Genomic DNA, 71,054 nt, shown 5'->3' with positions numbered 1-71,054 from the left:
TGTCGTTAGTTGGCATGGTGCAGGAGCAGATGGGGTCGAAGTAGTGGAATGGGCTAGTGTGTTTTGAATGAGTGTGTCGTTAGTTGGCATGGTGCAGGAGCAGATGGGGTCGAAGTAGTGGAATGGGGTCGAAGTAGTGGTAATTGGCTAGTGTGTTTTGAATGAGTGTCGTTAGTTGGCATAGTGCAGGAGCAGATGGGGTCGAAGTAGTGGAATGGGCTAGTGTGTTTTGAATGAGTGTGTCGTTAGTTGGCATGGTGCAGGAGCAGATGGGGTCGAAGTAGTGGAATGGGGTCGAAGTAGTGGAATGGGCTAGTGTGTTTTGAATGAGTGTCGTTAGTTGGCATGGTGCAGGAGCAGATGGGGTCGAAGTAGTGGAATGGGCAGTGTGTTTTGAATGAGTGTCGTTGGTTGGCATGGTGCAGGAGCAGATGGGGTCGAAGTAGTGGAATGGGCAGTGTGTTTTGAATGAGTGTCGTTAGTTGGCATGGTGCAGGAGCAGATGGGGTCGAAGTAGTGGAATGGGGTCGAAGTAGTGGAATGGGCTAGTGTGTTTTGAATGAGTGTGTCGTTAGTTGGCATGGTGCAGGAGCAGATGGGGTCGAAGTAGTGGAATGGGGTCGAAGTAGTGGAATGGGGTCGAAGTAGTGGAATGAGCAGTGTGTTTTGAATGAGTGTGTCATTAGTTGGCATGGTGCAGGAGCAGATGGGGTGGAATGGGGTCGAAGTAGTGGAATGGGCAGTGTGTTTTGAATGAGTGTGTCGTTAGTTGGCATGGTGCAGGAGCAGATGGGGTAGAAGTAGTGGAATGGGCAGTGTGTTTTGAATGAGTGTAGGGTTAGTTGGCATGGTGCAGGAGCAGATGGGGTAGAAGTAGTGGAATGGGCAGTGTGTTTTGAATGAGTGTAGGGTTAGTTGGCATGGTGCAGGAGCAGATGGGGTAGAAGTAGTGGAATGGGCAGTGTGTTTTGAATGAGTGTAGGGTTAGTTGGCATGGTGCAGCAGCAGATGGGGTAGAAGTAGTGGAATGGGCAGTGTGTTTTGAATGAGTGTAGGGTTAGTTGGCATGGTGCAGGAGCAGATGGGGTAGAAGTAGTGGAATGGGCAGTGTGTTTTGAATGAGTGTAGGGTTATTGGCATGGTGCAGGAGCAGATGGGGTAGAAGTAGTGGAATGGGCAGTGTGTTTTGAATGAGTGTGTCGTTAGTTGGCATGGTGCAGTAGCAGATGGGGTAGAAGTAGTGGAATGGGCTAGTGTGTTTTGAATGAGTGTAGGGTTAGTTGGCATGGTGCAGGAGCAGATGGGGTCGAAGTAGTGGAATGGGCAGGGGTGTTTTGAATGAGTGTCGTTAGTTGGCAGGGTGTTTTGAATGAGTGTCGTTAGTTGGCAGGGTGTTTTGAATGAGTGTGTCGTTAGTTGGCAGGGTGTGTTGAATGAGTGTGTCGTTAGTTGGCAGGGTGTTTTGAATGAGTGTGTCGTTAGTTGGCAGGGTGGTTTTGAATGAGTGTCGTTGGCAGGGTGTTTTGAATGAGTGTGTCGTTAGTTGGCAGGGTGTTTTGAATGAGTGTGTCGTTAGTTGGCAGGGTGTTTTGAATGAGTGTGTCGTTAGTTGGCAGGGTGTTTTGAATGAGTGTCGTTGGCAGGGTGTTTTGAATGAGTGTGTCGTTAGTTGGCAGGGTGTTTTGAATGAGTGTGTCGTTAGTTGGCAGGGTGTGTTGAATGAGTGTGTCGTTAGTTGGCAGGGTGTGTTGAATGAGTGTGTCGTTAGTTGGCAGGGTGTTTTGAATGAGTGTGTCGTTAGTTGGCAGGGGTGTTTTGAATGAGTGTGTCGTTAGTTGGCAGGGTGTTTTGAATGAGTGTGTCGTTAGTTGGCAGGGTGTTTTGAATGAGTGTGTCGTTAGTTGGCAGGGTGTTTTGAATGAGTGTGTCGTTAGTTGGCAGGGTGTTTTGAATGAGTGTGTCGTTAGTTGGCAGGGTGTTTTGAATGAGTGTGTCGTTAGTTGGCAGGGTGTTTTGAATGGGTGTGTCGTTAGTTGGCAGGGTGTTTTGAATGAGTGTGTCGTTAGTTGGCAGGTGTGTTGAATGAGTGTGTCGTTAGTTGGCAGGGTGTTTTGAATGAGTGTGTCGTTAGTTGGCAGGGTGTTTTGAATGAGTGTGTCTTTAGTTGGCAGGGTGTTTTGAATGAGTGTGTCGTTAGTTGGCAGGGTGTGTTGAATGAGTGTGTCGTTAGTTGGCAGGGTGTGTTGAATGAGTGTGTCGTTAGTTGGCAGGGTGTTTTGAATGAGTGTGTCGTTAGTTGGCAGGGTGTTTTGAATGAGTGTGTCGTTAGTTGGCAGGGTGTTTTGAATGAGTGTGTCGTTAGTTGGCAGGGTGTGTTGAATGAGTGTGTCGTTAGTTGGCAGGGTGTTTTGAATGAGTGTGTCGTTAGTTGGCAGGGTGTTTTGAATGAGTGTGTCGTTAGTTGGCAGGGTGTTTTGAATGAGTGTGTCGTTAGTTGGCAGGGTGTTTTGAATGAGTGTGTCGTTAGTTGGCAGGGTGTTTTGAATGAGTGTGTCGTTAGTTGGCAGGGTGTTTTGAATGAGTGTGTCGTTAGTTGGCAGGGTGTTTTGAATGAGTGTGTCGTTAGTTGGCAGGGTGTTTTGAATGAGTGTGTCGTTAGTTGGCAGGGTGTTTTGAATGAGTGTGTCGTTAGTTGGCAGGGTGTTTTGAATGAGTGTGTCGTTAGTTGGCAGGGTGTTTTGAATGAGTGTGTCGTTAGTTGGCAGGGTGTTTTGAATGAGTGTGTCGTTAGTTGGCAGGGTGTGTTGAATGAGTGTGTCGTTAGTTGGCAGGGTGTTTTGAATGAGTGTGTCGTTAGTTGGGCAGGGTGTTTTGAATGAGTGTGTCGTTAGTTGGCAGGGTGTGTTGAATGAGTGTGTCGTTAGTTGGCAGGGTGTTTTGAATGAGTGTGTCGTTAGTTGGCAGGGTGTTTTGAATGAGTGTGTCGTTAGTTGGCAGGGTGTTTTGAATGAGTGTGTCGTTAGTTGGCAGGGTGTTTGAATGAGTGTGTCGTTAGTTGGCAGGTGTGTTGAATGAGTGTGTCGTTAGTTGGCAGGGTGTGTTGAATGAGTGTGTCGTTAGTTGGCAGGGTGTTTTGAATGAGTGTGTCGTTAGTTGGCAGGGTGTGTTGAATGAGTGTGTCGTTAGTTGGCAGGGTGTGTTGAATGAGTGTGTCGTTAGTTGGCAGGGTGTGTTGAATGAGTGTGTCGTTAGTTGGCAGGGTGTGTTGAATGAGTGTGTCGTTAGTTGGCAGGGTGTGTTGAATGAGTGTGTCGTTAGTTGGCAGGGTGTTTTGAATGAGTGTGTCGTTAGTTGGCAGGTGTGTTGAATGAGTGTGTCGTTAGTTGGCAGGGTGTTTTGAATGAGTGTGTCGTTAGTTGGCAGGGTGTTTGAATGAGTGTGTCGTTAGTTTGCAGGGTGTTTTGAATGAGTGTGTCGTTAGTTGGCAGGGTGTTTTGAATGAGTGTGTCGTTAGTTGGCAGGGGTGTGTTGAATGAGTGTGTCGTTAGTTGGCAGGGTGTGTTGAATGAGTGTGTCGTTAGTTGGCAGGGTGTTTTGAATGAGTGTGTCGTTAGTTGGCAGGGTGTTTTGAATGAGTGTGTCGTTAGTTGGCAGGGTGTTTTGAATGAGTGTGTCGTTAGTTGGCAGGGTGTGTTGAATGAGTGTGTCGTTAGTTGGCAGGGTGTTTTGAATGAGTGTGTCGTTAGTTGGCAGGGTGTGTTGAATGAGTGTGTCGTTAGTTGGCAGGGTGTGTTGAATGAGTGTGTCGTTAGTTGGCAGGGTGTTTTGAATGAGTGTGTCGTTAGTTGGCAGGGTGTGTTGAATGAGTGTGTCGTTAGTTGGCAGGGTGTGTTGAATGAGTGTGTCGTTAGTTGGCAGGGTGTGTTGAATGAGTGTGTCGTTAGTTGGCAGGGTGTGTTGAATGAGTGTGTCGTTAGTTGGCAGGGTGTGTTGAATGAGTGTGTCGTTAGTTGGCAGGGTGTTTTGAATGAGTGTGTCGTTAGTTGGCAGGGTGTTTTGAATGAGTGTGTCGTTAGTTGGCAGGGTGTTTTGAATGAGTGTGTCGTTAGTTGGCAGGGTGTTTTGAATGAGTGTGTCGTTAGTTGGCAGGGTGTTTTGAATGAGTGTGTCGTTAGTTGGCAGGGTGTTTTGAATGAGTGTGTCGTTAGTTGGCATGGTGCAGGAGCAGATGGGGTCGAAGTAGTGGAATGGGCTAGTGTGTTTTGAATGAGTGTGTCGTTAGTTGGCATGGTGCAGGAGCAGATGGGGTCGAAGTAGTGGAATGGGGTCGAAGTAGTGTAATTGGCTAGTGTGTTTTGAATGAGTGTCGTTAGTTGGCATAGTGCAGGAGCAGATGGGGTCGAAGTAGTGGAATGGGCTAGTGTGTTTTGAATGAGTGTGTCGTTAGTTGGCATGGTGCAGGAGCAGATGGGGTCGAAGTAGTGGAATGGGGTCGAAGTAGTGGAATGGGCTAGTGTGTTTTGAATGAGTGTCGTTAGTTGGCATGGTGCAGGAGCAGATGGGGTCGAAGTAGTGGAATGGGCAGTGTGTTTTGAATGAGTGTCGTTGGTTGGCATGGTGCAGGAGCAGATGGGGTCGAAGTAGTGGAATGGGCAGTGTGTTTTGAATGAGTGTCGTTAGTTGGCATGGTGCAGGAGCAGATGGGGTCGAAGTAGTGGAATGGGGTCGAAGTAGTGGAATGGGCTAGTGTGTTTTGAATGAGTGTGTCGTTAGTTGGCATGGTGCAGGAGCAGATGGGGTCGAAGTAGTGGAATGGGGTCGAAGTAGTGGAATGGGGTCGAAGTAGTGGAATGAGCAGTGTGTTTTGAATGAGTGTGTCATTAGTTGGCATGGTGCAGGAGCAGATGGGGTGGAATGGGGTCGAAGTAGTGGAATGGGCAGTGTGTTTTGAATGAGTGTGTCGTTAGTTGGCATGGTGCAGGAGCAGATGGGGTAGAAGTAGTGGAATGGGCAGTGTGTTTTGAATGAGTGTAGGGTTAGTTGGCATGGTGCAGGAGCAGATGGGGTAGAAGTAGTGGAATGGGCAGTGTGTTTTGAATGAGTGTAGGGTTAGTTGGCATGGTGCAGGAGCAGATGGGGTAGAAGTAGTGGAATGGGCAGTGTGTTTTGAATGAGTGTAGGGTTAGTTGGCATGGTGCAGCAGCAGATGGGGTAGAAGTAGTGGAATGGGCAGTGTGTTTTGAATGAGTGTAGGGTTAGTTGGCATGGTGCAGGAGCAGATGGGGTAGAAGTAGTGGAATGGGCAGTGTGTTTTGAATGAGTGTAGGGTTATTGGCATGGTGCAGGAGCAGATGGGGTAGAAGTAGTGGAATGGGCAGTGTGTTTTGAATGAGTGTGTCGTTAGTTGGCATGGTGCAGTAGCAGATGGGGTAGAAGTAGTGGAATGGGCTAGTGTGTTTTGAATGAGTGTAGGGTTAGTTGGCATGGTGCAGGAGCAGATGGGGTCGAAGTAGTGGAATGGGCAGGGTGTTTTGAATGAGTGTCGTTAGTTGGCAGGGTGTTTTGAATGAGTGTCGTTAGTTGGCAGGGTGTTTTGAATGAGTGTGTCGTTAGTTGGCAGGGTGTGTTGAATGAGTGTGTCGTTAGTTGGCAGGGTGTTTTGAATGAGTGTGTCGTTAGTTGGCAGGGTGTTTTGAATGAGTGTCGTTGGCAGGGTGTTTTGAATGAGTGTGTCGTTAGTTGGCAGGGTGTTTTGAATGAGTGTGTCGTTAGTTGGCAGGGTGTTTTGAATGAGTGTGTCGTTAGTTGGCAGGGTGTTTTGAATGAGTGTCGTTGGCAGGGTGTTTTGAATGAGTGTGTCGTTAGTTGGCAGGGTGTTTTGAATGAGTGTGTCGTTAGTTGGCAGGGTGTGTTGAATGAGTGTGTCGTTAGTTGGCAGGGTGTGTTGAATGAGTGTGTCGTTAGTTGGCAGGGTGTTTTGAATGAGTGTGTCGTTAGTTGGCAGGGTGTTTTGAATGAGTGTGTCGTTAGTTGGCAGGGTGTTTTGAATGAGTGTGTCGTTAGTTGGCAGGGTGTTTTGAATGAGTGTGTCGTTAGTTGGCAGGGTGTTTTGAATGAGTGTGTCGTTAGTTGGCAGGGTGTTTTGAATGAGTGTGTCGTTAGTTGGCAGGGTGTTTTGAATGAGTGTGTCGTTAGTTGGCAGGGTGTTTTGAATGGGTGTGTCGTTAGTTGGCAGGGTGTTTTGAATGAGTGTGTCGTTAGTTGGCAGGGTGTGTTGAATGAGTGTGTCGTTAGTTGGCAGGGTGTTTTGAATGAGTGTGTCGTTAGTTGGCAGGGTGTTTTGAATGAGTGTGTCTTTAGTTGGCAGGGTGTTTTGAATGAGTGTGTCGTTAGTTGGCAGGGTGTGTTGAATGAGTGTGTCGTTAGTTGGCAGGGTGTGTTGAATGAGTGTGTCGTTAGTTGGCAGGGTGTTTTGAATGAGTGTGTCGTTAGTTGGCAGGGTGTTTTGAATGAGTGTGTCGTTAGTTGGCAGGGTGTTTTGAATGAGTGTGTCGTTAGTTGGCAGGGTGTGTTGAATGAGTGTGTCGTTAGTTGGCAGGGTGTTTTGAATGAGTGTGTCGTTAGTTGGCAGGGTGTTTTGAATGAGTGTGTCGTTAGTTGGCAGGGTGTTTTGAATGAGTGTGTCGTTAGTTGGCAGGGTGTTTGAATGAGTGTGTCGTTAGTTGGCAGGGTGTTTTGAATGAGTGTGTCGTTAGTTGGCAGGGTGTTTTGAATGAGTGTGTCGTTAGTTGGCAGGGTGTTTTGAATGAGTGTGTCGTTAGTTGGCAGGGTGTTTTGAATGAGTGTGTCTTTAGTTGGCAGGGTGTTTTGAATGAGTGTGTCGTTAGTTGGCAGGGTGTTTTGAATGAGTGTGTCGTTAGTTGGCAGGGTGTTTTGAATGAGTGTGTCGTTAGTTGGCAGGGTGTTTTGAATGAGTGTGTCGTTAGTTGGCAGGGTGTGTTGAATGAGTGTGTCGTTAGTTGGCAGGGTGTTTTGAATGAGTGTGTCGTTAGTTGGCAGGGTGTTTTGAATGAGTGTGTCGTTAGTTGGCAGGGTGTGTTGAATGAGTGTGTCGTTAGTTGGCAGGGTGTTTTGAATGAGTGTGTCGTTAGTTGGCAGGGTGTTTTGAATGAGTGTGTCGTTAGTTGGCAGGGTGTTTTGAATGAGTGTGTCGTTAGTTGGCAGGGTGTGTTGAATGAGTGTGTCGTTAGTTGGCAGGGTGTGTTGAATGAGTGTGTCGTTAGTTGGCAGGGTGTTTTGAATGAGTGTGTCGTTAGTTGGCAGGGTGTGTTGAATGAGTGTGTCGTTAGTTGGCAGGGTGTGTTGAATGAGTGTGTCGTTAGTTGGCAGGGTGTGTTGAATGAGTGTGTCGTTAGTTGGCAGGGTGTGTTGAATGAGTGTGTCGTTAGTTGGCAGGGTGTGTTGAATGAGTGTGTCGTTAGTTGGCAGGGTGTTTTGAATGAGTGTGTCGTTAGTTGGCAGGGTGTGTTGAATGAGTGTGTCGTTAGTTGGCAGGGTGTTTTGAATGAGTGTGTCGTTAGTTGGCAGGGTGTTTTGAATGAGTGTGTCGTTAGTTTGCAGGGTGTTTTGAATGAGTGTGTCGTTAGTTGGCAGGGTGTTTTGAATGAGTGTGTCGTTAGTTGGCAGGGTGTGTTGAATGAGTGTGTCGTTAGTTGGCAGGGTGTGTTGAATGAGTGTGTCGTTAGTTGGCAGGGTGTTTTGAATGAGTGTGTCGTTAGTTGGCAGGGTGTTTTGAATGAGTGTGTCGTTAGTTGGCAGGGTGTTTTGAATGAGTGTGTCGTTAGTTGGCAGGGTGTGTTGAATGAGTGTGTCGTTAGTTGGCAGGGTGTTTTGAATGAGTGTGTCGTTAGTTGGCAGGGTGTGTTGAATGAGTGTGTCGTTAGTTGGCAGGGTGTGTTGAATGAGTGTGTCGTTAGTTGGCAGGGTGTTTTGAATGAGTGTGTCGTTAGTTGGCAGGGTGTGTTGAATGAGTGTGTCGTTAGTTGGCAGGGTGTGTTGAATGAGTGTGTCGTTAGTTGGCAGGGTGTGTTGAATGAGTGTGTCGTTAGTTGGCAGGGTGTGTTGAATGAGTGTGTCGTTAGTTGGCAGGGTGTGTTGAATGAGTGTGTCGTTAGTTGGCAGGGGTGTTTGAATGAGTGTGTCGTTAGTTGGCAGGGTGTTTTGAATGAGTGTGTCGTTAGTTGGCAGGGTGTTTTGAATGAGTGTGTCGTTAGTTGGCAGGGTGTTTTGAATGAGTGTGTCGTTAGTTGGCAGGGTGTTTTGAATGAGTGTGTCGTTAGTTGGCAGGGTGTTTTGAATGAGTGTGTCGTTAGTTGGCAGGGTGTTTTGAATGAGTGTGTCGTTAGTTGGCAGGGTGTTTTGAATGAGTGTGTCGTTAGTTGGCAGGGTGTTTGAATGAGTGTTGTCGTTAGTTGGCAGGGTGTTTGAATGAGTGTGTCGTTAGTTGGCAGGGTGTTTTGAATGAGTGTGTCGTTAGTTGGCAGGGTGTTTTGAATGAGTGTGTCGTTAGTTGGCAGGGTGTTTTGAATGAGTGTGTCGTTAGTTGGCAGGGTGTTTTGAATGAGTGTGTCGTTAGTTTGAGGCGTTAGTTGGCAGGGTGTTTGAATGAGTGTGTCGTTAGTTGGCAGTTAGTTGGCAGGGTGTTTTGAATGAGTGTGTCGTTAGTTGGCAGGGTGTGTTGAATGAGTGTGTCGTTAGTTGGCAGGGTGTTTTGAATGAGTGTGTCGTTAGTTGGCAGGGTGTTTTGAATGAGTGTGTCGTTAGTTGGCAGGGTGTTTTGAATGAGTGTGTCGTTAGTTGGCAGGGTGTTTTGAATGAGTGTGTCGTTAGTTGGCAGGGTGTTTTGAATGAGTGTGTCGTTAGTTGGCAGGGTGTTTTGAATGAGTGTGTCGTTAGTTGGCAGGGTGTTTTGAATGAGTGTGTCGTTAGTTGGCAGGGTGTTTTGAATGAGTGTGTCGTTAGTTGGCAGGGTGTTTTGAATGAGTGTGTCGTTAGTTGGCAGGGTGTTTAGAATGAGTGTGTCGTTAGTTGGCAGGGTGTTTTGAATGAGTGTGTCGTTAGTTGGCAGGGTGTTTTGAATGAGTGTGTCGTTAGTTGGCAGGGTGTTTTGAATGAGTGTGTCGTTAGTTGGCAGGGTGTGTTGAATGAGTGTGTCGTTAGTTGGCAGGGTGTTTTGAATGAGTGTGTCGTTAGTTGGCAGGGTGTTTTGAATGAGTGTGTCGTTAGTTGGCAGGGTGTTTTGAATGAGTGTGTCGTTAGTTGGCAGGGTGTTTTGAATGAGTGTGTCGTTAGTTGGCAGGGTGTTTTGAATGAGTGTGTCGTTAGTTGGCAGGGTGTTTGAATGAGTGTGTCGTTAGTTGGCAGGGTGTGTTGAATGAGTGTGTCGTTAGTTGGCAGGGTGTTTTGAATGAGTGTGTCGTTAGTTGGCAGGGTGTTTTGAATGAGTGTGTCGTTAGTTGGCAGGGTGTTTTGAATGAGTGTGTCGTTAGTTGGCAGGGTGTTTTGAATGAGTGTGTCGTTAGTTGGCAGGGTGTTTGAATGAGTGTGTCGTTAGTTGGCAGGGTGTTTTGAATGAGTGTGTCGTTAGTTGGCAGGGTGTTTTGAATGAGTGTGTCGTTAGTTGGCAGGGTGTTTTGAATGAGTGTTCGTTAGTTGCAGGGTGTTTTGAATGAGTGTGTCGTTAGTTGGCAGGGTGTTTGAATGAGTGTGTCGTTAGTTGGCAGGGTGTTTTGAATGAGTGTGTCGTTAGTTGGCAGGGTGTTTTGAATGAGTGTGTCGTTAGTTGGCAGGGTGTTTTGAATGAGTGTGTCGTTAGTTGGCAGGGTGTTTTGAATGAGTGTGTCGTTAGTTGGCAGGGTGTGTTGAATGAGTGTGTCGTTAGTTGGCAGGGTGTTTTGAATGAGTGTGTCGTTAGTTGGCAGGGTGTTTTGAATGAGTGTGTCGTTAGTTGGCAGGGTGTTTTGAATGAGTGTGTCGTTAGTTGGCAGGGTGTGTTGAATGAGTGTGTCGTTAGTTGGCAGGGTGTTTTGAATGAGTGTGTCGTTAGTTGGCAGGGTGTGTTGAATGAGTGTGTCGTTAGTTGGCAGGGTGTTTTGAATGAGTGTGTCGTTAGTTGGCAGGGTGTTTTGAATGAGTGTGTCGTTAGTTGGCAGGGTGTTTTGAATGAGTGTGTCGTTAGTTGGCAGGGTGTTTTGAATGAGTGTGTCGTTAGTTGGCAGGGTGTTTTGAATGAGTGTGTCGTTAGTTGGCAGGGTGTTTTGAATGAGTGTGTCGTTAGTTGGCAGGGTGTTTTGAATGAGTGTGTCGTTAGTTGGCAGGGTGTTTTGAATGAGTGTGTCGTTAGTTGGCAGGGTGTTTTGAATGAGTGTGTCGTTAGTTGGCAGGGTGTTTTGAATGAGTGTGTCGTTAGTTGGCAGGGTGTTTTGAATGAGTGTGTCGTTAGTTGGCAGGGTGTTTTGAATGAGTGTGTCGTTAGTTGGCAGGGTGTTTTGAATGAGTGTGTCGTTAGTTGGCAGGGTGTTTTGAATGAGTGTGTCGTTAGTTGGCAGGGTGTTTTGAATGAGTGTGTCGTTAGTTGGCAGGGTGTTTTGAATGAGTGTGTCGTTAGTTGGCAGGGTGTTTTGAATGAGTGTGTCGTTAGTTGGCAGGGTGTTTTGAATGAGTGTGTCGTTAGTTGGCAGGGTGTTTTGAATGAGTGTGTCGTTAGTTGGCAGGGTGTGTTGAATGAGTGTGTCGTTAGTTGGCAGGGTGTGTTGAATGAGTGTGTCGTTAGTTGGCAGGGTGTTTTTTAGTGTTTTATTTATTTTATTTATGTATCACAAAGTATAATGGATTTATATTATAGCCCAGTTGGGGGCGGTAATACAACATTGGATGCCATCTGCGGTTAAACTCAAGAGGAAGTAGTTTAGAAATGTTTGTTTTTAAATAGCCTTAGAATGTTCTTTTGAATGTTACTAATGTGTTTTTTATGTAAAGTTTTCTTAATGTTCTGAGAGCATGAATTTAAACAAAACCATGAGGAAACCTGCTGAAGTACTTTACTTCTCTTAACGTTCTCTGAACAATTTGAGAATGTTACTTTAAATCAGGTCTGTTAAACTCATTTCTCAGAGGACCGAGTGTCTCCTGGTTTTTGTTTTTTTCCTTTCAATTAAGACTTAGACAACCAGGTGAGGAGAGTTCCTTACTGATTACTGACCTTAATTCGTTAATCGAGTACAAGGCAGGTACTTGGCCCTCTGTGGAATGAATTTGACATGTGCTTTAAATATAACCATGAGGAGAACTGTAGGAAATGTTATGCTGAAGTACTGAAATTCCCAAGAAACAAATGGTTCTCAGAACGTTTTGTGCTATATGGGTATCCTGCAGTATTCCCAGAACATGGTGGGAAGGTTGTATGAAAAACCACTCGCCAAGCTCTAAGAAACATGGTTCTCAGAACGTTATACGCTAGCTGGGAAATCAGCACACCTAGTCTTTAAGGTAAATTGATTAGGCTAATTCTCCTGTTTTCAATGTTTTTTAATCCTATAGCAATATGCTTTTGGAAACATTTTAACATAACTGTCATATAAATAACCTTTAAAATACAAAATATACATACTATGCACAGTTTAGTGAAATTGTATCCGGCTGTTTTCACCCTTCGCTACGACGTCCTCTCACCTTGTGCTGACATTTCCATTGGACCATTCCATTGCACGTATTTCTCTAAATAAAGCCAGGTGCAGCTTTCCTAGACTGTGTACTGTAAGTATATATATATATATATTGTCATTTGAGAAAAATTGTCTTGCTTATGTTAAGCTCCACATGTTTCCAAAACTGTATATCGCAACTGAGGTGTATTTGCGTTTAGACAGAGCATTTGGGTAACGCAGGGCACCATCGGGCCATTAACCCCACTGGGCCAAATGGGACGTGGAACGGCTCCACTGTAATGTAATTGGAGTCATGAAAAGAGGAACCTACTCACCTGATTTGCCATCAACATGTTATATTTGTCTTCAACTTAGGGCCGGCTGGAGAGTTCCAAGAAAACACAGAAGAACACAAAGTCTTACTACTCAAAGGTCTGTGTTTTCTTTCTTCTCACACATGGAACATTAAGCCACAGTTCAGATTCTGGACAGAATTCAAACAAACGCAGATAACCGACATCACTCAGCAATTTCATTTTAGAATGTTTCCTCCTGCCTGCCTTGCTTCAGGGGGCAGAACAACACCCAATGACAAACAATACCTTGATTCTAACCATGTTATGAAAAAGAACACATGATGTTATGATGCATGCACATCCATCAGGCTAATGGCATTAACCTGCATGCTGGACTCAGTCCACGAGATACACTGAGTGTACGAAACAAAATATTGCGTTTTGCCCCGAGAACAGCTTTAATTCATCGGGGCGTGGACTCGACAAGGTGTCAACTGTTGAGTGTGAAAATCCCAGCACAAAAAAACACATAATTGAGTAGTAGTGTCCTACCTTATGTTGTGTTATGTAGGTCCATGATAAATTGAAATGCGCTTGTTAGATTCCACAGGAATCATTGGATGAAAATGGTTTTTTAACCTTTATCTAGGCAAGTCAGTCAAGAACCAACTCTTATTTACAACGACGGCCTAACCCTAACCCGGCCAATTGTGCGGATACAACCTCTGTGCCACTCGGATGCCCAAAAGTCTCCAGTGAAAATGTTGTCTGAAATGTATCGGACATCTAACTGTGAAACAGAACCAACCTCTCCAAAGGACCAACCAGTTGAAATGTCTATTCAACATGTTGCAGCAGGATTATTTCTGAGAAAGTTACTGTGAAAAATCCCAGACTAAATAGAAGCTAGACTATCATTCTGGAGAGGGTTTACTGGCTCATTCTGCTGTACACTTTCATAGCAAGAGATGCCTGTTATGACTGAGCAGTATTGTAAATCATATTGTGCACTATATTAGGTGCATGAACTTGACTTATTAATTAGCATTCAGGACCCAAACTATCGGATTATTATGGCCAGAGGCTTTTTGCCTTTTTGGTAGGCCGTCATTGTTAATAAGAATTTGTCCTTAACTGACTTGCCTAATTGAATAAAGGTTCAAGAAATATAGCACACCCTGTTGGGCCTCATTGTTTAAATACCACACAGTTGCAACTGTTTCTTAATGTGACCAACAATGGAGAACACTAGTAAGTTCATAAAAAGTTTAGCCTGTTTCCTAGGAATTAATCATAAACCTCAACCTGATGCTGATTTTATATCAATTTCACATGTAGATAAAGGGAAAAGAAAACCGAAAGGAATGGAGAAGGAAACTGAAAAAAAGAGGCACCGATTCACCCCTGGAGATGAGGATCTTATTATTTCAGGGGTACTTGGGCACTGGGAGGACCTCTTCGGTGCCCAGGCCCACATTCGCCCCCGGGGGTCAAAGACGGCAACCTGGAACACCATCGCTGGGACCTTGACCTCGGCTGTGGCGAGATGTGGTGACGATGTCCGGAAGAAGTACAATCTCATAAGGAGCCAAATCAAGCAAAAGGTTTCTTCTATCCGGACATTGTCCACCCAGACTGGTGGGGGGCCCAACACCGTGCCGGCGCTGACCGACCTGGAGCAGCAACTTTTCTCCCGAATGGCAGAGACCGAAGCTGGTGTAGGGCCTGTTCATTTGGGATTTGGTGAGTGCTAATCTTGTAATTATATCTTAATTATAATTGCATCATACTAATATTATACATTAGGCCTATATACAGTATATTTCATAGTGAAATATACCTCACATTATACAATATTGAATTATGTATTGTTTGGTTTAAATTGGACTTTACTTTGTTGCTGTTTGACATTTGCCTTAACCAGGCCTTCTTGTAGATTGGCCCTATCATATGTGCTACAAAGCAAGTGTATATCCAGATCAATTACATTAATTATTAAGAAATTTATATTTCAAAAACCCTGCTTCTGATTGGGGTTTAATGTTGATTTGCTCTACATATATTGACAGAATGTAGGCCTACTGCTTCTGATTGGGGTTTAATGGCCATGTAGAATGTAGGCCTACTGCACGAGATCCATCAAAGTTCCAAAGAGGGAACTCTGCTAGTTTAAGTCTGCGACCCATTTAATGCATAGAAACTGGCATAATTAGACAATGTAATTAATGGTATTATTACACATATACAGCAATTCACCAGCAGAGGGTGGTAATTTGTAGTTAATTTTCACAAAAATGTTGTCATTTAGAAAATGCTCTTATCCAGAGGCTCATGAGCAATTAGTGTCAAGTGCCTTACTCAAGGGCACATCAACTGATTTTTCACCAATTCGGCTCAGGTATTCAAAACGGCAACCTTTCAGTTACTGCCCCAAAGCTCTTAACCGCTAGCTTACCTGCTGACCACGCTCATAAATGCTTTTAAAGTCACCATTGGCCTCATGGTGAAATCCCTGATCAGTTTCCTTCCTCTCCGGCAACTGAGTTAGGAAGGACGCCTGTATCTTTGTAGTGACTGGGTGTATTGATACACCGTCCAAAGTGTAATTAATAACTTCACTATTTTATCCCTTTAGATGTGTTTGTGTGGTCTCATGAGTCTCCTATATGTGGCAAAGTTTACATTTCACTGAGCCACACACCCTTTATTACATTCCATAACGACTGTATTAAATGAGTACCTGATGAATGGAAAGGACAGAACACACTCCAGGAATAATTTACGTGTATTCTTTATTTGGATTAAAAAACATAATGTCACAATGGTTTACCAACGGAAAACATGACAATTTCAAATAAATAATTTCAACAAGAAGTGATAAGTAATATAAAATATCTGAAATAATATTGACCGAATCGTCTTGTCCAGGTCTCTCTCAGGGAGAAATCTCCAGCTCTGGTCCCCCACCAACAGCAGAGGGAACTGTGGAGTCAGCTTTACCCTCTGTCACCATGGAGGAGCTACCCTCCACCTCACCATCAACACCTTGGCCAGCACCAACAGTGCCACCCCAACCCATCACCTCCCGTCCTGCACCAGCTCACTCTGGCTCTGCTCCCCAACCCATCACCTCCCGTCCTGCACCAGCTCACTCAATCCACTCTCAATCAATGAATCAAATTTATTTTATAAAGCCCTTTTTACATCAACAGTTGTCACAAAGTGCTTTACAGATACCCAGCCTAAAATCTCAAATAGCAAGCAATGCAGATGCACTCTCTGGCATTGCTCCCCAACCCATCACCTCCTGTCCTGCTCCAGCTCATTCCATCCACTCTGGCTTTGCTCCCCAACCCATCACCTCCTGTCCTGCACCCGCTCACTCCATCCACTCTGGCTTTGCTCCCCAACCCATCACCTCCTGTCCTGCACCAGCTCACTCCATCCACTCTGGCTTTGCTCCCCAACCCATCACCTCCTGTCCTGCACCAGCTCACTCCATCCACTCTGGCTTTGCTCCCCAACCCATCACCTCCTGTCCTGCACCAGCTCACTCCATCCACTCTGGCTTTGCTCCCCAACCCATCACCTCCTGTCCTGCACCAGCTCATTCCATCCACTCTGGCTTTGCTCCCCAACCCATCACCTCCTGTCCTGCACCAGCTCATTCCATCCACTCTGACTCTACACCCCAACCCATCACATCTGGCTGGACACCACAGGGCCCCCAAGCCAATCTGCTCCAACAAATCCTGGACACACAAACGCAACAAATCCATGTTACACAGACCGCCCAGCACATCCACCAAGCTCTTTATGATTTATTAGAAAAAGCACATGAAACACAGAAGGCACACCTGGATGTGGAGAAGAACCGGCTCCAGCTGGATAGAGAGCGCTTGAGGGTGGAGACAGAGCGCCTGCAGGTGGAGAGGGAGCGCCTCAAGATGGATAAGGATCGCCTGGGGGAAGGGAAGGCGCTTCGGCAGCTCTCTGGGTCAGTCGCCCTAGAACACCAGACGCCTGTGAGTTCAAGAACTGTCAGTGCCTCCCCCACCATTCCTCTGGGAACACCATCAGCCTCCATGTCCAGTCCCCTCACATTAATATCACCTACTGCACCACACTTTGATTTCTTATTTTCCCCATTACCGGTAATCACAACCCAGTCCACCCAGCCATCACAAACCAGCCCTGCCCCAACCTCCCCTACCTTAAAAATTCCTGCCCCAACCTCTCCTACCTTAACCAGCTCTGCCCCAACCTCCCCTACCTTAACCGTTTCTGCCCACTCTCTCATCCCTCCAATCTCCGGATCTGTTAAACGGCGAGTTCAGGAGACAGTCCGGCCTTGGCCTGCACCCACTGCTAAGAATACAAAACATCAATAAACAAATAATGTAATAAAATACAAGTTTATTTTCTTACAGCCTCTTCACGCTTACTACACATTACTCGCATGTAATCGTGCGTACTTGCTACGTAGAGTGGAAGGATGATAGGTCCTCCGGAAGTTTAGTTTTCTTCCAGTTCTGTGTAACTGTTCTGTTAGCACGTAGTGAGTCACTCAGTCATGGAGCAGGAGAGGAGGATCGGGCTGCCCGGGAGGAAAGGGGACAGTTGGAGTCGAAGGAAGGGAGGAGAGTAGTGTTGAAAAGGCAGTCAAGAGACAGAAGGGAGGATTTAACAGAAGGAAGAGGATGGGATAGAAGAGTAGTGGGAGAGAGCGAAGATTGCATCGGTGGTCTCATTGTGTGAGCTTGGGTGACCTAACACTTCGTGCCTGAGCTGAACAGTCAGAGCGGGTCTCACTGACTTTGAATGTGAAATTGCGCCAGCTCATCCAACCAGAAAAGCGGGCTGTTCTATCTTGGTAGGGGGTCTGGCCGCTGCCCACTGGTCAGCCAAATACTCAATATAAATGATTGACAACAGAACAATTGTGCAAAAATTTTTAAATAAATACAGGCTCATGGGCAGCCGGCCGTGTCATTTCTTTTATCCACACAATCACACAATGCATTTGGAAAGTATTCAGATCCCTTGACTCTTCCCACATTTTGTTACGTTGCAGCCTTCTAAAATGTATTAAATATTGTTTTCCCCTCAATCTACACACAATACTCTATAATGACACAGCGAAAACAGGTTGTTTCTAATATAAAATAGTCTGTAATACCTTGTTTTGTATTCAGACCCTTTGCATCATGTTTCCATCAATTTTTTTAGAAACATCAAGGATGAAGTCCACCTGTGGTAAATTCAATTGATTGGACATGATTTGGGAAGGCACACACCGGTCTATACAAGGTCCCACAGTAGATGTCAGAGCAAAAACTAAGACATGCGGTTGAAGGAATTGTCCGTAGAGCTCTGAGACAGGATTGTGTTGAGGAACAGATCTGGGGAAGGGTACCAGCACATTTCTGCAGCATTGAAGATCCCCAAGAACACTGCCTCCGTTATTCTTAAATGGGAGACGTTTGCAACCACCAAGACTCTTCCTAGAGCTGGCTGCCTGCCCAAACTGAGCAATCGGGGTAGAAGGGCCTTGGTCAGGGAGGTGACCAAGAACCCCATGGTCACTGACAGAGCTCCTCTGTGGAGATGGTTGTCCTTCTGGAAGGTTCTCCCATCTCTGTAGCACTCTACTAATCAGGCCTTTATGGTAGAGTGGCCAGATGGAAGCCAATCCTCAGTAAAAGGCACATGACAGCCAGCTTGGAGTTTGCCAAATGGCACCTAAAGGACTCTCAGACCACGAGAAACTACATTCTCTGGTCTGATGAAACCAAGATTGAACTCTTTAACTTTAATGCCAAGCATCACATCTGGAGGAAATCTGGCACCATCCCTACGTTGAAGCGTGGTGGTGGCAGCATCATGTGGGATGTTTTTCAGAGGCAGGGACTGGGAGTCGAGGGAAAGATGAACGGAGCAAAGTACAGGGAGATCCTTGAAAACCTGCACCAGATTGCTCAGGACCTCAGACTGCTGCGAAGGTTCACCTTCCAAGAGGACAACAACCCTAAGCACACAGCCAAGACAACGCAGGAGTGTCTTCGGGAGAGGTATCTGAATGTCCTTGAGTAGTCCAGACATGAACCCGATCAAACATCTCTGGAGAGACCTGAAAATAGCTGTGCAGCGACGCCCCACACCCAACCTGACAGAGCTTGAGAGGATCTGCAGAGAAGAATGGGAGAAACTCCCCAAATACACATGTGCCAAGCGTATAGCTTCATACCCAAGAAGACTCGAGGTTGTAATCGCTGACTAAGGTGTTTCAACAAAGTACTGAATAAAGGGTCTGAATACGTTTTAAAATGTAATATTTCCGTTTTTTATTTTCATAAATTTGCAAACATTTCTACAAATCTGTTTTTACTTTGTCATTATAGGGTATTGTGTGTAGATAAGGGGGAAACAATTTAATCCATTTTAGAATAAGGTTGTAACGTAACAAAATGTGGAGAAAGTCGAGTCTGAATACTTCCGAAAGCACTTTATCGGTTTGGGGTCGGTTTGTGGTCAATTTGCAGTCGTTCCGGTCCCCTGACCATCTGCTCAATAAATAAATTGTCCCGTGTCCGCATCTAGTTGATGATCCGTGATGTATGCCTTTGCATCCTGTAATTAAAAAAAAAAACACTCACAGTATGGCAGCACTATTGTGTTGAATGATTGATTCCAGGAAATAATTTTGGATTAAAAAGGCCTAGGTAGCCTAGCCACCCGAAGTGTGACTATAAACCGCGCATTCAGATTCTCAAAACATAAAAATGGGAGTATTTTAGGCTATAAAACATGACGTTTCCCCTGGCCATGTCCAGATGGGTTCAGAGTGCAGTCTTCTCTAGACTACCTGCAGCTCTGGTTGTTATCCAGTGCTGGTCCTTGCCATTCTGAAACCCATTTTCGTTTCTGAATAAAAGTTGAAAAGACGTCATTTTTAGAGGTCTATGTTTGGGATACATTAAGGCTGGTTCAGACCGAACAAAATCTGAACCAAACTTCTATGATTGGTTCAGATTTGGACTGCACAAAAAAAAGACATCAGCGTCGGTCGGTGCGTAACAGCAACAAGAGACCGTTCACACCGTCCCAGAAACCCCGGGACTGAGTGTCTTTAATGTATCAAGCAAGATATTGAACCCTGCCCATGTCTCCTTAATATTAAAGGGTTGTCTTTTGTGCCTACAACTCAGTGCAACGATTTCGATGTTAAGGTAGACATGCTTTTTTAGATATCTTTTTTAAGGGAATACTTTAGCACATCTATTGAGACATTTTGCAGACTTGTTGAAAATGATGTTAGTAATCTCTAAGTACAAACATGAGTACAAATCTTTCCATAGTTTAACTAAGGATGAAAAACAAGCTTTGCTTGATTTTCCGTTACGTTAGTCCTTACCCGCCCTGCTGATAAGGGTGGGTCGGTTGTAGTCATGGATAGGACAGTTTGTGTAAATGAGTGTCATAGACAACTGCTTGACAACACCTTTTACAAGAATCTCAGATCTTAGATGGGTATTTAAGTTCTCTCAACAACAACAAAAATATTGCCTAAAATCATTTGGAAACTGTACTTTTGATATTTCTGTTCTATGGAAGGGTGATGCAAAACAGCTCCATGCATTTCTTAACTCTTGTTCTGGTCACTGTGGCCTCCAACTGCTCTTAAATGCAAGTAAAACTAAATGCATGCTCTTCAACTGATCGCAGCCCGCACCTGCCCGCATCACTATTCTGGACGGTTCTGACTTAGAATATGTGGACAACTACAAATACCTAGGTGTCTGGTTAGACTGTAAACTCTCCTTCCAGACTCATATTAAGGTTCTCCAATCCAAAATTAAATCAAGAATCGGCTTCCTGTTTCGCAACAAAGCATCCTTCCCTCATGCTGCCAAACATACCCTCGTAAAACTGACTATCCTTGTCTTCGACGATGTCATTTACAAAATAGCCTCCAACACTCTACTCAGCAAATTGGATGCAGTCTGTCACAGTGCCATCCGTTTTGTTACCAAATCACCTTATACCACCCACCACTGCGACCTGTATGCTCTAGTCGGCTGGCCCTCGCTACATATTTGTCGCCATACACACTGGCTCCAGGTCATCTAAGTCTATGCTACGTAAAGCTCCGCCTTATCTCAGTTCACTGGTCACGATAACACCCACCCGTAGCACACGTTCCAGCAGGTATATCTCACTGATCATCTCCAAAGCCAACACCTCATTTGGCCGCCTTTCCTTCCAGTTCTCTGCTGCCAGAGACTGGAACGAATTTCAAAAATCGCTGAAGTTGGAGACGTTGATTTCCCTCACCAACTTTCAACACCAACTATCTGAGCAGCTAACCGATCGCTGCAGCTGTACATAGTCCATCTGTAAATAGCCCACCCAATCTACCTACCTCATCGCCATACTTTTTATATTTTATTTACTTTTCTGCTCTTTTTCACACTGCTTTATCTTGGCCAGGTCGCAGTTGTAAATGAGAACTTGTTCTCAACTGGCCTACCTGGTTAAATAAAGGTGAAATAAAAATATAGTATGACTAAATACAGTACAGTATTGGGAGCACAGAGAGGACGTCTGGCTGGCTGTCTTCTACTGTCTGAGATGAGATGACTAAGTTTAAGGATTGAAAAAGAATAAAGTCATCAAATAAAAAGTAATATACCCAACTGAAATATTGTATTATTTCACAGTCATTTCCTATTTTCCTATTGACGTCTAAACAATGTGGACCTGGCTGAGCCAACGGAATATTTTCAATGTTTTGGTAATTGAATGTTCACAATTTTTTCGTGGATTTCCATTAAAAAAGCTCTAAAATAAATGTCATTATTTCATAATGCTTTTAAATAATCTAAAATTTAAAACCCTGATCATTTTTTAATAAATCGAACCAAAACCGAACCAACCTCAAAAAACACTAACCGTTAAGCGCTACTCATTAGACAGCGGTATAATGTCAAAATATGTTCGTTACTCACCAAGAATGGAGTTTCGCTGAGCTACCGTCTTCATTTTCTCAGGTTAAGCCCAGTATGTAGGTCTTTTAAATATACAAGCAACCCCAAAAAATGCCTGTTCGGCACCTCCAATCACTCATTACTGCCATGCACAGGTTGGAACATCGTCTCAATATATTGAGGTCCTGAAGAGGCATTTTTTTTTGGTTTGTTTGAACATTAGACCCTTTTTGGAAGTACACTGAACAAATATATATATATATATATGCAACAATTTCAAATATTTTACTGAGTTAAAGTTCATATAAAAAGGAAATCTGTCAATTGAAATGCATTTATTCGGCCATAATCTATGGATTTCACATGACTGGGAATACAGATATCTGTGACCAACAGATGCCTAAAAAAAGTAGGGGTGTGGATCAGAAAACCAGTCAGTATTTGGTGTGACCACCATTTGCCTCATGCAGCTCCGCACATCTCCTTCGCATAGAGTTGATCCGACTGTTAATTGTAGCTTGTGGGATATAGTTCCACTCCTATTCAATGGCTGTGTGAAGTTGCTGGATATTGATGGGAACTGGAACACGCTGTTGATCCAGAGCATCCAAAACATGCTCAATGGGTGACATGTTTGGTGGGTATGTAGGCCATGGAAAAACGGGGACATTTTCAACTTCCAGGAATTGTGTACAGATTCTTGCAACATGGGGTTGTGCATTATCATACTGAAACCTGAGGTCTGGGTGGAGGATGAATGGTACAACAATTGGCCTCAGGATCTTGTCACGGTATCTCTGTGCATTCAAACTGCCATCGATGGGGCACTCGGTTCACAACGTTGACATCAGTCAATTGCTCGCACACATGTCTGTCTGGCACAGTTGAAACCGGATTAATCTGTGAAGAGCACACTTCTCCAGCATGCCAGTGGCCATCGAAAGTGACCATTTACGACACCGAACTGAAGTCAGGTCAATACCCTGGTGAAGACGACAAGCTTCCCTGAGAGGGTTTCTTACTGTTCGCAGAAATTATTCGGTTGTCCAAACCCACTGTTTCATCAGCTGTCCGGGTGGCTGGTCTCAGACGATGCCGCAGTTGAAGAAGCTGGATGTGGAGGTCCTGGGCTGGCGTTAAACAGCTCTAGTAGACATTTCGTCAGTCAGCGTGCCAATTACATGCTCCCTCAAAACTTGAGACATCTGTGGCATTGTGTTTTGTGACACAACTGCACATTTTAGTGGCCTTTTATTGTCCCTGGCACAAGGTGCACCTGTGTAATCGTGCTGTTTAATCAGCTTCTTGATATGCCACACCTGTCAGGTGGATGGATTATCTTGGCATGAAGGATAAATGCTCACTAACAAGGATGTAAACAAATTTGTGCACCAAATGAGAGAAGTAAGCATTTTGTGCGTCTGGAACAGACATCTCAACATCAACTGTTCTGAGGAGACTGAGTGAATCAGGCCTTCATGGTTGAATTGCTGCAACAACAAAAAAACACTACTAAAGAACACCAATAAGAAGAGTATTGCTTGGGCCAAGAAACACTAGACCAGTTGAAATCACTCCTTTGGTCTGATGAGTCCAATTTGGAGATTTTTGGTTCCAACCGCTGTGTCTTTGTGAGACACAGAGTAGGTGAACGGATGATCTTCGCATCTGTGGTTCCCACTGTGAAGCATGGAGGAGGAGGTGTGGGGGTGCTTTGCTGGTGACATTGTCAGTGAATTATTTAGAATTCAAGGGACACTTAACCAGCATGTCTACCACAGTATTCTGCAGCGATACGCCATCCCATCTGGTTTGCGCTTAGTGGGACTATTATTTGTTTTTCAACAGGACAATGACCCAAAACACCTCCAGGCTGTGAAATGGCTATTTGACCAAGAAGGAGAGTGATGGAGTGCTGCATCAGATGACCTCGTTTCCACAATCACCCTACCTCAAGCCAATTGAGATGGTTTGGAATGAGTTGGACCGCGGAGTGAAGGAAAATCAACCAACAAGTGCTCAGCATATGTGTGAGCTTATTCAAGACTGCTGGAAAAGCATTCCAGGTGATTACCTCATGAAACTGGTTGAGAGAATGCCAAGAGTGTGCAAAGCTGTCTTCAAGGAAAAGTGTGGCTACTTTGAAGAATCAAAAATATTTAGATTTGTTACACACTGTTTTTGGTTACTACATGATTCCATATGTGTAATTTCATAGTTTTGATGTCTTAGTTTTTTAAAAGTTTTTTTTTAAATAAAGAAAAACCCTGGAATGAGTAGGTGTGTCTAAACTTTTGACCGGTAATGTTATTAAATCACTAAATCGCACAAAATAAATAATCTTCAGAAAAGATTCTCAAAGCAACAAAATAACTAGGGATTAACAATGAAAGACATTTTGGGGATAAGTGGATTAAATTCTTTGAAGTCAGAAGGTATATATATATATTTTTACCTTTATTTAACCAGGCAAGTCAGTTAAGAACACATTCTTATTTTCAATGACGGCCTGGGAACAGTGGGTTAACTGCCTGTTCAGGGGCAGAACGACAGATTTGTACCTTGTCAGCTCGGGGGTTTGAACTCCCAACCTTCCGGTTACTAGTCCAACACTCTAACCACTAGGCTACACTGCCGCCCCAATGCTCCATTTTGGCACTTTAACAAGTCTTTATTGATTTCAATTCTCCATGTGGTCTATATTACAGGGCACTTCATTTAATATAACAGACTTTTAAAACTCAATATTGGTGCACAATTTCTACTTAAAATACCAAAAGGCACTCCTTTTGTGGAACGACCCACCTACACGCAACAGAGTCCCTGAATCCAAATACAATCACCACACAGATGGTAATCACACCTGACCTGGATGTATGTGTTGTTTTACAGAAGAAAAGCAAACCATTCATGTCAATCAGACACAATTCACAGGATGCTGAGATTATATCCAAACAGGAATGAGGTCGTTAGACACTGTTCACCATACAATTGTAGATCAATCAAGGTGATGGGTTCATCTTTAAATCAACATTCATCAAGATTGAGTCGATTTACAGAACAACGACTGCCATCTATTGGCCCTTGGACAACAAGTCCCTACATGATGTCTACATTACTTCATCATTCAGAATTTGGTGGTCAGAAATGCTCTGGCTAATCTAGCTGCTGGGTCATTGTTTGTTTGTGTGTGTGTGTGTGTGTTTCCATACGGACCTCACTTTCGCATGAGAAGAGTGCAATATCACATTTATGTTACAAATAAAATGACTAAAATCGGAGCAATTCTTTATAGTATTCGTGTGATTCACACGCATGCTGAACTTTGACCCGTGATAGGGGAAGAAAGGAAGATAGCTTTCCTTGAGATGGGGCAAGAACGAGATGTTTGTTAGGAGAACTGCAATATTATCATAAGGGAGACTTATACGGAGGAGGAATGGAGGGAAAACGAGGGGCAGAGGAGGTCGAAGAGGGTGAGCTTGAAATCGTCTGAAGATGGCGGTAGATGGTTTGTCGAAGAAGATTGGTGGAACGTGTAAACAGAGTGAGCCATATGCCGGATCGAGGTCTGGAGGTCAAATGGAAGTGTGTGAGGGCGAATGATCGAAGTTAGCAGGTGTGGTGATGTTCTCTGATCCATATGTGGTTTCAGAGTGGGTGAAAATGAAGTTTGGTGCTGTGGAATCGGTGAAGGTAACCCGAAGTGATCTTGTGATAATTGTTTATGTTTCTGCCGAGGGAGAAGGCGCTCCATGCCAAACAAATGTGGAAAAGAGATGCCGGTTGATTACTGGGGTAGCGGTAAATGTGACAGTGGACCAACTGAAGGGGAAGATTCCCGGTGTTTGTGATGCTCTTTGTTTGGTGCGATGCAGACATGGTGGTATGAGTTGTAAAACAGAAGTAATTATTTGTTCTTTTGAGTTTTGCTGTTGAGTCTTTGCCCGACAAAGTGTACTTAGGATATTTCAGTTATCCCCTATGAGCTGTTGTGCCGAATCCATTACGTTGTTACAGGTGTCAAGATTATGGGCATGTGGCATCAGGGTGTAGGAGGGAGATGTGAGAAGTGTGCAGAAGGACATGAGACAAAGGAATGTGTAGTATTGGAGAAAGAAGAGAAAGTGTATATTGTAGGGGTGCCCATGGGGCTGGGGATCAGAAATGTCTGGTGCGAGAGAGGCAGGTTGAGGTTGCCAGGGTTAGAATAGTGCAGAAGGTGTTGTATACTGAGGAAGATGGGTCAAGGGGGAGGGGTCCTGAGAGGGTTCATGTGAATAGTAGATCTGTGCCAGTACCGAGGGATAGGCCAACGATTGATATATGCTACAGTAAGATTGACTTTTTAGCATTCATAGCAATGGTTATAAACCGTACCGCAGGTCGCAGAAAATAGAGGTTCTTGTGGCAGCTGCTGAGAAGTGTTTGGGTGTACGAGATTTGACATCAGAAGAGTTACAGGGTGTGTTGAGTGGTGGTGTCCCGTCCTTCCAGGCGTTGGCCTGAGGTATGGCTAGATAGGTTTAAATAGTGGAATAGGGTGGTGGGTTTTTAATTAGTGTAGGTTTAGATGGTAGGGTATTAACGTTTTCATACGGGATTTATACATAGCAGCGGAAATTAGTTTGGGGTTGGATGCGTTGTGATTTTTCTTCAACATGCTGCAGGCCGCTATAAGGGTCATCTAATACAAGACTATTAAAGGCCCAGTGCAGCACCCCAACTTCCCGCTGGAATGGATATATGGCTCAATCTAGTTGTAGGCGGTAATGCAACATTCATTGGATGCCAATCGCCATTTAACCTCATCCAAGAAGAAAAAGACCCTCCCGGACAACAGGTGGCGTGGGTCCACATTAAATGTAGTTTGACGACAACGCCTAGTATGTCGAGAAAGAAAACGAGGAAGTTGCTATTGCGTTTGTTCTGGTTCTTATTTTAGAGATGTTAGGTCATAAATATAATTTAAACAATTAACAATAACGTCTACCAGTCCACAAAAAAAAAATCTATATCTGATACTTTTTTTGCGAAACAAGGCCTCAGGTAAGAACCCGCCGGGTTGTAGGGCAAATGGCCAGAGAAGGCCTCGCTAGCGTTTGAGACTCAACTATTCGCTAAAGCTAACAAACAATGCATTGCTAAACAATGTCGCCGCATAACGTTGTTTCCCCCCTGCAAGTAAGCAACATAAGGAAATATGTAACGTTAACTAGCTAAACCAAATATTATGTAGCTGCTTAGCTAGCTAGCGAAATATGTTAGCTAAAACCCTACATAGCTCACGTTAGCCAGCTACCTTGCACATGTAAACTTTATTTCGTTGCTTAGCCACCCAAGGCCCGGGACAGGGAACTAAGTTTGCGTTGCAACATTGAATAAATCAGAAAATATGGGATGTGTATTTTTAAATCAAGGGAGGTGTGTGCTAACTAGCTATATAGCAAGCAAGCCATCAAATTACATAACTGTCGTGCACTTCATACATACTTATTTTACAGGTTGTTAGTCTGGACTTTATTTTGGAACAGTGAGGATAACTATCTATCTCGCTTCTCCACACTGAGCCCAAGACTATACTGACTGGGTCCTGACTGACATCACTGGGCACCGCAGAAGAAATGGCATCAGTGAAAGACAGCAGTCAAACACTCCTGTTGAATATCATCACGAAAGATGAAGAGGAGGAAGTGAAGATTTGGGAATATGATGATTACCCAGGTAAGGAGAGCAGGTTTTATCAACAGCTGTTAGACCTAGTGGTTAGAGCGTTGGGCCTGTAACCGGAAGGTTGCTGGATTGAATCCCCGAGCTGACAAAGTAAAACTCTGTCATTCCGCCCCTGAGCAAAGCAGTTAACCCACTGTTCCCAGGGCGCTGAAGACGTGGATGTCGATTATGGCAGGTACCCCGCACCTCTCCGATTCAGAGGGGTTGGGTTAAATGAGGAAGACACGTTTCAGTTCCAAACATTCAGTTATAAACATTGTTGGACAACTGACCTGATATCCCCCTTTCGCAGTGGTGTTCTGGTCCTCAAGGCCAGCTGGTTTTCCTACTTTCCTTTTAGTCAGAGTCAGATTAATGAAATTATTTTAGGACACCATTTTTAGGCTGTTGATCGAGCGAGGCAGGGCGCTAGTGGTTAGAGCGTTGGACTAGTAACCGGAAGGTTGCAAGTTCAAATCTCCGAGCTGACAAGGTACACATCTGTCGTTCTGCCCCTGAACAGGCAGTTAACCCACTGTTCCTAGGCTGTCATTTAAAATAAAAATTGCTTCTTAATTGACTTGCCTAGTTAAATAAAAGGTCAAATAAAGATGGCCGCCAACCACTTTGTTACATGGTTTTAGTATTTCCTCAAGTCAATGCAAGATGATGTAGTTGCACCGTTTTTACATCATTTGTTATGTTCTCATTCACACAGGAGCGAGTCCAGAGATGACATCATCAAACAGCAGTCAAACACTGGGCCTGAAAGTCATCATAAAAGAGGAGGAAGACGACGACATTGGGGAATCTGATCACGGTAAGAAGTGAAAGGAAATGTAGCATTATAGTTTCAACCAGGGAAACCTACTTAGCCCCACTTCAATAGTACTCTCCATACACTAGAAGGTTAGTTCTCTATACCCCGTTTCAATAGTACTCTCCATACACTAGAAGGTTAGTTCTCTATACCCCGTTTCAATAGTACTTTATTGGACACATTGATTGTGGATGTAGGCTCCCGAGTGTCACAGCGGTCTAAAGTACTGTATCTTTTCATTTTTTAATTATTTTTGTTTTAAATTTTACCCCCTTTTCTCCCCAATTTCGTAGTATCCAATTGTTTCTTTTAGTAGTTACTATCTTGTCTCATCGCTACAACTCCCGTAGCGATGAGAGGGAGAGACACGAAAGTCATGCATCCTTCGAAACACAACCCAACACAGCGCACATCCAACCCGGAAGCCAGCCGCACCAATGTGTCGGAGGAAACACCGTGCACCTAGCGACCTGGTCAGCGTGCACTGCGCCCGGCCCGCCACAGGAGTCGCTAGTGCGCAATGAGACAAGGATATCCCTACTGGCCAAACCCTCCCTAACCCGGACGACGCTAGGCCAATTGTGCATCGCCCCATGGACCTCCTGGTCGCGGCTGGTTACGACAGAGCCTGGCCTCGAACCCAGAGTCTATGGTGGCACAGCTAGCGATGCAGTGCCTTAGACCACTGCGCCACCCGGGAGGCCAAGGTACTGTATCTCAGTGCTAGAGGCACTGGCCCAGCGTCGTCCGGGTTTGGCAGTCATTGTAAATAAGAATTTGTTCTTAACTGACTTGCCAGATTAAATAAAGGTTAAATAAAAATGAAATAAATTGTGTTGCACCTGTTCTAATGTTGTCATTCACCCAGGAGAGACCTCTAACAACTCTGACCAAGTTGAGACATTTCCTGCATCAGGGAAGAAACATCAGGAATGGAGCAAAGCTAAGGGGTCTCACCACTGCCCACACTGTGAGGAGAGCTTCCCATTCCCATCATATCTTGAAAGACACATTCGAAAACATTCTGGAGAGAAGCCTTATGCCTGCTCTGTCTGTGGGAAGCGCTTTCCTGCATCACATCATCTAACAGTTCACCAACGAGTGCACACAGGAGAGAAGCCTTACCACTGCTCTGACTGTGGGATGAGTTTCTCTCAACTGAGTGGCTTGAAAGGTCACCAACGAACACACACTGGAGAGAAGCCTCACCACTGCCCTACCTGCAGCAAAAGTTTCTCCTATCTGCGAGACTTGCAACGTCATCAGCTGATTCACACAGGAGAAAAGCCATACTCCTGCTCTGACTGTGGAAAGGGTTTCACCTCACCAAGCCATCTAACAGTTCATAAGAGAGTGCACACTGGAGAAAAGCCTTATAATTGTTCTGAATGTGGGGAGAGTTTCTCTTATGTAGGTAGCTTCAAACATCACCAGAGAATACATACAGGAGAGAAGCCATACTCCTGTCCTGACTGTGAGAAGCGCTTCACCTCGTCGAATCAGCTAAAGGTTCACCAGAGGGTGCACACGGGAGAGAAACCTTTCTGCTGCTCTGAATGTGGGGACTTTTTCTCTCAACAGAGTAACTTAAAATCACACCAGCGAACACACAGGAGAGAGAAGCCTTACCATTGATCTCACTGTAGCAGACCCTTGTTCTTAACGTACTCACTTCAGTCAGACAATACAGTAAGTATGTATCCACCAGAAGCTTTACATATGACTGATGTACATTTTTCAACATTCAAATAATTCCTTAAGTGGATCAGTGGGCACACAGGAGAGAAGCCGTATCAGTAATGCCAGACCTGCAGTATTTAGTTACCCCCATAATGGCATTCATAGAAAAAGTGGGGGACATTCTAAAATGCTTGTGGTGATCTCCAATGGCTTAACCTGACTTAAGGACATTGAATCAAAATGAAAGTAGAGAGAAAACATCTAGGGGTTTAACTGTGTAATGTTGCTAAAGGTGTGTAAAAGGGAAATGGTAAAATAATGCATTAAAGGGATTGATATATTTGAAAGGTATTAGATGCTATATGGAACTCTTAAAGCTTGTTAAATTCTATTTTTTTTGTTATGTAGGCCTAACTGTATTGGCTATGAGTTATACTGATAATAAAGTCTTTACTCTGAATTCAGATGTTTTTCCCTCTTTGATTTAGGATACATTAACAGAAAAATACTCTTAAAGTTGCACTGAAGCTCGAAGGAAATCAATGACCCGTTTATGTAAATGGATATTTCAGAGTCCGTATGAAAGAGCTGTGAACTCATCTGCGATTGCTCCCATCTAATATATATTTTTTCCATCTACAAAAAACGTCCCTTTTGGTGTTTATAAGCACCACAACACTTACTGCAGCCATGTTTGAAATCTGCTCATACATACAGTAGAAACGGGAGAGAGTGTGGCACACAAAGGAGGAACAGGAGGTTGAACTCTGACCACTGTTTAGGATGTGTTCATACCTTGTAAACTAGCTCTAGCCAGCAAATCCTCAGGTGTACAACAGGATCCAGGGATAGAACCCTCAAGCTCAGGCCATCAACAAGAACAAGGTCATTGATTCAGCTGTCATGCTGAGGAACATTGATGATGTATTGGACAATTACAGGAGTGCTGATCAAAATGACAGTTTTGCCCAGTCAGTAAACCTCCGACTTGAGAATGTTGAAAGAAGATGCTGTGTACCAGAGAACATTATGGAAGTCCTATTTCGGTACCACTGAAGGTGATCCTGATGAAGGAGGATGAAAGGATGATTTGATCATGGTAAGAGCAGGTTTTATCCAGAGCGGTTGGGACTTTAAGTTATTACCTCTAAGGCTTGTGAAATTAGCGTATGGTTAGTAAACAAAATATTACACAATGATTTATTATTGATTCTTATGCCCTCAACTGCACATTCGCTTAAAGGGCCACACACAAAACATTTCTATGTTGAAGTAAAAAAAGTGTTTCCAGTGACCTTCAATTAGATAATGCCTACTCATAATTGGTTAATCACATGATGCACACTGTCATCATTGGAAACGCTTATCTTTCTACTACACAAAAAAACAAAAGGTGCCATTTTCACATATGTTGATGTTGTGCTGGAGATGATGAATATGAAGTTGAACATTTTTCTAATTTTAGTCATTTAGCAGATGCTCTTATCCAGAGCAATTAGGGTTAAGTGCCTTGCTCAAGGGTACATCGGCCGATGGGTCCCCTAGGGGATTCCAACCAAGATCTTTCGGTTACCAACGCTCTTAACCGCTAGGTTACCCCAAACTGTGCTGATGTGTTCTGCCTTGCAAAGCATTTCATTTCATTTCGACCAGTTTTATAGCTGAAAATAACATGTACGTTTCGCAGGAGTGCAACTTAAAATCCAAAATGTTGTTAGATTTTTCGGCGTAGAAATGCAAAGTATCCAGCAGGAAATGAGACGGCAGGCTGAGGAAAACCAAAAGCTAAGGCTACAGATCTCGGAATGTTGTAGGACCAAATGTCCCGTGTTGCTGACATTCTAAATGTCCCGTGTTGCTGGTGATCTCGAGTTACTGGAGGAACAGGTGAACCAGATTGCTGACATGCTAAAAGGACCCAGCTTGCTAGTGGGCAAGCAGGTAAGAACATAAGTTGCACAACAATGTAAGTCATCGTTTTAGTCAACGTATTGTAATGAAACAGGCAGGGAGCAGGTCTCGAACCCTCCACCTTCGAGCCCCGGCACGCTTATAAACCCAGGGTCGTTACACTATGATATATTAGGGCTTTAAGTCACAAAATCAAAATGCCTGCTTCGTGCCAATGACGTGTCTTCTTACGACATGATGTGTAAATTATTTTTACCATACGTTTTGTTTCAGGGATGGGTTTTATTTGAATGGTACCAGCCTCCAGCATGGCATTGTTTATTCATCAGAAACACCTGCGAAGTTCGCGAGTCGTGTCTGAGCTGAGCAACATAATAGATCATCTTTGACTACAGCCAAGATGGTGGATACATTAAAATAATTCACTCAGCTCAACTTTTATTTTATTACCAGCAACTGATCACAATCTATTGGATACTTTGTCAAGTTGCACTTATTTTTAGGCTAGTCTGTATACAAAAAAATACAACTGTATAAATAGCAAAAATTGTATATGATATGATTGCATTTTGGAACCCCGCTCACCTGTCGCCCCAAGCTGAATGGTTTTCGCCACCTTCACTGCTTTGATTGGTGCAGCTAGAAATCAGAAAAATGATTGAACCACCAACCGACTACTGAACCACAGATGGAACAATGAGACCGATATTTCACCGGATGTATAAAATGTGAAGCATCCAGTTGGCGTTTCCACTCACTATCAAATATAGTAGTGCGAGGAAGCTCAGTGGTCAGCAGTGGGAGAAGATGGAATGAGATGGATTTTGTCTGACATTCTGATAATTGACTAATCGATTAAATATTTGATCAGTTTTCTGTTCCCAAAAGTAGAATCTGTTATGAACAGAGGACTCCGTTCTGTAGACTTTACCCTTTGCCAAAGTTTTTTTTAAGTGTGTTGTTTAGAGGTGCAAAGGCTAATTGAGTAATTGCACACTTGCACTTCAAAGTAGGCGTTACCCAACGGAAATATGTAAATACATGCTAGAACACGCCAATAGGATCTCGTGCTTGGCTCTGCCCACTATGGCGCAGTTGTTCGTTTGAAACGACAGGCTGCGGTCTATCTTGGTTTAGTTATAAAAAAATATTTGACTGCACCCTACTAAATCAAATCTTATTCAAATCAAACTGTCACATGCGCTGAATACAACAGGTAGATCTTAGCATTTCACGGTATTTTACAAGCCCTTAACCAACAATGCAGTTCAAGAAAGAGCTATGAAAATATTTACCAAACTAAAGTACAAAATAATAGAAAGTAACACAAAATAACAAGGATATATAAAAGCGGTACCGATACTGAGTCAATGTTCGGGCGTACAGGTTAGTCAAGATAATTTGTACATGTAAAGTGACTATGCATAGATAAAACAGCGAGTAGCAGCAGTGTACAAAACAAATGGGGGGGGGGGGGCATTTGATTAATTCTGTAGCAGACTTATGGCTTGGGTGTAGAAGCTGTTAAGGAGCCTTTTGGACAGAGACTCGGCGCTCCGGTACCACTTGCCGTGAGGTAGCAGAGAGAACATTCTATGACTTGGGTGACTGGAGTCTTTGACAATTTTGGGGCTTTCCTCTGACACTGCCTAGTATATAGGTCCTGGATGACAGGAAGCTTGGCCCCAGTGATGTACTGGGCTTTACGCATTACCCTCTGTAGCACCTTATGGTCAGATTCCGAGCAGTTGCCATACCAGGCGGTGATAAAACCGGTCCGGATGCTCTCGATGGTGCAGCTGTAGAACTTTTTCAGGATCTGAGAACTAATGCCAATTCTTTTCAGTCTCCTGAGGGGGAAAAGGTGTTGTCGTGCCCTCTTCGATTATCTTGGTGTGTTTGGACCATGATAATTAGTTTGTGATATGGACACCAAGGAACTTAAAACTCTCAACCCGCTCCACTACAGCCCCATCAATGTTAATGGGTGCCTGTTCGGCCTGCCTTTTCCTGTAGTCAAAAATCAGCTCCTTTGTCTTGCTCACATTGAGAGAGAGGTAGTTGTCCTGGCACCCCACTGCCAGGTCACTGACCTCCCTATAGACTGTCTCATCGTTGTCGATAATCAGGTCTACCACTGCTGTGTCATCAGCAAACTTGATGGTTTTGGAGTCGTGTTTGGCCATGCTGTCATGGGTGAACAGAGAGTATAGGAGGGACTAAGCACGCACCCCTGAGGGGCCCCAGTGTTTAGGATCAGCGTGGCGGATGTGTTGTTGCCTACCCTTACCACCTGGGGGCAGCCCATCAGGAAGTCCAGGATCCAGTTGTAGAGGGAGGTGTTTAGTCCCAGGGTCCTTAGCTTAGTGATGAGCTTTGTGGGCACTATGGTGTTGAACGCTGAGCTGTAGGCAATGAACAGCATTCTCACATAGGTGTTCCTTTTGTCCAGGTGGGAAAGGGCAGTGTGGAGTGCGATTGAGATTGCATCATCTGTTGGGGCAAATTGGAATGGGTCTAGGGTATCCGGGATGATGCTGTTGATGTGAGCCATGACCAGCATTTCAAAGCCCTTCATAGCTACCGACGTGAGTGCTGCGGGAGGTAAACATTTTGGCAGGTTACCTTTGCTTCCTTACGCACAGGGACTATGGTGGTCTGTTTGAAACATGTTCTCTCTACTACCGCATAGCAAGCGATACCCAACCCCTCTTTTTACACTGCTGTTACTCTGTTTAACATATATGCATAGTCACTTTAACTATACATTCATGTACATAGTACCTCAATTGGGCCGACCAACCAGTGCTCCCGCACATTGGCTTACCTGGGCTATCTGCACTGTTTTCTTGTATACAGCTGGATGAATGCGGTCAACCAGTTGATGAGAACTCTTGGTAGATAGTGTGGTCTACAGTTTATCATGAGGTACTCTACCTCAGGCGAGCAATAACTGAAGACTACTTTAATATTAGACATCGCGCACCAGCTGTTATTAACAAAAAGACACACACCCCCGACCCTCGTCTTACCAGACGTAGCTACTCTGTCCTGCCGCTGCATGGAAAATCCCGCTAGCTCTATATTATCCATGTCGTCGTTCATCAGTACTGCAGTACACATTTACATACAGTGGGGAAAAAAGTATTTAGTCAGCCACCAATTGTGCAAGTTCTCCCACTTAAAAAGATGAGGCCTGTAATTTTCATCATAGGTACACTTCAAATATGACAGACAAAATAAGAAAAAAAATCCAGAAAATCACATTGCAGGATTTTTAATGAATTTATTTGCAAATGATGGTGTAAAATAATAATAACAAAAGTTTCTCAATACTTTGTTATATACCCTTTGTTGGCAATGACAGAGGTCAAACATTTTCTCTAAGTCTTCACAAGGTTCACACACACTGTTGCTGGTATTTTGGCCCATTCCTCCATGCAGATCTCCTCTAGAGCAGTGATGTTTTGGGGCTGTTGCTGGGCAACACGGACTTTCAACTCCCTCCAAAGATTTTCTATGGGGTTGAGATCTGGAGACGGACTAGGCCACTCCAGGACCTTGAAATGCTTCTTACAAAGCCACTCCTTCGTTGCCCGGGCGGTGTGTTTGGGATCAATGTCATGCTGAAAGACCCAGCCACATTTCATCTTCAATGCCCTTGCTGATGGTAGGCTTTGTTACTTTGGTCCCAGCTCATTCACTAGGTCCCCCCATGTGGTTCTGGGATTTTTGCTCACCGTTCGTGTGATCATTTTGACCCCAAGGGGTGAGATCTTGCGTGGAGCCCCACAGAGGGAGATTATCAGTGGTCTTGTATGTCTTCCATTTCCTAATAATTGCTCCCACAGTTGATTTCTTCAAACCAAGCTGCTTACCTATTGCAGATTCAGTCTTCCCAGCCTGGTGCAGGTCTACAATTTTGTTTCTGGTGTCCCTTGACAGCTCTTTGGTCTTGGGCATAGTGGAGTTTGGAGTGTGACTGTTTGAGGTTGTGGACAGGTGTCTTTTATACTGATAACAAGTTAAACAGGTGCCATTAATACAGGTAATGAGTGGAGGACAGAGGAGCCTCTTAAAGAAGAAGTTACAGGTCTGTGAGAGCCAGAAATCTTGCTTGTTTGTAGGTGACCAAATATTTATTTTACACCATATTTTGCAAATAAATTCATTAAAAATCCTACAATGTGATTATCTGGATTTTTTTTTTCTCATTCTGTCTGTCATAGTTGAAGTGTACCTATGATGAAAATTACAGGCCTCTCATCTTTTTAAGTGGGAGAACTTGCACAATTGGTGGCTGACTAAATACTTTTTTGCCCCACTGTATGTGTTTAGCAGATGTTATTGCAGATGTAGCGAAATGCTACCACACGCCATTTATTGACATTCTTTACACATTGGAATCATTTGTCCACCAGACCAATACAATAGTTCTGTCCACTTACTGCACTACTGAGGATTCATGTACTTATCCCATTTACATAACTCCTGTACATACTCATCATTCTTTCTCTATAATTCTATGCTGCTACTGCACTTTATAATCCCACTCACTATGCACGTATGTAAACATTGTATATACTATGTACATATGTTTAAACTATCATTTATAGCTAATTTCATCTTATTTTCTTTTATCTGAATGAATTAGTCACCAGGGAGTGCACACAGACGAGAAGCCCCAGTAACTTAAAATGTCACCTGCGAACACATACTTTTGCACTGATTGTGGGTAGAGTTTATTTTCTCTGGGCAAATGAAAACGTCACTAGTGGTGCTTGTGGTAATCTCCATTGATGGTTTAAGGTGATAAACCCCAAATAGAAAAACGTCAAAGAAGAAAAAGAAACAGGGGTATGCGAGTTATTTTTGTAAAGTGTGTAAAAGAATACATAAGTATTAATAGATATTTGCCAAATGGAACTCTGAAGTTTGGTCAAACCTGTAACACTTTTATAAACACGGTGTGGCTCAGTTGGTAAACCACGGTGCTTGCAACGCCAGAGTTGCGGGTTTGATAACCACGTATGCACTCGCTGCTGCAAGTCGCTCGTGATAAGAGCTAAATGAATAAAAATGGGAATGTATATTGTATAATAGCTAACAATAACCTGAATCAAATTCTAATAACGCATTATAAAGTACGGCAATGACTAAGTGAATACATTTCTTATGAAAGTAAAATCCAATTAGTAAGTTTCCCCAGATAGAGCTGCACCTTTTGTATGTTTGTCCTCTCATATAAAATGAAGTATTTGTATCTAAAGGCTTTTATCAGGTTTAAGAATTTGATGTCTATATTGTTTTGTTATGTAACTATTGGACAACACTAGTAAAGGCTTTATCATTTATCTCATCATTGGTGGGCGTGATTTAGAGGACTACTTCATGACGTGATTACTGACTCCTGGCTTTTATTGTGGGCTGTTCCTCATTTCTGTGACCCGGAAGTACTATTCTATTGTTGCTGATAAAACGCTAATGCCCTCCACCATCTTTGGGTCCAACCATGGACACATTTGTACTACTGATAAAGCTTCATAAATGCTCAAAATGTTTAAATGGTGAGTTATTTACCTAGCGATTTACAGTCTTGTGCAAAAGTTTGCTTGAAATGTATTGATTCGATATTAATTTGATGCACCCTAGCTAGTTAGATAGCCAGAGAACCTAGGTAATGTTAGTATTTATTGTGATCAAAACGACATGGGACTTGCTTAATTATATATTTGTATAAATGTAAAGACTTTTTTGTTTTGTTAACAAAATGATGTAGCTTCAAATCGTAACATAGGCCTATTGTTAAAATGTTGTCATGGGAGACACATTTCAATTTCCTGCATTGTCTTACCGCATGCATTTGATGGTATTGCATATTAGAATATACCTTTAACTCAAAAGTTACTGTGTCCTCCTTTGGAGTGGTAACGAGCCTTACCTCGTGCTTATATGCTGCTGGTGTGTTTTGAGTGTACCGACTACCTTCATAGCGTAGGCTTACATTGAAGACAGCGAGGACCTCAACCTGCTCCTCTCCTTCAATGCTGGAAGCACCACTTGGATCGATCTTCATGTGAGCTCTGCCACATATTTGCAACATGAGTAGGAAACATAAAATCGAGATGGGGGAAACGTTGTTGGGTGACATCGAACTGATTTTATGGACTTTAATTGAGGACAATGTACTTTACCTGTTTGAACGTTGTGGAATAAATGGATCTGAAGTGAAAGGAAAGAGTCAACGCTCATTGGGTAAAATAAGAAGAATATTGTGAAAATGTTGATTTACTGGAACCAACTAACCAGGGAATGTCTCGGTTACACCAACTGAAGGAAGACATCTAAGGAATACAGAATGAGGAGCTTGGTTTCTCAGCAACAGGCTGGAGGTAAAGTCAACTCCACCGTGACTCATACCACAGCAGAGTGAGAGGGGTGAGTAATCTGTCATAAAGACTTAAACTGACAGGAGATTAGAAAGATAAGCACAACTGCAGAAGCCTAGAACATCCACTTGTAAATGGACTGAGAAGGAGATGTTGGGAATTAGAAATTATTCAACCTTGTAAACTCTAGAGTGGGAAACCCATTAGTAGGGCATATTGATTTCCTTTTGTGTTATATATATATATGTGGGTGTGTGTTTATTTTAGGAGATTGAGGACTTGCTTAGCCTGCCGCTGTCCTTCCAAACTGAGACAGCCTACAGAGTCACTGGGTCCTTGTTGTAACAGTAGAGCCCAGAGTGTACAGCAGGCTCCAGAGATGGCATCTTGGCCAACTCTTTAAGAGGTTAACTGTGCTGCTGGAGCAGAAAGTCAACATCACAGTGGAAGATGTTGGTCTTTGAACAGAACAAATGAAGTCATATTACATAAATGTTCAATGGTTTTACTTCCTTGTTTCAGCTATTGATGTAAATAATATTTGCTGGTCTGTGGTGTGTCATGAGGAACAACAAGATGCTGCACTTGACACATTAATGAAATTGTTATTCCAGTTACTAATTTGCATATACCCATTAAGAAAAACTGACTTAAATCCCCTTGGATTTATGAGGAATTGAAACAATTGTATGGTTGAGAGGGATGAGACAAAAGCTATGGCAAATAAGTCTGGTAGCACAACTGATGGGCAAACGTACAAAAAAAATGTGACAAAAAAACAAAACAACCACACTATGAAACATAAAATATAATGAATGATAGTTAAAAGCTTTGGGGCAACTTAAATTACATTTTTGGGGAAAAAAGCCATCGAGCTGAATTAGATGGCTCATTTATCACAAAACCCACTGATATTGCCAACTACTTTAATTACTTTTTCATTAGCAAGAAACTTAGGGCTGACATGCCAGAAACAAAAGCTGACACTACACATCCGAGTATATCGGACCAAATTATGATAGACAAGAATTGTACTTTTGAATTACGTAATGTCAGTGTGGAAGAGGTGAGAAAATTGTCTAACAATCTGGATGTAAAATTACTGAGTATGATTGACAATATTACCACATGTGAACCTACTAGAAAGCGTGCGCCCTCGGGCCTGGAGGGAAGCAAAAATCATTCCATTACCCAAGAATAGTAAAGCCCCCTTTACTGGCTCAAATAGCCAACCAATCAGCCTGTTACCAACCCTTAGTAAACTTCTGGAGAAAGTTGTTTGACCAGATACAATGCTATTTCACAGTAAACAAATTGACAACAGATTTTCAGCACGCTTATAGGGAAGGACACACAACAAGCACAGCACGTACACAAATTACTGGTTGGCTGAGAGAAATTGATAAAATTGTGGGAGCTGCCTTGTTAATTTAATCCATTTTAGAATACGACTGTAACCTAACAAAATGTGGAAAAAGTCAAGGGGTCTGAATACTTATAAGCCCATATGTAATTTATAGGCCTGTAGTGGATTGCATTGGGACCAATTGAGTGGGTGGAGTAGAACGTGTTTCTGGGCATGGTGCTAATATGTGTGTCTCGATTCAAATATCAACATAAAGCTTCTTATGACCAAGCTTTGTGTTCAAACTCACCTGTTTTGTATTCTAGGAACTCTAAGTAGACAGAACCCTGGCTTTAAGGACACAATCTATTTAATGTTTCCTGTACAGTGCCCTATGTACCATATAGTATCCAGGCAACCCATTTTAAGCTGTTTGACCACAGTTTAAGGCCAGCAACACTCCATGATTCAACGCCCCAAGTAATTACACCATATAGATTCTACAGACCCTCCTGTGTTCTCCCTACACCACTTTACAGAATTTAAAGAATCGTTTTTCCTGTACACTGCTATATTTGTACCATATAGTGTCCAGGCATATTTTAAAGCCCAAAATGTAATGCAAATGCCACTTAAATATGAACAAATGAGTTATTGTTAATGTTTTAGACAAATACAGGTTAATGACAGTTTTCTATTACATTAGGGACTTTTCTTTTGAAAACGTCGAATTCCGTGACCCGGAAGTATTTTTCTTTTAGTGTTGCTGAGGAGACGCTGATGGGAAAAGGTAAGTAAAAAAAGGTCCGACTTTGATTCATAGCTTAATTTGTTCACTTTTTAAATACATTGATAAATATTGCCTTGCAAGGACAAGTCCATTATATTTACAGTCCTGAAACTAACCTACGAATGAAGACCGCGTGCACGTGGTCAAAATATGTTCATTGTTCGACTCTAGGAGGCTAGATATCTTACCTACCTAGCTAGTATTGCTAACAGCTAGCTGGCTATACAGGCAATTGAACCCGAAAACATGATAGCAAATACTTAGCTTCTCTGTATGGTAGTTTCACATCTTCTCAAATCGTTAAGCTGTTGAGTGAAATATTCATAGATACTTCATCGTTTCGGTCTTGATGTATACACTGGCACGCGAACGTTAGTATGTGGCTCAGAACAGCAGGGAACACTGGTCCTGAATGCCACGGGGGCCTCTTGTTTTTCCATTCACTTGGTAACCTATTTGCTTTAGGTCTGGGAGACCAGGTGTGTTGCATTAGGTAAATGGCCTAGTGTTTGATGCGGCGATTGAATTGATGTGGTGTTGGTTGACACAACCCTGCAGTCGGGCCCGGTGTTGTGCCGAAAATCTCCCCTATGTCGCCCGTACTTAATTAAATCCGCTACTTATTTTGTATTGGTCTATAAATACATATTTTTGCCAAAATTCTTAATCTCGCGCATGTCTTATTCGACCAGTATTTTGTAATTGTAAAGATAATAATTCAGCCATTCTGAAATGTTTATTGCTTGCCAACATTTTACTTCCTCTGTTTAATATAACACACATTTGATTAATTTCGGTTGCATTTTGTTCTATAGAAAGTATTTGACTCTAGCCACAAAATGAAGGAAATTAGAAGGTGGGGGGGAGATTTTCTGCACAACACTGGTCCTCGCCATTCTGCCGCCCCTAGGCAAGCACCAAAAATTGCCGCCGCTCCTCCTATCCCCGCAAAATATAATAGTGTCGGCCGCAATGCAGTTTTATAAATACCTATCCATGCCACATAGGCAGCTGTATTGGCATTATTAGCCCAGTCCTGAATCCTGACCAAAGTTTAAGACTAATAGTTTTGTCTCTCTGATCAGCATATCAGCTACCCAAGTATATCGGGAGTTATTTTGAGCTCATTTGCAATGAGAATCATTGTGTTTACACAGCAGGGAAAGCAAAGTATTATTATTTTTTTGTTGCTATGACTAGGTCGTAAAAAAAAAGAACGAATAGGCCTACAATTAAAATCACTGATTTAATATAATTTAGCCCAAGGAGTGAAACTCCCGGTCATTTGCCTACTTTCATTCCATATCGTCCGTTTAATTTCGACCTGACCTTTTTTTTAGTACATGGTGAGTGCTAAGTCATATTGAAATTGAAGCATATTTGATACGGCACCGTTTAGGCTATTTGATCAGCGACACGTGCATGATGTAGAAAAACAGTGTTTCACTTAACATTGTCATAAATATGGTCTCCAGTCTGTAGGCTATAGAAAGGCCACATATGCTGCTACTCTTTCTACTATAGGCTACATGATTTATATTAGATTACTTGAGTGGTGGTGGAGCGCGGCGTCTCTCCAACAGCACCCTGGAGAGGCGCGCTGGGCATGGACAAGATACATATTTTGCGCTCCTGACTTTGGCAGAGCTTTCAGACTTTATGGCATTACCAAATGACATTGACCCCAATCTCAAATTCACTATTGAATGTGACAATAAACGTGTTCATTACCTCCATATGTGGATTGAGAAATCAAATGGAACCCTATTTACAACTCTGTATAGAAAAGAAACGGACAGAAGTACTATATTACTAGGGGACAGCTTCCACCCTGAGTCATTAAAAAGAGGACTTCCAAGAAGCCCGTTTTTCAGACTGATATACGCCACTCCACAGAGGACAATCTAGAAAAAGCAGCGGAGATGAACAATAGGTTTCTAAGAAGAGGTTACTCTCCACAATGTGTGGATGAAACTATTAATTTGGCATTGGGGAAAACATGAGATGAACTGCTTCAAAAAATACCCGCTAGAGCTAAAGAACACTGTAATGTTCACCACCACATATACTTTGAACTCGCAAAAAGTGGGAGATGCTGTCAAGAAACACTGGCATGTTTTCTCATCGGACACAGCTTTGCCAGCTGAATGTAAGAATCCACCACTTACTGTATATAGGAGAGGTCGCAATGTACGCGATAAATTGGTCCATGTCAACTGCCAACCACAAAAGAAAATCAGCCAAGCTCTCTTACGCCCTCTTCCGAATGGTAGCTATAAATGCAGAGGTTGCGCACAGTATAACAATATGATGAAGTGAATATTTCTTCCACCCACATAAAGGAGTACAGTTCCTAATTAGTGTCATTATAATGTGCCCCCCCCCCCCCCCCCCCCATGTTATCTACATGATTAAATGTCTATGTGGGCTGTGCTATATAGCTAACCTCTTGTTCTCTCAAACAGAATATTTGAACTTAAAAGTTAAATCAGGACATATGACAGGGATTATCCAGTCGCAGTTCATTTTAATGACCTAACACATGATATTTCTACCTTTTTTTTATTTTGTGGCATAGAGAACGTTAAGATATCAGACAGGGGAGGAGATATTAATAAAACTCTTGAGTTAAAGGGAATGTTTAGGGTTTTTCACCCTCCAGACATGATTTCCTAGAGGTCTACATGATGATATGCCTATGTATGTTATGTTGAATTATGAACTATATTATGACCATGAATTATGCCTCTATTTCAGATTACTCTGAGGTTTTTCTTGCACTGTTCCCAATGATTTATGAAAACATGCTTGGTAGGTCCATGCCCTTATTGTGGTTTTACAGACGTGTTTAATAGGTTTTATGTAAACACTTTATTTTAGTATTTATGAAATGCATGTTGTTGTATTTGGTAGCACTTATTTGTTTTCCCTCGATTCCAATCCCATTTGATGCGTGGAACGGATGTGGGTGGGGCCAGGTCTACATAAGGGTGCTAATAAAAAACCTTTTAAAAACTCACAAAAGCCCTGACGAAGGCCGCGAGGCCGATATGTAAAGCTCTGACGAAGGCCGCGAGGCCGATACGTAAAGCTCTGACGAAGGCCGCGAGGCCGATACGTAAAGCTCTGACGAAGGCCGCGAGGCCGATACGTAAAGCTTATTAAAGATCAGGGATACGATCAAGAGCAGTGTGCTGGTTTCTTATTTTTTTCAAATTTTTATTAAACTGTTACCATGCACCTGCAAAAAAAGAGCTCAGATGTGCGAGAGCCTTTTACATTTTGAAATAGTGCATAAGCCACTGGGTGAAAAGTTTTCATTGTTTTGGGGCAGAATTGTGTGAGGTGTAATGCGTTGTTGGAGGTGCGTCTTGGTCAGTTTAGCTCTGAAAATTCCGTGCTAAGTGGCAGCCTTATCCTGCCTACCTTTTGGCACTCCAGGAACAAATCAATCATTATTGTTAAAAAAAAAAGCAAAATGATTATGTCACTGTGGGTAACAAGTCAACAAGGCATTCTGGGATTTTCATTCCCCTTCTCTGTGTGATTTTATTTCAGGAGAGCGAGGCCATGTCCTAGATACCTCCTGTCTACCCTGGAGGCAGCACAGCACAGCTTTATTTTCACGTGAGCATCAGCACATATCACGCAAGAGAAGTGTCACATGACTTGAGAGTGTTCGAGACCTTGGAGGAGCTAGCTGGCTGACCAGTCGAAGGTTGTCACATGACTTGAGAGTGTTCGAGACCTTGGAGGAGCTAGCTGGCTGACCAGTCGAAGGTTGTCACATGACTTGAGAGTGTTCGAGACCTTGGAGGAGCTAGCTGGCTGACCAGTCGAAGGTTGTCACATGACTTGAGAGTGTTCGAGACCTTGGAGGAGCTAGCTGGCTGACCAGTCGAAGGTTGTCACATGACTTGAGTAGGACAATATGAGTCGAGAGAGGGAAACATTGTTGGATGAAATCGAATTGAGTTTATATACTTTAACTGAGGACAATTTACGTTACCTGTGTGAACGTATTGGAATAGGAGGCAAAGATGGGTCAGAAGTCAAAGGAAAGACTCAACGCTCATTGCGTCGTATAGTAGGGGAATATTGTGAAAATGTAAATCTAATGGAATCAGATGAGCAGGGAATGTCTCGGTTACTCCAACTGAAAGAAGACATCAAAGGAATACAGGCAGATGCCAGGGGTGTGCCCACGAGTCCCAGCCAATCAGCAACAGCAGAGGTGGACACCTCACAAGCAAGCTGTGACGGAGTACCGAATGAGGAGGGAGGATCTCGGTTGCCTAATAACAGGAAGTTGGCGGATCCAGCTCCAGAGTGGCTCATTGTACCAGAGCAGAGGGAGTCGCTAGATCCTGATTGTGACAGTGGCACACAGTCTTTGCAGCAGGAGGCAACAGTTCTGCTGGAGGACTGTAGGTTTATGCTGGGGCGGAGATTCAACATCAAAGTGGAAGAACAGGAGGAGATGATTTCGGTCTTTGCTAATGAAGGTATGAATAAGAGAACAGATTGCTTTTAAGACGCCACATTGCAGGGCGATGATGTCACATTGCATCATAATGCCGATTTGTGCTAATGTTCAAAGTTGATCTAGTGGAAAGAAGTGGAGGGGTTCTCACTGCTCAACCGACGTGAGTTGAGGTGCAACCAAGACATTTGATCATCATTTGAGAAGGAAAAATGCGCAACTCTCGCTCACCATTTGAAAAAAAAAAGCGTCTTATTATATTTAGACAACTATTAAGCTTGATGTTTTCAGCCTTCGTCAATGGCCTTGATGTTCTGATGAAGGCTGAAACAGCAAGCTTTTAAAGGAAAGATTCACCCCTTTTTTGACTGTTCTATTTTCTCCCAGGGTTATTTCATGTTTTCATGTACATCTGAGCTATTCAACTTTCAAGCCAAAATGGGTGAATCTTTCCTTTAAAAAGTTACAATATGTTTTTAATGGTGAGCGGGTGTTGCACCTTTTTCAAAGTTGATATTGTGTAACTTGTTGCAATTCTGATATGTTTTTCAGATGTCATTCATACAGGAGAGGGTCCCGAGTCCTCCGACTCATCAGTGGAGACATTATCTACACCAGGGGAGAAACACCAGGAAGTTGACGAAGCGAAGAGATCTCACCACAGCCCTCAACGTCAGGAGAGATCCACAAAACGATCACAGCCTAAACGGCACCTGCACACACACTCTGGAGAGACGTCATCCCACTGTTCAGGTAGCAAAGAAAGTTTATCTTCTGTGAGTTCTAACCAATGCCCTGAATGTAAGAAGAGATTCTCTAGTAATGCAGGTCTTCAAAAACACTTGCGATTACATGTTGGAAAGAGGCTTTTCCAGTGTTCACAGTGTGACAAGAGTTTCATAAAGAGTAAAAATCTTTATCAACACCTGCCGGTGCACTCTGGAGAGAAGCCTCACCCCTGCTCTGACTGCGGCCGAACGTTCTCTACAGCACGGTATTTAACTAAGCACAAGCGTATACATTCAGGGATTAAGCCTTTCTGTTGCCCCCATTGTGACAAGAGATACACCAGATCCGATCAGTTGAAAGTTCATATCATGACGCATACTGGGGAGCGGCCTTACCGATGTGGTCAATGCGAGAAGAGTTTTAAAATGAAGGCAAATCTTAAAGAGCACCTGTTATTACATGAAGTAAAGATGTCTCACCGCTGCCCTGACTGTGATCAAAGGTTCTCCGCTGAGGAAACTTTGAAGGAACACATGCAGTTACACAAAGGAGAGAAACCTTTCCACTGTCTGCAATGTGAGAAGAGGTACAGTACTTCAGATGAGTTGAAAGAACATATGATGTCTCATACTGAAGAGAAGATTAACTTCCCACTTGTTTCTGAGAATAGATCGCCAAGTTCCAGAAATGTAGAAGAACAATGTCAGGAGACGGCCCATACTGTTGACAAACCTGACCTCGGCTCTGACTGCGGAACAGATTTTGCTCAACAAGACAAGCTGGTAAAACACCAGCAAACACACACTGGGGAAAGCCCAACACACATTGCCGAAAAGCCAACGCACACTGGGAAAAAGACTCACTACTGCCCTGAATGTGGGAAAAAATACCATAGCACTTCACACTTCAAAGAACACCTGCGTTCACACACTGGTGACCGACCTTACCAATGTTCTCAGTGTGAAAAGAGTTTCACAAAACAAATACATCTTAAGCGCCATATGTACTCACATACTGGAGAGAAACTATACCGCTGTGGAGATTGCAATTTATATTTCCTTAATGAAATCGAATATAAGAGACACAAGCACATCGGAGAGAAGCCTCACCACTGCTCTGTCTGTAGCGTTCGTTTCTCTTTATTAGAAGATCTGAAAGCACATGAAAGGATTCACACAGGAGAGAATCCTCACCACTGCTCTGACTGCGGGCAAAATTTTGCTACAGCGGGATGTTTAAAGAAACACAAGCTTTTGCATTCAGGAGAGAAACCTTTCCACTGCCCACAGTGTGATAAGAAGTACACCAGAGCGGACCAGTTAAAAGATCATATGAAGATACACTCTGAAGAGAAGCCTTACGAATGCGCTGTTTGTGCAAAAAAATTCCATGATTCTAGGCAATTAAAAGTTCACCAGAGAGCAGTGCATGTCGCATCTTCTTACATTTGCTCTGACTGTGGAAAGAGCTTTGGTCTACTGGGCAACCTTAATGCCCATCAGCGAACGCATACTGGGGAAAAGCCTCACCAGTGCCCCGTCTGCGAAAAGAGGTACACAAAACGATCACATCTTAAAGAACACATGCGTATACACACTGGTGAGAAACCTTACCAGTGCTCTCAATGTGAGAAAAGTTTCACAACACAAACAGGTCTTAATCATCACCTGTACACACACACTGGAGAGAAGCCCCGCCACCACTGTCCAGACTGTAATGAAAGTTTTACGTCTTGGATACCCTTTAAGAGACATAAACAACAACATACTGGAGAGAAGCCTCACCTCTGCTCTAACTGTGGTCTTAGTTTCCTCATAGAAGAGGACTTAAAAGCACACGAAAGGATTCACACTGGAGAGAAGCCTCACCACTGCCCTGACTGTGAAAAAAGTTTCTCTTCAGCAGGTAATTTGAAAAAACACAAGAGGTTACATACGGGAGAGAAACCTTTCCACTGCGAGCGTTGTGAGGAGAAATTTACAAGATCAGATCGGTTGAAAGTTCACATGATGTCACACACGGGAGAGAAACCTTTCCAATGTCCCGAATGTGATAAAAGCTACAATAATTCGACCCAATTGAAAAATCATCAGAGAATAATACATAGGGGAGAAAAACCGTACCTTTGCTCTGACTGTGGAAAGAGCTTTGGCAAACTAGGTAACCTTACAGAACACCAGCGAACACACACTGGGGAAAAGCCTCATGTCTGCCCTGAGTGTGGGAAACAGTTTGCCCACGCAAAACACTTAAAGAGACATCAGCGGGAACATACGGGAGAAAAACCCTATCAATGCCCTGACTGTGAGAAATGTTTCTCCCGGGTAGATTATCTAAAAACACACCAGGTGACACACAGGCCTCCTCACATGCGCTCTACTGTAGATAAACCCTATGGCTGTTCTGACTGTGGGAAGCGTTTCGGGCAGATCTCTGGCCTTCGAGCACATCAGAAAATCCACACTGGAGAAAGTCCTTATGACTGTACTGGGTATGGAAAGAGTTTTGTAAACCTGTAAAATCGAAAGATACACAATCAATTGGACACTAGTGAGAAGTCATACCACTGCTCTGACTGTGGGATAAACAGTGATCAGGTGGAAACCTCCTTGAGACACCAGGTCACTCCTGAATTGCCTGATATGAAGGCATTGACAATTGGCAAGGAGTGGTGAATGCCATTTTACATCTACATTTGAGTCATTTAGTGGACGCTCTTATCCAGAGCGACCTACAATTAGTGCATCCATCTTAAGATGGCTAGGTGAGACAGCCACATATCAGTCGTGGTAGATTAAGTACATTTTTTTCTTCTTAAAGTAGCTATCAGCAAAGTCAGTGCTAGTAAGAAAAGAGGGGGTGGGTGTTGGGGAGGGGGGGGATACTCTTTCAGATGTTTTCAGAATATGGGCAGTGACTCCGCTTTCCTGACATTAATTGGAAGCTCCTTCCACCATTGTGGTGCCAGGACAGACCAGAACGATCACTGTGCTGCCATATATTGACTTCTACCTTTTGTATATATGGACTTTTATGTTGGTCCCCTTTTTGTAGCATGTAAATATACTGTTTAGCTAGCGTAGGAGGATGTTTAGTTAGCGTAGGATGATGTTTAGTTAGTGTAGGAGGATGTTTAGTTAGCATGTAAATATACTGTTTAGTTAGCGTAGGATGATGTTTAGTTAGTGTAGGAGGATGTTTAGTTAGCATGTAAATATACTGTTTAGTTAGCGTAGGATGATGTTTAGTTAGCCTAGGATGATGTTTAGTTAGCCTAGGATGATGTGCAATCACAATACATACGCTACAGGTCTCCTACTGAACTGCATCTCTCATGGTCACTCTAACCAACAAAACATAACAAATAGATAAGTGTTTTTGTGTTGTGGTAACAACAAAGATTTTAGTCTCGTAGTTGTAAATGTCTGTTTGGTCAATTATTCAAATTTCAGATAATAAAGACCATTTTTCAATGACTCCCTGTCCTTTACTATGAGGTTCTTCACACTCTGCACACATTGACTCCCTGTCCTTCACTACGATGTCCTTCACACTCTGCACACATTGACTCCCTGTCCTTCACTACGATGTACTTCACACTCTGCACACATTGACTCCCTGTACTTCACTACGAGGTCCTTCACACTGATGCAGTGACTCCCTGTCCTTCACTACGAGGTACTTCACACTCTGATACATTGACTCCCTGTCCTTCACTACGAGGTCCTTCACACTCTGCACACATTGACTCCCTGTCCTTCACTACGAGGTCCTTCACACTCTGTACACATTGACTCCCTGTCCTTCACTACGAGGTCCTTCACACTCTGATACAGTGACTCCCTGTTCTTCACTACGAGGTACTTCACACTCTGCACACATGGACTCCCTGTCCTTCACTACGAGGTCCTTCACACTCTGATACATTGACTCCCTGTCTTTCACTACGAGGTCCTTCACACTCTGCACACAATGACTCCCTGTTCTTCACTACAAGGGCCTTCACAATCTGATACAGTGACTCCCTGTCTTTCACACTCTGATACATTGACTCCCTGTCCTTCACACTCTGATACATTGACTCCCTGTCTTTCACTATGATGTCCTTCACACTCTGCATACAGTGGAATAATTGGACCTGTACTGGGCCGAGTCAAGCAGAGCTGTACTGCACTGGCCCGGCTACATATCCATTGTAGTTGCTTGAACCGTGGTAGTCTCCCATTTGACGTCAAAGGTCTGTGAAGGTCTGCACTCATTTCAACTGAATCAGGCTCTGTTGGTGTGTTTAGACAGGCAGCCCAATTCTGATCTTTTTTTCCCCCACTAATTGGTCTTGACCAATCAGATCTAAAATTAAAAAATTAAAAAAAAGACCTGATGTGATTGGTTCAAAAGACCAATTAGTGGAAACAATATCAGATTTGGGCTGCCTGTCTAAACGTAGCCTTGAACGTAAATCATAGTCCAGAGTCCCGTCGTGACAGAGCTACGTGACTCTGAGACTACCATTCGCATGGGACACAGCCCAAATTGCGCACCTCTCCACAATTCCCAACCAACACGTCTCCAGTAAACATCCTGTTTATTAGAATGTGTTGACCGTTGGAGAAATTGAGCTGCTCTGAGAATATGAACGCCAATGGTCCAATACTTTACACCAGTGGAGGCTGCTGAGGGGAGGACGGCTCATAATAACGGCTGGAATGGAGTGAATGGAATGGTATCTAACACGTTAAAACCATGGAAACCATGTGTATGACACCATTTCAGCCATTATTATGCCGGAGTGTCCTGTCTGAGGTTTCTGCTCCACCCATGTACTTGATTGATTGAATTAAGGTCACTAATTTGTAAGGAATTCACCTCACCTGCTGGTCTATATCTGCATTTAAATGAAAAATGGTTAATCTGTAGACACTCTGCCCTCCGTGGAATGAGTTTGACACCCCTGCGTTAGACGCTTTTAAGTGTAAATCATATGTCACAGGCTGAGATGGGGTAGTCTGGCATCTTACTGTGACATAGTTATGCGGCTCTGAGACAATCATCCACGGGGTAGAATTAAAGTATGAAATATTCCAACATTCTAGAACACTGCTGTGCTTACATGTTTTGGACTATGATATTACTGTTTGGGCTCCTGAGTGGCGCAGCTGTCTAAGGCACTGCATCTCAGTGCTAGACGCGTCACTGCAGACTCTGGTTCGATTCCAGGCTGTGTCACAACCGGCTGCGATTGGGAGTCCCATAGGGTGGTGCGCGATTGGGAGTCCCTTAGGGCGGCGCACAATTGGCCCAGCGTCGTTAGGGTTTGGTCGAGGTAGGCTGTCATTGTGAATAAGAATTTGTTCTTATCTGACCTGCCTAGTTAAATAAATGTTAAATATATATATATATTTTATACAAATGTCTCTAAGAAGCCTGTTATTTTGACCACCAGATGGCAGTGTTGACTGTCGCTGTGACCAATCAAGTCATCTGACCATATCCTCGCAGCGCGACTAGGAAAACCGGTTGGTGTAGGCTGCAAGCGTCTTTGAATTAGTTTACTCAGTGGATGTTAGGATCCAGGCTCTAGCTTTCTCTCTCTAGGATTTGGAGCTTGAATTATAAACTTTATAAACTCTTGCTTGAATAGTAAACAAACTCTTTATAAAAACTCAATTGGTTTACCAGTCAACAATGTGAAACAAGGACACTGTAAAACGACTCTCCAGACAGCTTACCTGAATCCACAGCCAATTCATTAGTTACCATACAATGGAGAAAAAAAAAGTGAAGGGGACTCGAGCAACATCAGTCAAGGTGCAACCAAAACATAACAAACAACGAATAACTGCAGTAAAAAATAGAAAGTATTACGTGCACCAGAGGGATGAGGGGAGTTCAGTGATGAAGAGCACTAAGTCACCCTCCCCGATCAGCTGATGAAGAGCACTAAGTCACCCTGACGGTTCTAACTACCTCCCTCCCAGATCAGCTGATGAAGAGCACTAAGTCACACTGACGGTTCTAACTATCTCCCTCCCAGATCAGCTGATGGAGATCAGTAAGTCACCCTGACGGTTCTAACTACCTCCCTCCAGATCAGCTGATGGAGATCAGTAAGTCACCCTGACGGTTCTAACTGCCTCCAGATCAGCTGATAGAGGACAGTAAGTCTTATGGAGGGGAGTTAGTTGCGCCAATGTTTTCAATTGCTTCACATTTCTGGTAAATGGCTCCATGGACTGATCAACTTTCCTGCGGTGATGCAGCTGCTGCACTAATAACAAGACAGGGCTGGCCGCATTGACAGATTTACTGCCGTTCACTGAACCACACCTCAGAGAGGGGAGAGCCGCCCAGTAGCAGCATCCATCTCTGTTGCATCGTGGATTGCGGCCATTCTGGGCAGTAAGGACAGGGGAGATCACCTTTGATTCTGCTGTGCCTGCTGTCACCATAATTCTTGGGTCACTCCCTGACCATATGACCTGACCAGGAACAGCTCTGGGCCCTAGTTGTAGTCTATTCAGGCCACTGTTACAGTAAGTTCAGCCTACTTGAACTTCATAGAAATACAATCAGACCAAACAGCTACAGGACACAATAGCAGAGGAGGTTATGGCACTTTAACTGTGGAGGAGGGGCTTGTGGTAATGGCTGGAGTGGAATCAGTTCAATTGTATCAAATAAATCAAACATACTTTCTATGTGTTTGGTGCCATTCAATTCACTCCATTCCAGACGTTACTATGAGCCGTACTCCCCTCAGCAGCCTCCACTGACACTACTATCTCTTCCTTATCGACTCCATCTGTTGCAGGTATCTGTTTCTGTTTAACGCCATAGTTTTATTACGCCGTATGAAGTGTGTGGTAAAGGCGAGAGAGAGAGAGATGCTCCGATCCTTCAAGACATTAAATCATCTTGTCAGTTTGAGTCGCCTCTGGTTGAAAGTCTAATCTGTTTCGTAGTGGTGAATTGAGAGGCGGCCTGCTCAATGTGTTTTCGTTTTGAGTTGTGGACATCTCAGTGAACCAGTGGTGGATCTCCACGGAAACATCACTGCCCCGCCTGGAGCAAACCTGGGATAAGGAGTGACGTTGCAGACCACTGTAATCACCAACTTTCTTTATTCAACTGAAACATTTGTCTATAAATTATTTGTTAAGGTGTGACTGGTTTTACCCAGGGGGTGGTGATGACGTCGAGGTATGTCAAAACCGCGAAGACGATCCACCCAGATGCCCTGTTCAAGTCTGTCGTGCCGAGTACGTTCCTAGACTAGACTCTCAGAAGTAGGCCAGGCGCCAATATGCAATCAGAACACAGGAGATTGGTAGCATCTTAATTGGGAGCCGGGTCGCAGTTGTAAATGAGAACTTGTTCTCAACTAGCTTACCTAGTTAAATAAAGGTGTTCTCAACTAGCCTACCTGGTTAAATAAAGGTGTTCTCAACTAGCCTACCTGGTTAAATAAAGGTGTTCTCAACTAGCCTACCTGGTTAAATAAAGGTGTTCTCAACTAGCCTACCTGGTTAAATAAAGGTGTTCTCAACTAGCCTACCTGGTTAAATAAAGGTGTTCTCAACTAGCCTACCTGGTTAAATAAAGGTGTTCTCAACTAGCCTACCTGGTTAAATAAAGGTGTTCTCAACTAGCCTACCTGGTTAAATAAAGGTGTTCTCACTGGCCTACCTGGTAAGGTTCTCACTAGCCTACCTGGTTAAATAAAGGTGTTCTCAACTAGCCTACCTGGTTAAATAAAGGTGTTCTCAACTAGCCTACCTGGTTAAATAAAGGTGTTCTCAACTAGCCTACCTGGTTAAATAAAGGTGTTCTCAACTAGCCTACCTGGTTAAATAAAGGTGTTCTCAACTAGCCTACCTGGTTAATAAAGGTGTTCTCAACTAGCCTACCTGGTTAAATAAAGGTGTTCTCAACTAGCCTACCTGGTTAAATAAAGGTGTTCTCAACTAGCCTACCTGGTTAAATAAAGGTGTTCTCAACTAGCCTACCTGGTTAAATAAAGGTGTTCTCAACTAGCCTACCTGGTTAAATAAAGGTGTTCTCAACTAGCCTACCTGGTTAAATAAAGGTGTTCTCAACTAGCCTACCTGGTTAAATAAAGGTGTTCTCAACTAGCCTACCTGGTTAAATAAAGGTGTTCTCAACTAGCCTACCTGGTTAAATAAAGGTGTTCTCAACTAGCCTACCTGGTTAAATAAAGGTGTTCTCAACTAGCCTACCTGGTTAAATAAAGGTGTTCTCAACTAGCCTACCTGGTTAAATAAAGGTGTTCTCAACTAGCCTACCTGGTTAAATAAAGGTGTTCTCAACTAGCCTACCTGGTTAAATAAAGGTGTTCTCAACTAGCCTACCTGGTTAAATAAAGGTGTTCTCAACTAGCCTACCTGGTTAAATAAGGTGTTCTCAACTAGCCTACCTGGTTAAATAAAGGTGTTCTCAACTAGCCTACCTGGTTAAATAAAGGTGTTCTCAACTAGCCTACCTGGTTAAATAAAGGTGTTCTCAACTAGCCTACCTAAGGTGTTTCTCAACTAGCCTACTGGTTAAATAAAGTGTTCTCAACTAGCCTACCTGGTTAAATAAAGGTGTTCTCAACTAGCCTACCTGGTTAAATAAAGGTGTTCTCAACTAGCCTACCTGGTTAAATAAAGGTGTTCTCAACTAGCCTACCTGGTTAAATAAAGGTGTTCTCAACTAGCCTACCTGGTTAAATAAAGGTGTTCTCAACTAGCCTACCTGGTTAAATAAAGGTGTTCTCAACTAGCCTACCTGGTTAAATAAAGGTGTTCTCAACTAGCCTACCTGGTTAAATAAAGGTGTTCTCAACTAGCCTACCTGGTTAAATAAAGGTGTTCTCAACTAGCCTACCTGGTTAAATAAAGGTGTTCTCAACTAGCCTACCTGGTTAAATAAAGGTGTTCTCAACTAGCCTACCTGGTTAAATAAAGGTGTTCTCAACTAGCCTACCTGGTTAAATAAAGGTGTTCTCAACTAGCCTACCTGGTTAAATAAAGGTGTTCTCAACTAGCCTACCTGGTTAAATAAAGGTGTTCTCAACTAGCCTACCTGGTTAAATAAAGGTGTTCTCAACTAGCCTACCTGGTTAAATAAAGGTGTTCTCAACTAGCCTACCTGGTTAAATAAAGGTGTTCTCAACTAGCCTACCTGGTTAAATAAAGGTGTTCTCAACTAGCCTACCTGGTTAAATAAAGGTGTTCTCAACTAGGCCTACCTGGTTAAATAAAGGTGTTCTCAACTAGCCTACCTGGTTAAATAAAGGTGTTCTCAACTAGCCTACCTGGTTAAATAAAGGTGTTCTCAACTAGCCTACCTGGTTAAATAAAGGTGTTCTCAAACTAGCCTACCTGGTTAAATAAAGGTGTTCTCAACTAGCCTACCTGGTTAAATAAATAAGGTGTTCTCAACTAGCCTACCTGGTTAAATAAAGGTGTTCTCAACTAGCCTACCTGGTTAAATAAAGGTGTTCTCAACTAGCCTACCTGGTTAAATAAAGGTGTTCTCAACTAGCCTACCTGGTTAAATAAAGGTGTTCTCAACTAGCCTACCTGGTTAAATAAAGGTGTTCTCAACTAGCCTACCTGGTTAAATAAAGGTGTTCTCAACTAGCCTACCTGGTTAAATAAAGGTGTTCTCAACTAGCCTACCTGGTTAAATAAAGGTGTTCTCAACTAGCCTACCTGGTTAAATAAAGGTGTTCTCAACTAGCCTACCTGGTTAAATAAAGGTGTTCTCAACTAGCCTACCTGGTTAAATAAAGGTGTTCTCAACTAGCCTACCTGGTTAAATAAAGGTGTTCTCAACTAGCCTACCTGGTTAAATAAAGGTGTTCTCAACTAGCCTACCTGGTTAAATAAAGGTGTTCTCAACTAGCCTACCTGGTTAAATAAAGGTGTTCTCAACTAGTCTACCTGGTTAAATAAAGGTGTTCTCAACTAGCCTACCTGGTTAAATAAAGGTGTTCTCAACTAGCCTACCTGGTTAAATAAAGGTGTTCTCAACTAGCCTACCTGGTTAAATAAAGGTGTTCTCAACTAGCCTACCTGGTTAAATAAAGGTGTTCTCAACTAGCCTACCTGGTTAAATAAAGGTGTTCTCAACTAGCCTACCTGGTTAAATAAAGGTGTTCTCAACTAGCCTACCTGGTTAAATAAAGGTGTTCTCAAACTAGCCTACCTGGTTAAATAAAGGTGTTCTCAACTAGCCTACCTGGTTAAAATAAAGGTGTTCTCAACTAGCCTACCTGGTTAAATAAAGGTGTTCTCAACTAGCCTACCTGGTTAAATAAAGGTGTTCTCAACTAGCCTACCTGGTTAAATAAAGGTGTTCTCAACTAGCCTACCTGGTTAAATAAAGGTGTTCTCAACTAGCCTACCTGGTTAAATAAAGGTGTTCTCAACTAGCCTACCTGGTTAAATAAAGGTGTTCTCAACTAGCCTACCTGGTTAAATAAAGGTGTTCTCAACTAGCCTACCTGGTTAAATAAAGGTGTTCTCAACTAGCCTACCTGGTTAAATAAAGGTGTTCTCAACTAGCCTACCTGGTTAAATAAAGGTGTTCTCAACTAGCCTACCTGGTTAAATAAAGGTGTTCTCAACTAGCCTACCTGGTTAAATAAAGGTGTTCTCAACTAGCCTACCTGGTTAAATAAAGGTGTTCTCAACTAGCCTACCTGGTTAAATAAAGGTGTTCTCAACTAGCCTACCTGGTTAAATAAAGGTGTTCTCAACTAGCCTACCTGGTTAAATAAAGGTGTTCTCAACTAGCCTACCTGGTTAAATAAAGGTGTTCTCAACTAGCCTACCTGGTTAAATAAAGGTGTTCTCAACTAGCCTACCTGGTTAAATAAAGGTGTTCTCAACTAGCCTACCTGGTTAAATAAAGGTGTTCTCAACTAGCCTACCTGGTTAAATAAAGGTGTTCTCAACTAGCCTACCTGGTTAAATAAAGGTGTTCTCAACTAGCCTACCTGGTTAAATAAAGGTGTTCTCAACTAGCCTACCTGGTTAAATAAAGGTGTTCTCAACTAGCCTACCTGGTTAAATAAAGGTGTTCTCAACTAGCCTACCTGGTTAAATAAAGGTGTTCTCAACTAGCCTACCTGGTTAAATAAAGGTGTTCTCAACTAGCCTACCTGGTTAAATAAAGGTGTTCTCAACTAGCCTACCTGGTTAAATAAAGGTGTTCTCAACTAGCCTACCTGGTTAAATAAAGGTGTTCTCAACTAGCCTACCTGGTTAAATAAAGGTGTTCTCAACTAGCCTACCTGGTTAAATAAAGGTGTTCTCAACTAGCCTACCTGGTTAAAGTAACTACCTACCTGGTAAGGTTGTTCTCAACTAGCCTACCTGGTTAAATAAAGGTGTTCTCAACTAGCCTACCTGGTTAAATAAAGGTGTTCTCAACTAGCCTACCTGGTTAAATAAAGGTGTTCTCAACTAGCCTACCTGGTTAAATAAAGTGGAATAAATAAAAATAAAAATACATCAAACACAAGGTTTGATGCCATTCCATTTATTCCGTTCCAGCCACTATTATGAGCCGTCCTCCCTCGGCAGCCTCCCACTGAATCAGAAATATGTGATCCCAGATCTGATGCTACTAAGAGCAACTTCTAGCTTGACTGCAATGGAACACCTTCCTAATATTGAGTTGCACCCCCCTTTGCCCTCAAAAAATGACTCAATTAAATCGGGGGCCATGGACTCTACATGGAGTCAAAAGCGTTCCACAGGGATGCTGGCCCATGTTGACTCCAATGCTTCCCACAGTTGTTTTAAGTTCGCTGGATGTCCTTTGGGTGGTGGACCATTCTTGATACACACAGGCAACTGTTAAGTGTGGAAAAACCCAGCAGAGTTGCAGTTCTTGACTCAAACCGGTGCGCCTGGCACATACTGAAATCTTGTCTTGCCCATTCGCCTTCTGAATGGCACACATACACAATCCACGTTATCCTGTCTCCTCCCCTTCATCTACACTGATTTGAAGTGGATTTACTAGGTGACAATAAGGGATCAGAGCTTTCACCTGGATTCACCTGGTCAGTCTGTCATGGAAAGAGCGGGTGTTCATAATGTTTTGTCCACTCCTGTGTTTTCCAGATATAGAAATTCCAAATGAAGGAGCGAATCTGATTTAACATCTATTGAAGGTCATGTTTTTGTATTTCTACTTTATTTGATGTTTTACCAGGTTAAATAAATGACCTGATTACCACTTGTCGCATTTACATTTCATTCCCTTCTTGCTCATCTGAAGAGCACTCACTACTCTTTCATGGGGCTGTGGCTGCTCAGTGTCGCTGCTGTGTGCAATACCTCATGGTTGACCGGGCCAGTGGATGACGTGTGCAATACCTCATGGTTGACCGGGCCAGTGGATGACGAGGATGGATAAATTGAAAAGCAAAACTCTTTCAACATTTTACTGGGTTTGTCTGGCTCCTTTACACAAGAGCTACTACTGGCTTTTGAATCAGTGAGGGAATGTGTTTTGGCAAGGTTGAAAATATAATTTTTCCAGCATTTTGCTATGCCTCTACTTTCCCCTTGACATGAGCAGTGTACGCCAACCTCTTAGCTCATTGAAGAGATGGCTCTGTGACCAGTGGCATTGAGAGTGTGTCAAATGGCTGTAGTTGGGCCAATGTGCTGCTTTTGTAAGGTCCTATTCTTTGCCAATATTTCCACTTAGTTTAATGGAGACTGTTTAGCAGTTGTCACAGGTCTCAGTATGAATGGAATCCCAATTATCCTGGAACATCTGTTTATCTCGACTTTAACATTGTGAAAGGGTTTGTTGTTGACGTTTGTCCCTGGTTGAACTGCAGTGAGGTATCGTGCTAGGTGAAGGTGGCTGCACATAATTTCTCCTCCATCATAGTTTCTCAGGGAATGCAGCCTGTTGATCTTGAGATACAGACATGCTGATTATGCTTTAGAAGTGTTGTCTTTGTGGAATTTGTAACCCTGTCCCTATACCTCACGGTAGGCTATACATTTCATTCAAAGCCAAGATTAAATTCCTCAAGGAGATATGTCTAGGAAATGTTGATCCCTGTTGTACTTCATCATCTGAGAACAGAGGAGAAATGCTGTTTGTCTCGCAGATGATTTAGGTTCCTTGACCATCTCAGCACTTCAGCTCATATACCTTAGTAGTGTTAGGTCTTTTTCTTCACCTTGACTCCAACGCAATGATTTACACATATTTTCACATACCATGGGAGGTCACGGCACTCTGCTTGACCCAAGCATTTAGCTACACTCGCAGTAACATCTGCTAACCATGTGTATGTGACAAATAACATTTGATTTGATTTGAGCCGTTCTCGTGCCGCATTGATGATGTCTCTGACCTCAGCACGTTTCCTCAAGGTCGCCGGGTCCTTTTTTCTCAGAGTTCAAAGGTGAGTTTGGCATAATGAATTTCCAGCAGCTGGGACAAAAATAGTCACACTTCAAGAATAGGGTTCTCAGGGTCGAAAGAGGTATATTAACACAACACCAAGCCAGAGGTATATTTCCACAGCACCAAGCCAGAGGTATATTTCCACAACACCAAGCCAGAGGTATATTTCCACAGCACCAAGCCAGAGGTATATTTACACATCACCAAGCCAGAGGTATATTAACGCATCACCAAGCCAGAGGTATATTTACACATCACCAAGGCAGAGGTATATTTACACAGCACCAAGCCAGAGGTATATTAACACATCACCAAGCCAGAGGTATATTTACACATCACCAAGCCAGAGGTATATTTACACATCACCAAGCCAGAGGTATATTTACACAGCACCAAGCCAGAGGTATATTTCCACAGCACCAAGCCAGAGGTATATTTCCACAGCACCAAGCCAGAGGTATATTTCCACAGCACCAAGCCAGAGGTATATTTACGCATCACCAAGCCAGAGGTATATTTACGCATCACCAAGCCAGAGGTATATTTACACATCACCAAGCCAGAGGTATATTAACACATCACCAAGCCAGGCGTGTATTTACACAGCACCAAGCCAGAGGTATATTTCCACAGCACCAAGCCAGAGGTATATTTCCACAGCACCAAGCCAGAGGTATATTTCCACAGCACCAAGCCAGAGGTATATTAACACATCACCAATCCAGAGGTATATTAACACATCACCAATCCAGAGGTATATTTCCACAGCACCAAGCCAGAGGTATATTTCCACAGCACCAAGCCAGAGGTATATTTCCACATCACCAAGCCAGAGGTATATTAACACCGAACCAAGTCAAAGATACATTCACCAAGCCAGACGTATTTTTACACAGCACAAAGCCAGTGGTATATTTACACAGCACAAAGCCTTAGGTATATTCACATAGAACCAAGCCAGAGGTATATTAACACCAAACCAAGCCAGAGGTATATTAACACCAAACCAAGCCAGGGGTATATTTCCACAGCACCAAGCCAGAGGTATATTTCCACAGCACCAAGCCAGATGTATATTTCCACAGCACCAAGCCAGAGGTATATTTCCACATCACCAAGCCAGAGGTATATTTCCACAGCACCAAGCCAGAGGTATATTAATGCATCACCAAGCCAGAGGTATATTTACACATCACCAAGCCAGAGGTATATTTACACAGCACCAAGCCAGAGGTATATTAACACATCACCAAGCCAGGTGTGTATTTACACAGCACCAAGCCAGAGGTATATTAACACCGAACCAAGTCAGAGATACATTCACCAAGCCAGACGTATTTTTACACAGCACAAAGCCAGTGGTATATTTACACAGCACAAAGCCTTAGGTATATTCACATAGAACCAAGCCAGAGGTATATTTACACAGCACAAAGCCAGTGGTATATTTACACAGCACAAAGCCTTAGGTATATTCACATAGAACCAAGCCAGAGGTATATTAACACCAAACCAAGCAAGAGGTATATTAACACCGAACCAGAGGTATATTAACACAACACCAAGCCAGAGGTATATTTACACAACACCAAGCCAGAGGTATATTTACACAACACCAAGCCAGAGGTATATTTACACAACACCAAGCCAGAGGTATATTTACACAACACCAAGCCAGAGGTATATTTACACAACACCAAGCCAGAGGTATATTTACACAACACCAAGCCAGAGGTATATTTACACAACACCAAGCCAGAGGTATATTTACACAACACCAAGCCAGAGGTATATTTACACAACACCAAGCCAGAGGTATATTTACACAACACCAAGCCAGAGGTATATTTACACATCACCAAGCCAGAGGTATATTTACACAACACCAAGCCAGAGGTATATTTACACAACACCGAGCCAGAGGTATATTTACACAACACCGAGCCAGAGGTATATTTACACAACACCAAGCCAGAGGTATGTTTACACAACACCAAGCCAGAGGTATATTTACACAACACCAAGCCAGAGGTATATTTACACAACACCAAGCCAGAGGTATATTTACACAACACCAAGCCAGAGGTATATTTACACAACACCAATCCAGAGGTATATTTACACAACACCAAGCCAGAGGTATATTTACACAACACCAAGCCAGAGGTATATTTACACAACACCAATCCAGAGGTATATTTCCACAGCACCAAGCCAGAGGTATATTTACACATCACCAAGCCAGAGGTATATTAACGCATCACCAAGCCAGAGGTATATTTACACATCACCAAGGCAGAGGTATATTTACACAGCACCAAGCCAGAGGTATATTAACACATCACCAAGCCAGAGGTATATTTACACATCACCAAGCCAGAGGTATATTTACACATCACCAAGCCAGAGGTATATTTACACAGCACCAAGCCAGAGGTATATTTCCACAGCACCAAGCCAGAGGTATATTTCCACAGCACCAAGCCAGAGGTATATTTCCACAGCACCAAGCCAGAGGTATATTTACGCATCACCAAGCCAGAGGTATATTTACGCATCACCAAGCCAGAGGTATATTTACACATCACCAAGCCAGAGGTATATTAACACATCACCAAGCCAGGCGTGTATTTACACAGCACCAAGCCAGAGGTATATTTCCACAGCACCAAGCCAGAGGTATATTTCCACAGCACCAAGCCAGAGGTATATTTCCACAGCACCAAGCCAGAGGTATATTAACACATCACCAATCCAGAGGTATATTAACACATCACCAATCCAGAGGTATATTTCCACAGCACCAAGCCAGAGGTATATTTCCACAGCACCAAGCCAGAGGTATATTTCCACATCACCAAGCCAGAGGTATATTAACACCGAACCAAGTCAAAGATACATTCACCAAGCCAGACGTATTTTTACACAGCACAAAGCCAGTGGTATATTTACACAGCACAAAGCCTTAGGTATATTCACATAGAACCAAGCCAGAGGTATATTAACACCAAACCAAGCCAGAGGTATATTAACACCAAACCAAGCCAGGGGTATATTTCCACAGCACCAAGCCAGAGGTATATTTCCACAGCACCAAGCCAGATGTATATTTCCACAGCACCAAGCCAGAGGTATATTTCCACATCACCAAGCCAGAGGTATATTTCCACAGCACCAAGCCAGAGGTATATTAATGCATCACCAAGCCAGAGGTATATTTACACATCACCAAGCCAGAGGTATATTTACACAGCACCAAGCCAGAGGTATATTAACACATCACCAAGCCAGGTGTGTATTTACACAGCACCAAGCCAGAGGTATATTAACACCGAACCAAGTCAGAGATACATTCACCAAGCCAGACGTATTTTTACACAGCACAAAGCCAGTGGTATATTTACACAGCACAAAGCCTTAGGTATATTCACATAGAACCAAGCCAGAGGTATATTTACACAGCACAAAGCCAGTGGTATATTTACACAGCACAAAGCCTTAGGTATATTCACATAGAACCAAGCCAGAGGTATATTAACACCAAACCAAGCAAGAGGTATATTAACACCGAACCAGAGGTATATTAACACAACACCAAGCCAGAGGTATATTTACACAACACCAAGCCAGAGGTATATTTACACAACACCAAGCCAGAGGTATATTTACACAACACCAAGCCAGAGGTATATTTACACAACACCAAGCCAGAGGTATATTTACACAACACCAAGCCAGAGGTATATTTACACAACACCAAGCCAGAGGTATATTTACACAACACCAAGCCAGAGGTATATTTACACAACACCAAGCCAGAGGTATATTTACACAACACCAAGCCAGAGGTATATTTACACAACACCAAGCCAGAGGTATATTTACACAACACCAAGCCAGAGGTATATTTACACAACACCAAGCCAGAGGTATATTTACACAACACCAAGCCAGAGGTATATTTACACAACACCAAGCCAGAGGTATATTTACACAACACCAAGCCAGAGGTATATTTACACAACACCAAGCCAGAGGTATATTTACACATCACCAAGCCAGAGGTATATTTACACAACACCAAGCCAGAGGTATATTTACACAACACCGAGCCAGAGGTATATTTACACAACACCGAGCCAGAGGTATATTTACACAACACCAAGCCAGAGGTATGTTTACACAACACCAAGCCAGAGGTATATTTACACAACACCAAGCCAGAGGTATATTTACACAACACCAAGCCAGAGGTATATTTACACAACACCAAGCCAGAGGTATATTTACACAACACCAATCCAGAGGTATATTTACACAACACCAAGCCAGAGGTATATTTACACAACACCAAGCCAGAGGTATATTTACACAACACCAATCCAGAGGTATATTTACACAACACCAAGCCAGAGGTATATTTACACAACACCAAGCCAGAGGTATATTTACACAACACCAAGCCAGAGGTATATTTACACAACACCAAGCCAGAGGTATATTTACACAACACCAAGCCAGAGGTATATTTACACAACACCAAGCCAGAGGTATATTTACACAACACCAAGCCAGAGGTATATTTACACAGCACACAGCCTTGTCCTCTACTCCACCTTGGTCTGAAATAAGGAGTAGATGGTGAAAGTCTTTCCTCCTAGGACAACATGGACATGGATATCATACTGCATCGTGTTGGTCGGACACTGGCTGTCGCAGGCTGAGATTGAAGGCCATGACTGATATTTTCGTAACATATTTGTTGGTGATGGGTCATGTGTAGGCTTCATCCTTCCATAGTAATGTTTATCAGAATGTATAAGTGCAAACAATGAAGTGCAGTAAATTACAGATTTAAACGGTTTCCAGATTATTATTATTTTTCAACAGAACTCCTTTAAAACTTCTTTGGGATAGGGGGCGGTATTTTGACATCTGGATGAAAAGCGTGCCCAAAGATTTGGATTGGAAACACTCTACAGTTTCTTCAACTGTTAAAATAATGTCTGTGAGTATAACAGAACTAAAATGGCAGGCGAAACCCCAAGGACACCCCCCCCCCCCCAAAATGTCATCCTACCACTGATTTCAGTGGCTGGCACTTTTATAATAGGGCGAAATCGTAGCCGGTTGCAGTTCCTAGGGATTCCACTAGATGTCAACAGTCTTTAGAAAGAGTTTCAGGCTGGTTTTTGGAAAAATGAGCCAGAAATTGTAGTTTTTCTAGGTGGCTCCCATTTTGGCTGTAGTGTTTCCAAACGTGTGAATGAGAGTGCGTTCTTTGGTATTTTTCTCCGGTAAAGACAATAACGATTCTCCGCCTTAAATATATAGTTTATTTGGGTATTAGGGTACCTAAGGTTTGATTATAAACATTGATTGACTTGTTTGGATAAGTTTATTGGTAACGTTTGGGATTAATTTTTGTATGCATTTTGAAGGAGGGAAAATTAGTGGATTATTGACTGAAGCGCACCAGCTATACTGAGTTTTTATGGATATAAAGAAGGAGTTTATCGAACAAAAGGACCATTTGTAATGTAACTGGGACCTTTTGGAGTGCCAACAGAAGAAGATCTTCAAAGGTAAGGCATATATTATATCGCTATTTCTGACTTTCGCGTCGCAACTCCCTGGTTGAAAATTATTTGTTATGCATTTGTGTACTGGTCACTGTCCTCAGATAATCGCATGGTTTGCTTTCGCCGTAAAGCCTTTTTGAAATCTGACATGGCGGTTGGATTAACAAGAAGTTAAACTTAATTTTGATGTTTTGCATTTGGGATTTCATGAAAGTTTAATATTTATAGTCATTTGAATTTGGCGCTCTGCCATTTCACCGGATGGGGCCACAGTGTCTCCTGACCCCTCCTGTCTCAGCCTCCAGTATTTATGCTACAGTAGTTTATGTGTCGGGGGGCTGGGGTCAGTTTGTTATATCTGGAGTACTTCTCCTGTCCTATTCGGTGTCCTGTGTGAATCTAAGTGTGCGTTCTCTAATTCTCTCCTTCTCTCTTTCTTTCTCTCTCTCGGAGGACCTGAGCCCTAGGACCATGCCCCAGGACTACCTGACATGATGACTCCTTGCTGTCCCCAGTCCACCTGGCCATGCTGCTGTTCCAGTTTCAACTGACCTGAGCCCTAGGACCATGCCCCAGGACTACCTGACATGATGACTCCTTGATGTCCCCAGTCCACCTGGCCATGCTGCTGTTCCAGTTTCAACTGACCTGAGCCCTAGGACCATGCCCCAGGACTACCTGACATGATGACTCCTTGCTGTCCCCAGTCCACCTGGCCATGCTGCTGCTCCAGTTTCAACTTCCACCTGACTGTGCTGCTGCTCCAGTTTCAACTGTTCTGCCTTATTATTATTCGACCATGCTGGTCATTTATGAACATTTGAACATCTTGGCCATGTTCTGTTATAATCTCCACCCGGCACAGCCAGAAGAGGACTGGCCACCCCACATAGCCTGGTTCCTCTCTAGGTTCTTCCTAGGTATTGGCCTTTCTAGGGAGTTTTTCCTAGCCACCGTGCTTCTACACCTGCATTGCTTGCTGTTTGGGGTTTTAGGCTGGGTTTCTGTACAGCACTTTGAGATATCAGCTGATGTACGAAGGGCTATATAAATACATTTGATTTGATTTGATTTGACCTGCAAAACATGACTTAGTACTTGGTGGCAAAACCCTTGTTGGCAATCACAGAGGTCAGACGGTTCTTGTAGTTGGCCACCAGGTTTGCACACATCTCAGGAGGGATTTTGTCCCACTCCTCTTTGCAGATCTTCTCCAAGTCATTAAGGTTTTGAGGCTGACGTTTGGCAACTTGAACCTTCAGCTCCCTCCACAGATTTTCTATGGGATTAAGGTCTGGAGACTGGCTAGGCCACTCCAGGACCTTAATGTGCTTCTTCTTGAGCCACTCCTTTGTTTCCTTGGCCATGTGTTTTGGGTCATTGTCATGCTGGAATACCCATCCACGACACCATTTTCAATGCCCTGGCTAAGGGAAGGGGGTTCTCACCCAAGATTTGACGATACATGGCCCCGTCCATCGTCCCTTTGATGCAGTGAAGTTGTCCTGTCTTCTTAGCAGAAAAACACCCCCAAAGCATAATGTTTCCACCTCCATGTTTGACGGTGGGGATGGTGTTCTTGGGGTCATTGGCAGCATTCCTCCTCCTCCAAACACGGCGAGTTGAGTTGATGCCAAAGAGCTCCATTTTGGTCTCATCTGACCACAACACTTTCACCCAGTTGTCCTCTGAATCATTCCGATGTTCATTGGCAAACTTCAGACGGGCATGTATATGTGCTTTCTTGAGCAGGGGGACCTTTCCGGCGCTGCAGGATTTCAGTCCTTCACGGCGTAGTGTGTTACCAATTTTTTTCTTGGTGACGATGGTCCCAGCTGCCGTGAGATCATTGACAAGATCCTCCCGTGTAGTTCTGGGCTGATTTCTCACCGTTCTCATGATCATTGCAACGAGGTGAGATCTTGCATGGAGCCCCAGGCCGAGGGAGATTGACAGTTCTTTTGTGATTCTTCCATTTGTGAATAATCGCACCAACTGTTGTCACCTTCTCACCAAGCTGCTTGGCGACAGTCTTGTACCCCATTCCAGCCTTGTGTAGGTCTACAATCTTGTCCCTGACATCCTTGGAGAGCTCTTTGGTCTTGGCCATGGTGGAGGGTTTGTAATCTGATTGATTGATTGCCTCTGTGGACAGGTGTCTTTTATTCCGGTCAAAAAACTGAGATTAGGAGCACTCCCTTTAAGGGTGTACTCCTAATCTCAGTTTGTTACCTGTATAAAACACACCTGGGAGCCAGAAATCTTTCTGATTGAGAGGGGGTCAAATACTTATTTCCCTCATTAAAATGCAAATCAATTTATAACTTTTTTGATGTGTGTTTTTCTGGATTTTTTGTTGTTGTTATTCTGTCTATCACTGTTCAAATAAACCTACCATTAAAATGATAGACTTATCTGTCACGTTCTGATCTTAGTTCTGTTATTATATCTTTGTTTTAGTATAATCAGGGCATGAGTTGGGTGGGCAGTCTATGCTGCCAAGGCAGGTAGGAGACCTGCGCCATCTTCCCATGCTTACTGGAGAGAGAGAGGGACCGGGCAGGCACCGTGTTATGCGGTGGGCACGGTGTCCCCAGTGCGTGTGCATAGCCCAGTGCGGTACATTGCAGCGCCTGGTATCGCCCGGGCTAGAGTGGGCATCGCGCCAGGTGCCATGAAGACTGCTCAGCGCATCTGGTCTCCAGTGCGTCTCCTCGGGCCGGTGTACATGGCACCAGCCTTATGCATGGTGTCCCCGGTTCCACCTCGCCGCACTGGCTTGGCTACGGGGAGCATTCAACCAGGTAAGGTTGGGCAGGCTCGGTGCTCAAGAGCTCCAGTGCGCCTTCACGGTCCGGGTCTGTCCGGTGCCACCTCCACGTACCAGCCCTCTCCGGTGGCAGCCCCCCGCACCAGGCTGTCTCTTTGTCTTCTCCCTACAGGTGCTCCCGCCTGTCCAGCGCTGCCAGAGTCTCCCGTCTGTCCTGAGCTGCCAGAGTCTCCCGTCTGTCCTGAGCTGCCAGTCTCCCGTCTGTCCAGAGCTGCCAGAGCCTCCCGTCTGTCCTGAGTTGCCAGAGCCTCCCGTCTGTCCTGAGCTGCCAGAGCCACCATTCTGCCCTGAGCCGCCAGTCTGCCCTGAGCTGCCAGAGCCGCCAGTCTGCCCTGAGCTGCCAGAGCCGCCAGTCTGCCCTGAGCTGCCAGAGCCGCCTGTCTGTCCTGAGATGCCAGAGCCGCCAGTCTGTCCTGAGCCGCCAGAGCCGCCAGTCTGTCCTGAGCCGTCAGTCAGCCAGGAGCTGCCAGAGCCGTCAGTCAGCCAAGAGCTGCCAGAGCCGTCAGTCAGCCAGGAGCTGCCAGAGCCGTCAGTCAGCCAGGAGCTGCCAGAGCCGTCAGTCAGCCAGGAGCTGCCAGAGCCGTCAGTCAGCCAGGAGCTGCCAGAGCCGTCAGTCAGCCAGGAGCTGCCAGAGCCGTCAGTCAGCCAGGAGCTGCCAGAGCCGTCAGTCAGCCAGGAGCTGCCAGAGCCGTCAGTTAGCCAGGAGCTGCCAGAGCTGCCTGTCACGCCAGCGATGCCAGAATCGCCATTCACTCCGGAGCTGCCGGAATCTCCCGTCCGTCCGGCGCTGCCGGAATCTCCCGTCCATTCGAGACCCGTGGCGAGGGTCCCCAGTCCGAGGTCGGCGGCGAAGTTCGCCGCTCTTAAGAGGCCACGGAGGCGAATAGAGAGGCGGAGAAGAACTATGGTGGAGTGGGGTCCACGTCCCGCGCCAGAGCCGCCACCGCGGACAGACACCCACCCAGACGCCCACCCAGGGCGTGAGTTGGGTGGGCAGTCTATGTTTGTTTTTCTATGTTGGTTTTTGAGTTCGGCCTAGTATGGTTCTCAATCAGAGGCAGCTGTCAATTGTTGTCCCTGGTTGAGAATCATACTTAGGTAGCCTGGGTTTCACTTTTGGGTCGTGGGTGTTCGTACCACACGGGACTGTTTCGTTCATTTCAAGTTTATTGTTTTGTATTTCGTAGTGTTCAGTTTATGTATTATAATAAACATTATGGACATTTACCGCGCTGCAAATTGGTCCTCCGATCCTTCTCGCTACTCCTCCTCAGAAGAGGAGGATGAGGTACTTTACATTATCATTTCTTTGTCAGTGGGAAAACGTACAAAATCAGCAGGGGATCAAATACTTTTTCCCCTCACTGTATGTTTATGTCATTGCTTAAAGGAATAATGCGAGATTCTGGCAATTAAGCAGTTTTTCTACTTACCCAGTCATTGCGCAAACACTAGCCAAACTACCTCTAACTTCCTTCATACTGCACGCAGAGATCTATTAAAAGGATATCCGACTCTGGGTCAGTAAAAAAAATGTCACAATTGCCAGAATCTCGCAGTGTCCCTTTAAACATGTCGTTGCTCTGTCATGGTCTAGTTGGATGATTGAGAAACCTATAACTCTTTATGAAAGGATTATGCATGGTTTATGAATGTTTTATGAAAGGTACCCTTCAAAGGTGTTACCGAAACACCTTGTGACACCAGTTTAAGGTGTTTAGAGGCTCTGAGAGTGGAGATGCGTCTGACTGGCTGATCTAGCAGGAAATCCTTCCTTCCTTCTTTCCTTCCTTCCTATAGTATAATAATATATACCATTTAGCAGGTGCTTTTATCCAAAGCGACTTACAGTCACGCGTGCATACATTTTACGTATGGGTGGTCCTGGGAATCGAGCCCATTATCCTGATGCTGCAATGTTCTACTTACTTACTTTCCTTCCTTCCATCCTTACTTCCATCCTTCCTTCCTTCCTTCCTTTCATTGTTAACACAGAAGGACAAAGGACAAGGTCAGGGTGTGTTGTTGACACCGGAGGACAAAGGACAAGGTCAGGGTGTGTTGTTACCCCAGGAGGACAAAGGACAAGGTCAGGGTGTGTTACCCCAGGAGGACAAAGGACAAGGTCAGGGCGTGTTAACACAGGAGGACAAAGGACAAGGTCAGGGCGTGTTACCACAGGAGGACAAAGGACAAGGTCAGGGCGTGTTAACACAGGAGGACAAAGGACCAGGTCAGGGCGTGTTGTTAACACAGGAGGACAAAGGACAAGGTCAGGGTGTGTTACCCCAGGAGGACAAAGGACAAGGTCAGGGTGTGTTGTTACCCCAGGAGGACAAAGGACAAGGTCAGGGTGTGTTGTTACCCCAGGAGGACAAAGGACAAGGTCAGGGTGTGTTAACACAGGAGGACAAAGGACAAGGTCAGGGTGTGTTACCCCAGGAGGACAAAGGACAAGGTCAGGGTGTGTTGTTACCCCAGGAGGACAAAGGACAAGGTCAGGGTGTGTTGTTACCCCAGGAGGACAAAGGACAAGGTCAGGGTGTGTTAACACAGGAGGACAAAGGACAAGGTCAGGGCGTGTTGTTGACACAGGAGGACAAAGGACAAGGTCGGGGTGTGTTAACACAGGAGGACAAAGGATTGGGTAATAACAGAGGTTAAACCTTCATATGATATGAGGTAAAGGTAGACCAAAGTGGAAACAAACTTAAACAGAACACAGGGTCAGCTCCATCATGTACATTACGTGCCTCGTCAAAAGGAATTCTTTCAGAATTATAGATTAGGTTTTCCTCCAACAATACTCCATTGTAACAAAACAAAAAACACATGACATTGTGTTTAACTCTTAAGGTCGGGCACAGATCCTGTGGATGATGTAAGGAATCATGCTCTGTAAGGACGAGGTGAGATACACAGAACATAACAAGTCCCTGCCAGGTCTATTTGGTAATGTTTGTGCTGAATCCTATCGCAGTTCTATATCCTCTGGTTTATGTTCCTCTGATCACCCGGTGTAAACAGGTTCCGGAAAAGACGATAGGATCTACCACACAATGGTACAGGGTTCAGCCAGAAGCGTAATTCCCTCCCTCCCTCCTATAAAACCCCAGTCATCTCCATCCATTTCCCCTCTTCCTTCCTCGATGGCTGCTGTTTCTCACCCTGACCCGTTTGGCCCAATCACAACCAGGAAGCACTTAGCGCTATCCAAACAGATGGGACTCGGACTTCAAACAGCAGAGAGCCGTTGGTTAATACCAGGGTATTTCCTCACAGCTGTTTCACTGGGAGTTTCTCCATAGTTTATATAGATAGTTTATATATTTAGATAGTTTATATATATATATATATACACATAGGGAAAGTAACAGCTTTAAACTCTGGTTACACTTTGACTTGTCTTTAGATGGTGCAGAGGAGAAGCAGTGGACAAAGTGTTGTTGGACAATTTTCTCAGATTAAAATCACAAATAGGGTTTTATATTCTCAGATTCTTGACAGCAATGAAGAAAGTTAAGGTCTTTCTAGATTTTGTTTTAAACATACTTCATGAAATACTCACTTCTACTGTATTTTTTTTTTTTTTTACCTCTGAGTTATTGGCCATGAAATCTCCAAGATGACCTCTGAGAGGTAAAGACAGGGTTCAATCTCCATATCATTTGATTACAGTTATACATGCTCTCTCACCTCTCGCAGCCATGACAGAGGGACCAGAGAGAGCGTTTGAAGGGAATATTGGGCGAATCCCAAATTGTCTCCTACAAGCTATGAACTTGTGGAGATCTGAGACGATTTGATTGGTATAAGCAAAATGGTGAAACTTCCACCTAGCCTATCAAAGGGCAAAGTGGAGCTACCACCAGATTGATTACACCTGTCAAATCCTCTCAGAGGATGAGGTGCAGGGCTTAGGAGACGATATGTTGTTGGCCCAAAATTAACTCTCGCATCACCGTCTTACTCAATGGGCTGGGAATGGGTTGGGAAAAAGGTCATACTGACCACAGTGTGGACCGTAAACAGTAGGTGATGTTTGGAATGATGTGTTATGAGTTATTCTGGGATTACAGTTCCTTGCAAAAGTATTCATCCCCCTTGGCATTTTTCCTACTTTGTTGCATTTCAGCTTGTAATTTAAATTGATTTTAATTTGGACTTCATGTCATAGACATACACAAAATAGTCCAAATTGGTGAACTGAAATTTAAAAAAATACTTATTTAAAAAAATACAATTAAAATGGAAAAGTGGTGCGTGCATATTGTATTCACCCCCTTTGCTATGAAGCCAGAAGATAATATATAGTGCAATCAATTACCTTCAGAAGTCACATAATT

The 71,054-nt window shown here is 43.6% G+C and overlaps 3 protein-coding genes across 7 annotated transcripts in view; all 3 read left to right on the top strand.

Moving 5' to 3' along the window:
- Positions 1-16,980, top strand: part of LOC109904609 (myb-related transcription factor, partner of profilin) — a 22,081-nt gene extending 5,101 nt beyond the window's left edge. Inside the window, exons 3-5 of one of the 2 annotated variants that reach the window (XM_031787759.1) lie at positions 12,081-12,137; positions 13,340-13,744; positions 14,930-16,980. In XM_031787759.1, the coding sequence (XP_031643619.1) occupies positions 12,081-12,137; positions 13,340-13,744; positions 14,930-16,392 (1,925 nt within the window). In that variant the 3' untranslated portion in view covers positions 16,393-16,980. The remainder of the gene's footprint in view (positions 1-12,080; positions 12,138-13,339; positions 13,745-14,929) is intronic. The other variant, XM_031787760.1, reaches the window with a different exon arrangement.
- Positions 16,981-25,809: 8,829 nt separating this feature from the next.
- On the top strand, positions 25,810-29,664 carry LOC109904334 (gastrula zinc finger protein XlCGF7.1-like). Of its 2 annotated transcripts, none has more exons than XM_020501595.2 (4): positions 25,810-26,037; positions 26,493-26,712; positions 27,419-27,520; positions 28,389-29,664. In XM_020501595.2, the coding sequence occupies exons 2-4, from the start codon at positions 26,613-26,615 to the stop codon at positions 29,153-29,155; spliced, it is 969 nt and encodes a 322-aa protein (XP_020357184.1). In that variant the 5' UTR covers positions 25,810-26,037; positions 26,493-26,612; the 3' UTR covers positions 29,156-29,664. The 2 variants fall into 2 exon arrangements, with proteins under 2 accessions (XP_020357184.1, XP_031643618.1); XM_031787758.1 differs by lacking the exon at positions 25,810-26,037 and adding an exon at positions 26,048-26,172.
- Positions 29,665-36,569: 6,905 nt separating this feature from the next.
- Positions 36,570-48,323, top strand: LOC109904333 (zinc finger protein 271). Of its 3 annotated transcripts, XM_031787742.1 has the most exons (4): positions 39,587-39,635; positions 43,194-43,477; positions 43,540-44,140; positions 44,671-48,323. In XM_031787742.1, exons 3-4 carry the CDS (start codon positions 43,567-43,569, stop codon positions 47,364-47,366), a joined length of 3,270 nt encoding a protein of 1,089 aa, XP_031643602.1. In that variant the 5' UTR covers positions 39,587-39,635; positions 43,194-43,477; positions 43,540-43,566; the 3' UTR covers positions 47,367-48,323. The 3 variants fall into 3 exon arrangements, with proteins under 3 accessions (XP_031643601.1, XP_031643602.1, XP_020357182.1); XM_031787741.1 differs by lacking the exon at positions 39,587-39,635 and adding an exon at positions 36,570-36,678 and having other exon boundaries at positions 43,194-44,140; XM_020501593.2 differs by lacking the exon at positions 39,587-39,635 and adding an exon at positions 42,391-42,446 and having other exon boundaries at positions 43,194-44,140.
- Positions 48,324-71,054: the final 22,731 nt, after the last annotated feature.

This window comes from Oncorhynchus kisutch, linkage group LG14, assembly GCF_002021735.2.
Source record: "Oncorhynchus kisutch isolate 150728-3 linkage group LG14, Okis_V2, whole genome shotgun sequence".
Taxonomy (NCBI): Eukaryota; Metazoa; Chordata; class Actinopteri; order Salmoniformes; family Salmonidae; genus Oncorhynchus; species Oncorhynchus kisutch.
This window is presented reverse-complemented; position numbering and strand designations above follow the sequence as displayed.

Excerpts from the sequence above, each read along its gene's own strand:
- LOC109904333 (XM_031787741.1), top strand. The coding sequence starts at position 43,567 with ATGAGTCGAGAGAGGGAAACATTGTTGGATGAAATCGAATTGAGTTTA. Across the intron at positions 44,141-44,670 it reads TTCGGTCTTTGCTAATGAAG|ATGTCATTCATACAGGAGAG; the intron begins GTATGAATAAGA and ends TATGTTTTTCAG.
- LOC109904334 (XM_020501595.2), top strand. The coding sequence starts at position 26,613 with ATGGCATCAGTGAAAGACAGCAGTCAAACACTCCTGTTGAATATCATC. Across the intron at positions 26,713-27,418 it reads GGAATATGATGATTACCCAG|GAGCGAGTCCAGAGATGACA; the intron begins GTAAGGAGAGCA and ends TCATTCACACAG. Across the intron at positions 27,521-28,388 it reads CATTGGGGAATCTGATCACG|GAGAGACCTCTAACAACTCT; the intron begins GTAAGAAGTGAA and ends TCATTCACCCAG.